Source organism: Equus caballus, chromosome 1 (assembly GCF_041296265.1).
Source record: "Equus caballus isolate H_3958 breed thoroughbred chromosome 1, TB-T2T, whole genome shotgun sequence".
Taxonomy (NCBI): Eukaryota; Metazoa; Chordata; class Mammalia; order Perissodactyla; family Equidae; genus Equus; species Equus caballus.
The window spans coordinates 156928581-156987611 of NC_091684.1; the positions used below are offsets into that span (position 1 = coordinate 156928581).

General features: G+C 44.1%; 1 protein-coding gene and 1 long non-coding RNA gene across 5 annotated transcripts; both read right to left on the reverse strand.

The window, feature by feature from the left end:
* Nucleotides 1-6698: 6698 nt before the first annotated feature.
* On the reverse strand, nucleotides 6699-10350 carry LOC138917995 (uncharacterized). The gene is made up of 3 exons (XR_011426742.1): nucleotides 10193-10350; nucleotides 9439-9570; nucleotides 6699-7012 (listed from the first exon to the last, which is right to left on the reverse strand). It is a non-coding gene; the product is annotated as an uncharacterized lncRNA (long non-coding RNA).
* Nucleotides 10351-12673: 2323 nt separating this feature from the next.
* SQOR (sulfide quinone oxidoreductase) lies at nucleotides 12674-57394 on the reverse strand. 4 transcript variants are annotated; one of them, XM_070237142.1, is made up of 10 exons: nucleotides 57181-57394; nucleotides 37113-37363; nucleotides 34472-34642; nucleotides 29058-29111; nucleotides 25609-25803; nucleotides 23442-23651; nucleotides 18586-18769; nucleotides 14708-14775; nucleotides 14254-14432; nucleotides 12674-12986 (listed from the first exon to the last, which is right to left on the reverse strand). In XM_070237142.1, exons 2-10 carry the CDS (start codon nucleotides 37344-37346, stop codon nucleotides 12929-12931), a joined length of 1353 nt encoding a protein of 450 aa, XP_070093243.1. In that variant the 5' UTR covers nucleotides 37347-37363; nucleotides 57181-57394; the 3' UTR covers nucleotides 12674-12928. The 4 variants fall into 4 exon arrangements, with proteins under 4 accessions (XP_070093243.1, XP_023473939.1, XP_070093236.1 ...); XM_023618171.2 differs by lacking the exon at nucleotides 57181-57394 and adding an exon at nucleotides 56486-56833; XM_070237135.1 differs by lacking the exon at nucleotides 57181-57394 and adding an exon at nucleotides 53986-54164.
* Between the last annotated feature and the right edge of the window lie 1637 nt (nucleotides 57395-59031).

Sequence of the window (59031 nt, forward strand, 5' to 3'; positions counted from 1 at the left end):
GGGGTTTACTGGTTCGGATCCCAGGCACAGACCTATGCACTGCCTCTCAAGCCATGCTGTGGCAGCCGTCCCACATATAAAGTAGAGGGAGATGGGCATGGTTGTTAGCTCAGGGCTAATATTCCTCAAAAAAAAACCCCAAATAAAACATAATAATAACGACTGCTTATAATAACAAGGTTTCCATTTCAATTACCTCAGATGGTAAATGTAAAGCCCCTGGCACATGGTGAATCCTCATTACAAGCTAATTGTCTCTCCCAAAAAAGGGAGGAAGTGTTAAGGCTGTGTCTACGCGCTCTGTCCAAAATAAAGACTGACATCACAGAAACTCTCTCTTCAGCGTCTGAGGCAAGGCCACACAACAAGAGCAGTGAAAATACCAGGTATACAGCAATGTGCCAGAATAAGGAGAGATCTTTTTGGATTACAAAGCACTTTTGAGTTCATTATCTCATTTTATCCTCACAGTACCCCAGGGAGACAGGCAATTATCATTATTGTTGCTGTATTTTATATATTATTATTACAGTTATTATTATGAAGAAATTGCAGTTCAGAGACCTCAGAGTAGGGATAAATAAATAATAATTAAAATGATGGTTTACCTTTTCAGGGAGAGAAGCAAGATTGTACTCGTAATTTGCATGCACACACATACACAACCACAAGCCTAATATTCTCTGGACCCCAGAGGCATCTCTCAGGACCCAAAGGAAAATGCTATGATTGTGTACTTGGCCTCACTGTGGAGCCGGTCCAGCCTGACCTTCATGTTCCTGAGAATGGGTTCTAGGATCCTATATATCTATAGCTCCACATCTCTCTGGTTTCTACCTCTGCACCTTCGCTCACACCATCCCTCTGCGCAGACCCTTCTCCAACACAGCTGCTCGTTCAAGGCCTTTAGTCCTGAGCTGAGGTTGGGAGAATGCGTCTACAGAGACCAGAAGGGGCACAAATAAAAGAATCAAGAAAATTGTCAGATACTGTATGATATCACTTCTATGTGGAATCTAAAAAAACAGAACTCGTAGAAACAAAGAGTAGAATGGTGGTTACCAGGGGCTGGGAGGTGGGGGAAAAGGAAAGACGTTGTCCAAAGGGGACAGACTTCCAGTTAGAAGATGAATCGGTCCTTGGGATTTAACGTACAGCATGGTGATTACAGTTAACAATACTGTATTATAGATTTGAAAGTTGCTAAGAGAATAGGTCTTAAATATTCTCACCACAAAAATGAAATAATAATTATGTGAGGTGACAGAGGTGTTAGCTAAAGCGATGGTGGTGACATTTCACAACACATAAGTGTATCAAATCAACACAGTTGTACACCTTGAACTTACACAATGTTATATGTCAATTATATCACAATAAAGCTGGAAAAAAAAGTCAATGTTACAAAAGACAAAGAAAGGCTGTGGAAATGTTCTAGATTAAAGAAAGCTAAAGAGACATGACAACTAAATGCAATACCTGACCCTAGACTGGATCCTGTCCTAGAGGGGAAAATGCTATAAAGGACATCATTAGAGCAACTGATAAAACTGGAATATGGACGGTAGGTTAGATAAAATATTGTATCAGTGTAAATTTGCAAGGTTGACAACTGTACTGTGGTTATGGAACAGACCATCCCTCTTGCAGTATTTAGCACACCTACTATCGTAGTTTAGTATTTAGCATAATGTGGTATTTAGGGTTAAAGGCCATGGTGCCTGTAACTTAGTGTTAAAGTATTCAGGAAAAACTGTACATACACACATATATATAATATTTATAAATATATGTGTATATATACATGTATATAAATGTACATATGTCTATATAAATATGTATGTACAAATATTCCAATATTTCTCCCATTTAGAGAGAGAGGAAGAAAGACAAAGATCATGAACGATAAAGTAAAGGGAGTAAAATGCTCCAATAGGTGAATCTCAGCAAAGGGGATACAGCTGCTACTTGCATTATTTTATGTTTGCAACTTTTTGTAAGTTTGAAGTTATTTCCAAATAAAAATTGGGGGAAAGAAAAAGAAAAAAATTGGTAGTGCTGGCTCCCACTGCCCGGTTCTGGAAGAGCAAACGGACAGGAAGAATTCGGGTGTGTCCTTGGCACCTTTTCTGTACCCCACCTTTGTGAACAATGACGATAATTTACACTAAAAGAGCCAATGCTCCTGTGCTTCTCAGGCACGGTTTTACACACCTTACATATATTAACACATTTTCTAATGACTCACATATGATTATCCCATTTGATATCATGAGCCCAATATTATAAATGAGAGAAGAGTATAAACAAGCAAGCCAGTAACTCTCCATGAGGAAGGGGAGTCACTCGGGCAAGTCGTGGAGCCAGGGCTCATGCCTGCCTCCTTCTGCTCTATGTTCCATCCTCTTTCCACACTCCCAAACCTGGCAGAGCACTCAACTTACCTCAAGAGCTTTTGAGCTTTCTTGCAGAACCCTGCGACAGACCAAGAGTTGGGAGCAAGGGGAAACTAGGGAGGAAAAATGGAAAAAGAGGAAGACCGGTGCCTTTAGATTATCTTAGGCAAATGAGAGCAGCTGCTCCAGACTTTAATCCTAAGTGTTATCAGGGCAAGAGAGGAAGCTCTTGGTAAGTGTGCAAGCTTGCACACATACACACACGATATGGCTTGCTGTACAAAGGCCTCTCACAGCTGTCCAGTTTCACCCCATATGGTATGGATGACCAACATCCTGATTGTATAAGACTCCTAATTCAAAAATTCTGCCTCATCACACCAGATGTAGCATAATTTCCAGTTCCAGAAATGTGCTCTTCCTACGTACAGCTTATATTCCCAATGCCGCCTGTCTCTTCAAAAAAATGCATACATGCATGCATGCATGCATAAGGTGTTTATGTGGCTTTTTACAATTGTCAAAATACAGCCTGAGTTTTCCCCAAAGGAAAGCCTGTCCCACATGACAATATAGAAAAGGGAGGAGCGCCCTCTTGTGGCTCTGGACCGACTTTGTCTCCTCCTAGCCACGCGAGCTGAGCAAGTTGCTTCTCTTTAAGCTGCAGTAACAGGAAAATGCCCTCCCATACGGTAATCGTGAAGATTAAATAAGAAATTGGAAACAAAGTGCCTAGCCAGGTGTCTTCCTCCAAGAACTCAAAGTTGTAGCAATTAATATGATTTTGATTATGATTGTGTTTATGATTATGATTATGGCTGAGCAGATTCGCCTTGCAGGAAATGGGAAGGCGAGGGAGCGCGGCGCGGTCCCGGTGTGGCGTGGGGTGGCGGGGAAGGTGGCTGGAGAGAGGCCCGGGGCTCCCCGGGGCGCGGAGTTGGGGGCTCCTTTACTGAGCGCTTAGGCGCTGCCAGTTAATCAGGCGCAGGCGGTAAACACGCACAGCCTAGCATTACTTCAAACCAAGGTTTCTAGGAAGAGCCCGTAAAAGATCAGGGAGGTCTGGGACCCAGCAGGGACCCGGCAGGTTTCCGCGGCGCGCCGACCCTCCAGTTCTCCTGCAGGGGGCGCCCGCAGCACCGGGTTCAGGAAAGAGCCAGGCGCGCTCCTCTACGGGCTCCCCCTCCGCAGGCGGTCACTTCGTTGCTTCTGTCACAGAGCCCAATGACAGACTCTGTGAAGCTGAAAAGGCCGTTGTTGGCAGGTGCTGGCAGGTATCCCTGGTGTCAGCAGGCATCCTGGAGAAGCTGCAGTTCCCCTTCCTACGCAGGATGCTTTGCAACTGTCCAAGAGGCCCCTCCTGAGAATTCAAGCTCCCTTTGACTCTAAGCTCTTCTAAGGCTGGAACCCACCTTACTCGCCTGAGGACGCCCAGTAGCCGGCCAGGCCCGGTGCATACATACTTGTAGAATGAATAAGTAGATTAATGTTAATAGTGGAGAAGACAGGGTGTGTCCACCTTCCTATCCTTGTAGTAAAAATAGGTTTTTAACCCCAACATCTCATTGGAGAATCACCAGCCCCCCATTCTCAGTCCATGTGGCTCACTTAGGGCTGACCCAATCCTCTCCCCCAAGAGTGCGCACGTGATTGGTTCAAGAAAAGTCACAAATCCAGCTTGGACCATCAGTTCTCTTCCCAGATTTCTACCATTTTAACAATCAGAAAAGAGGGAATGTGGGCTCTAAGGACCAGGTAAGCCTAACCCTGCCTAGGGCCACTTTGTCAACTCGTGAGGTAGTGTACCTGAGGAAGAAACCAACACAGAGAAAAGCAGATCAAAACAAAAGAGGAAGAAATTAAGCCTCTGGATCCAGCTATGCCTGATCTCCTTCCCAGACTTCCAGATACATAAGCCAAGATATTGCTTTTTTGCTACTTGGAAAAATGAGACAATTTGGACTAATACATTCCTCCTTTTTCTCCAGAGCAGAAACACCGCAGCACTGAACTGAAGGTAGCCTTCCAAAGTAATCCTGATGTCAATAGTTTTTCCACAACACTATGAGAACAGACTGAGGTTCAAATCCTTGTTCTGCTTCTCATTGCTACATGATCTTGAAAATCTTTCATGGCTTTTGACAGTGAACATATAGTTCCCACTCACAAATGATGGCCCTTTTCTAGATTTATAAATTGGATTCTAGAAAAGTTTCACTTTAACCACAATCATTTAAATTACTGTATTGTTTTTACAGTTATTAATGTTTAAGTACCTACAGTATTGTATTCACACATAAAAACCATAAGAAGGCATTCCTTGCTTAGAAGACAACTACTAATTAGTCAGACATAAGGTGGATTAGCAGGATGTAAGGATGGATTTACAAGCAGGACTGTTACCAATTTGGAAGAAGTAAGCTAATAAAATCAGCTTTGCTGGAGTGAAAAGGCACACGACCAAGGTCTTTGAGTCTCATTGTCTCTCTTTGTTCAAATAAGGAAAGTGTCAGGTATGGGAGAGTTTTCTGCCACCATCTTGTTAAATTTCAGGGCATGGTCCCCAGTCTGCGGTAGGGCATCTACTGTGGGAGGAAGGGCCCTTACAGACCGCTGAGACAGTAAACAAGGTAGGGAAGGAGGCCTCGGGCTGGTCAGCAGTTGTCTCAATGCCCTTTCCTCACATCCTCCCACTGCCCTGGTACAGGATTAGGTGACCTCTCCCCTTCTTAATGAGGCCCGTCCCCAGGTGCACCCCTTTCTCTCCTCTCTCCACTCTGCCTCTCACCACCTCTCCCTCCAGTCTGCTCTCCTCGCTTCATTGCTTTCCTCCAGGGATCTCTCTGCCATTCCCAGGACAATGCATCCCAGCAGGGCTCTTGGGCCAAAGTGATTGCCAACGTTTTCCAATTCCTGGAAGGTCTCCTTTAAACCCACCAAAGGAGGATTTACACCTGCTTTAGCCTGCTTTAGCTGATATCCACCAGCCATGCAGAGATCTGTTCATCCCAGGCTTGGAATACCAATTTTTTTATGTCAAAAGTACTTGATGGTTTTACTCCAAGAATATCACGGAGTGAAGGAGTCTGAGTAAAACCTCATGGGGGCAGATGGCTGCGACTCCACAGTCCGCAGGGGTTTGGGAATCTAACCTCCTGGCAGTGCCTCTCTTCCTGTCCAGAATCTTCTCTCCTGCTCCTCTCCCTCTCCATAAGTGGCACTGTCATCCATCACCGTCACCCAAGCCTAGGAGTCAACCCAGCTTCCACGTCCCTCACCACTTACGAGTCATCCCAAAGCCCTGGGCTTGTGTATCTCTGTCCCTTCTCTACTCACCTCTGTATCGAGGAGGAAAGCTGAGAAAAAACGATCAGTTTCCTTTAGAGTCTGCCAGTGAGGGACTTGCCCCGGATTGAAGGCAGAAGAGAAGCAGCGGTCCTTTCCGCTCTGGCAGCAGGGGTCACACATGTCTGCAGACGCGAGCTGGCAGAGGCTTGCAGGCAACCACCTACTTGGATGTGGCAGGCAGCTGAGATCCATGGGCCAGTCTTCCTGCAGTTTCTGCGGCATCCTGATCTCCTGAAAACCAGCACTAGCTTTCCATGATGTCAATCTCCCCAGCGTTCCTAGAGTTCTAGCCGTACCCACTTCCCAAACTTCCAGGAGTCAGCAGACTTACTTCGTAAAGGGCCAGCTAGGGAATGTTTTAGGCTTTGAGGGCCATGTGCAGTCTCTGTCACAACGGCTCAACTCTGCCATCGCAGCGCAAAAGCAGCCCTGAAAAATACGTAAACGGAGGAGCGTGGCTGTGTGCCAATAAAACTTTATTAATTAAAACAGCCAGTGGGCTGATTTGGCTCACAGGTCATGGTTTGCTGACCTCTACAATATTTAATTCCTTTTTAATCAAATAAATTAGATATATCTAAATAAGATCTAATCTAAATATGTATATTAAAATATATATGTGTGAAATATATATATAAAATATATATATTTTTTTATGGTGGGCCGGGTCAGAGGACCCGCAGGCACAGAGCCGGCCATCGGGGTTGGGAACCCTGGAGCTGTTTGCACCCTGCGGCGCACCGGGGTGGGAGCAGGCAGCGGTCGTCAGAGCCCTAAGGAGACGACGTGCGGAGTGGGGCTCCACCAACCATCTGTGCTGAAGGGCCCTGTTGGGGGGTTTTGTTTTCATTTTGTTTGATTTTTTTTTTGAAATCTAATTCTTCTCAGACTAGTACTTTTGTAAAATACAATAAAAAATTATTAGAAAAAAATGAAATTTGAAAACACACACATAATACAAGCCCAAGTTTTTTTTTATTAGATTCAACAGATATAAAATATCTGTCACACTGCTATGAAAGTGCATAAACTCTTACTCTCCATTTCTGTTCTTATCTTATCTCATCATGTAGCCAAGACAGCCCTGCAGGGAGGGAGCCAGAGGAGTTAAAGGCCCCACCTTTCTCCTCCCTCTCTCCCATCTCCTACTAACAGCCTCCACTGGCCAGACCCAACCAGAAACCAGAAAGGAAGAGAAATGATTCACACCACCCATGCCGGTCAGCCTCCCAGGGCAGAGCACAGGGTACAGAAGGTGGAAGGCGGACCTGGAGGAACAAAGAGCAACATAAGAAATCCCAACCCACGATCCTCCATAAGCCCCTTTCCTACCCTGTCTTGTGGTCCAATATTCTATCCATACCAAATTACCCATAGTTCCAGCATCTTCCCACCTCCGTCCCTTTGCACATACTGTTCCCTATGCCTAGAAAGCTTCCATTCTTCCACTCCTGGCCAAGTCTTGCTCGTGTTTCAGGACCACAGAGGTAATAATGGTTTGGGCTGCTCAGAACATTTTTCTACCAATCTCCTTCTTTTGGTACAAACCCCACTCCCCCAGATATGAAATGGGCATATGGCCAAAATTTAGCTGGTTAGTTCCGTTAACAAATATTCACTGAGAACTCACTATGTGCTGTTCTAGATTACACGTGCTGTTCTAGGTACTACTAATACAGCACTGAACAAAAGAAGACCAATCCCTGTGCTCATTCAGACCAGGGACGCACATTTATTTGTATATTGGGTGATAATCATAATCCTCCCCAGAACTGGTCTATGGACATTTAGAAAGCAAAGTTCTTTTTTTTCTTCCAGGGAGGCCAAGCCAGGAGGACATGCAGGTAGCCCTCTCCCCAGGCCATAGTGAGAAAGCCTGTCTGTCATAGAAGAGTGACTCAGAGGGAAAAGAATTGAGACTGAGATGAAAAGAGAGAGCATCTTGATTATATTATTTGACTCCTAGATCTAGCCAAGCCTGAAGTCTACCCCCAAATTTCCCAGTCACAGGAGTCAGTAAGTTCTCCTTTTCTGCTCAGGCTTATTAGGGTTAAATTTCTGTCGCTTGGAACCAAATGAGTCCTGGGTAATACAGGGACTCAACTCGAACTTTACCTTCTTCTAGATGTTTTCCCTGAATGCCTGGTGTAAGTCAGTGGCATATTCTGAATGCTACAACCACACAGAGGTGGCACATCTATCGTGAGACTTCACATAAGTAATCGAACAGAGCTCACTGAGGACAGGGGCTTGCCTCTCTGAATCCCCAGGGCCTTGTGTATATTAGATGCCCTAAAAATGTTTGTGGGAGCAATTGATATGGAATTCTTACAGTCATTGGGCCCCTGTAACCAATAGTATATCCAAAGTATGTGTCTATCATATGTATTTATATACCCTGGAGAGAGAGAGATTGATTGAGATCAAGAAAGCTTGACTACAAAGGGCCTTCTGTGATCTCAACTAACCAGAATCCACACACCTTGGGTCAGACCAGCTGCCCACAGGACCTCTCCCATAAAGGAGCCTCTCAGTTTCTATGAGATACCTCATTACAAGTTAACAAGGAAGCAGCCAGTCGATTTTCGATTGACTTGGGCAATTAATAATAGCTTATACTTAGAACAATGCTTGGTATTCAGTGGGCACTAGGTAAGAACCCTCACAATAACCCACTAAGGTAAACATTATTATAGTGTCAATTTTATAGATAATAAAGCAGGGACCCAGAGAGTTTCAGTGACTTCCCCTAGGTCACACAGCCAGCGAGAGGCAGATCTGAGATTCTAGCCCAGGCAGGCTGGATCCAGATCCGGACTCTTAGTCACTACCCCACATTGGTTAATCTGTAATGCTGGCAGTTTCCCAAGTCTCCAAGTCTGTTGAAATGAGGCAGGAAGATGGGGTGGGACCAAGTAATAGAATCCACATGCCTTCCAGTTAGAACAAGCATGTTGGAGGCTCCTGTCGTGACCCCATTTCTCCCAGACAGGCAGGAATTTCTTGTCTAAGGAGAAATTGTATTTTCTGAGTGCTTCATTCGACTGCTGGAGTTAACAACAACAATGATAGCTACAGGCTAGGTGCCAAACTGCTAAAAGCTGTACCTCATTTCATTTAAAGCTTACATCGACTCTGTGGCATAGGTATTATTACCCACTCTACAGGGAGAAAGTGGTGATGAAAATGCTTGAGTTGGATGCTATGAGGCGCTGTCGGTGGGAGAGCCAGGACCCGAATCCAGGTCTGTGGCTCCACATCCTGTGTTCCGTTGGGCTGTCCCTCAAGAGGATCCAAACCCAGCTCGTGCCAGCATGGCGCCAGAGTTCCTGCCTTTCGGCACCTCTGTCCCCCTGTGGGTGTGGGAGTGGCCCCGAATTGTACCTGAGGGATGCAATCGCAGGAGCTCTACTGCGCGCCAATATGGAAAGTCATAGCTTAATTCAGGGTTCTTCACAGCACGCTCTACTCCGAGGAAGGTACTTTTTAAAAATCAATATTGGGGGAGAAAACTCTTCCGTATTTCACCATCTGTCTTTCTCAACTGTCTCTTGTGACCTTTCTCCCTGTCTGCTCAAAGTGTTAACCTTGACTTTCTGCAGCAGGGGGAAAAGAAATCTCCTTAGCTAGTTGGCAGTTAACCTAACCAGAGAGCCCTGGTTTTTATCATTCCATTCAGAAAGCCTCATCTTACCCAAAGCATGTCTCCTGTTCCTTCCCTGCCAGAAACGATCGCAAGGAGCCCATCCCGAATAGAAGCTCCATCTGTGCTCTCGGTGTGAAGAGAGGATTTTGTTTTAAAATGAGACTGGAGTTATCCAGAGCACTGAAACAATCAGAGGAGCTACTCTTAAACATTGCATTACAAAAAGACACCTTCCTCAAAAAGAATAAGATTCCACGTCTTTGATAATTTTAGTCATAGGATCACTGTAGGATTATGTGAGAAAAGCATCCGGTGCCAACCGTATCCCAATAACCGACTAGGCACATGGCACACATTTGTTACATTAATTAATTAGTGGTCTGCGCTCCTTGAGTAATTACTCACCCATCTCCTTCTCCTCTCTACGACCAACCACCGTGTCTTCAACACATATTAAGTATAAACCACAAAACACGACTTACAGTATGATCTTATTTGTTTTCAGGAACTTTACATGTAATAATGTTGGGTCGATAGAGAAAGAGACACCAAGATGTTTTAGTTGTTATAACTCGGTGACGGATTTGGAGTGATTTGTATTCCTTTTGTTTATCTCTGTTCTCTAAATTTTCTACAAAAGTTAGACATTAAAAAAACACACTAAAAATGTTTTCAATACCAAAAAAAATCTGCTAACTCTGAAACCCAGTGTTCCCCCTGCTGACTTAAGCCTCACTTCTCTCCCTGTACCCCAGTGTCCCTAAGCTGCCATGCCAACTCTGTTATTACACCCCCAGCTCACCCAGGGCTGACGCCAAGGCAGGATGTCAATTTCTGGGAAGCAGCTCAGACGACAAGGGGTGGGGACTGGGGAGGGATTTCCCAAGTCAGCAGTCCTAGCCCAGTGTCACTTCTGGACTCTGAAGGCATCAGCCTCCAAGTCTGAGCCCTCCGCAGGGTGGAACCCACAGCTTCACCCACCCCGAGGCTCCACCCTTGGAGAAACCACCCACCCTTGTCCCTATCCTGGTTTACCCCCTCTTCCTGCTGCCAGCTCCTAATAAGGAGGCAGTCCCAAGGGAAGACCTCTCCCTTGGCCAACCTCACATTTGTGGTTAAGGGGATAAGCTTCAAAAGCCAAGCTTTTCTGGAATTCCAGCACATTTCTGATCTTTCCCAGCTCAGAGGAATGAAAGCTGGAGACCAATATACTGGCCAATAGTGGTTACTGCTCCCTCCAGCCTTGGCAATCAATTCTGCCCAGCGTCACGTGAACCCAGAAGCGATTCCCTGATGCTTGAAGTTTTGTTCAGAATGCATGATCATAAACAGACCCAGGAGGCTCTGGTTCACCCCATGAGGGATTTTAAAGTCTCGACCCGGAGCCTCAGCTATTCCCAGAATCACAGCCCCATTCTCTGAAAATGCAGAAACCCACCTTGTGGGCACTTTTGTCCACATCTACGGAGAGATTCATGGCTAGTTATTCCCAGGACTTCTTGGACCTTGCAGAGGAAGATCAATGGGGCAAATAGCCCCTAGCTCTCCCTGACTCACATGCCTGTGAGAGTGAGCAGCCCACCAGGAGCCAGGCTACAGTGGCTCAGACAGGAACTCGGTAAAGGCAGAGGGACCCAGAGAACAGGGCGGAATCATCCCACCTCTGCTTGTTTCATGAGCATCGCAGGAAAGCAAACAAGATGATGAGCAGCTTTTGTAGCACTGCTCTCCCATTCTAGGACTGGGGAGGCGGGAGCGGGGTGAGTGTGATCGCTAGAGTGGTCAGTATCATCTATTTTCCAAAGAGGGCATTTCGGAGAGTGAAAGGGGGCGCTATTAATAGCTATGCCACGATAACCGATGTTAAATAGGAATATCCCCGACAAACCAGGATATATGGTCACCTGGAAAACATCTTCCACTCCTATTGCCAGGTTAGGGGTGTGCTGCTAGGGTGGTACCCTGTTCTCTCCCAGAATGTATGCCACTAAAGAAACTCTACTTTCCAAATCAAACCAAGGCCTGCTCCAGCAAGCTCCCTGGCATCCCAGGAAAAGAAGGAGAGGAAATGATCCCAGGAACCACAAAACGTGGGCAGGTCCTTGTCTGTCTGGTTCACCACGGCACCTCCTGGTTCAGGATAGTTCTTGGAAGGTAGTAAGTATGTGTTGAATTAATGAATGAACGCCTGAGCAGAGTTTCTCAAGTCATCAGAACTCCAGGAAACCAGAGAATTGGTTTCTTGGCAAGAAGAAACTTGGCAAGACTTGGCAATCCTAGGCAACACTGTTACCTAAACTCCATAACAATTTAGGTTTCTTGAACTCCAAACCATTATAAAAATTGAAGGCATTGTGTAGACTGACATCCATTTCCCTTTGGTGGAGTTTATAAATTGACATGAAATGTACGAAGCTTTAAAACACCAGATTGAACTGAAACTGTAAGCTTCTACAAATAAGCTGATTGGGAACAAATGATTTCGAAGCCACTGCTGAACTTCAAATAAATGGAAACTATTTTCTGCAATATTTCCAGTGTGAACTCATTCAAAATGTTATTGGCCAAAATTGGGACTGAATCAAGCAAACATTTGCCACATATATCAGAATTCCTCTAACCCCATTCTCACCGTATGTTAGTCCTCTGAGAAGCAGGTGCAATGAGAGAATTAGATTTGCAAGAGATTTAGTGGGGGAAATGTCTGTGAAGTCTGAAGAAGAAGGAACAGGAGAAGGCAGGGAGCGCTTCAGACCAGATGCAGGTGAGACACCTGGGAAAGGAGGAGGGGGGAGGAGGGAGGAGCTGGGAGAAGGGAGGCTTGGGGAAAGAGAACCTCAGAGGTGACGCAGTTCTAAGAGAGTTTCAGCCAGGCTGATGGGGAATCCTGGAGCCAGTCACTGGATAGAGGAGTCCCACATCCTACAGGAATGGGCCAGCACTAGCACCCCACTGCGTCATCACTGATTGGAGAAAGCACGAGCTCAGCACAAACACAGTGGTGGAGCAGAGGGCCAGCAGCGGGATCTCAGTCTGTGGTACCTCCCCAGCAGGAGTTCGAAGCAGTGTGTGCTCAGGGCTCTCACACACTGTTTGAAATAATATTCTCCCTGGAATGACTCTTGTTTTCTGTGAATCCAAACAGGCTCTGGTGAAATTATGCCAGCTATCACTTGAATACTTATAGGAGGTAACAGGCACACTATCCCACCGCCACCATCTTTTCCCCCCCAAGTGCTGTAACTTTTCATTCCACTAGTCAAGATAAAGTTTTCTCATAGACTCTCAATCAATGACAAGTTTTTATTTCAAAAATAGAAGTCCATTCTTTCATTTGGATATTCTGAAGAACCGAGCTCATCCTGGGCAACCCGCAGGGTGGCTATCCAGGTACTGAAAAGGGAGGCATTTGGTCACCATGATCCAGCAGTAAACTCTTCATGGGTTAGGTTTTGAGTTCTTAATGCTGCTCCTGGTCAATCAGTGACTGTGATTTTTATCCAGACGCCATCCAAGGAGAGCAAGTGTTGAACCATCCTTAACTCATACCCAGATGGAGCAACTTCCGCAGGAAGGCTGGTCCTCCCCAGTAACCCCTGCAAGAAATGACATGGAAAAGAGATTTGCCTCAGAAAAGGTGGGGGTGACTTCAGCCAGCAGGATGTTGAAAGGGAAGGCAGACTGCTCACAGAGCATGATTATTAGCACATAAAGCAAGATTTCTTTAGTGAGGTAGAAAGATCCCGTGACAAGGAAGGGACATCCTGCTTTGGGTCCTGGCTTTGACACTGACTTGATATGTGAGCCTGGATAAGCTGACTCAGTTCAAAAACCTGTATGAAGCCTCTAATACATTCAAACTGCAATCTTCTCTACGCTCATTTGCTCAGAAGTTAAGTATATGTCAGGGTTTCTCAACCTCAGCTCTACTGACAATTTGGACTAGATATTTTTGTTGTAGGGACTGTCCTTGCCTTGTAGGATGTTTAGCAGCATCCCTAGCCTCTGCTCACTAGGAGCTAGTAGCATCCCCTCCAGCGTGACAACCAAATATGTCTCCAGATATTGCCAAATGCCCCCTGGGGGGCAAAATCACCCTGGTTGAAAACCAGTAGTGTAGATATCATGAATTACCTATCTCACAGGGGTTTGGAGAAGTCAAATGAGAGCTTTATTTTTTGGAACAAAGAAGAGGAATTATTAATTTTTATTACTCTATTTGCTTATTGAATGCCTACTATGTAGCTGTGTTTTATGTGTTATCTCATTAATCCCCATCCTGTGAGGTAGGCAATGTAACTTTCATTTTATAGATAATAAACCTAAGCACAGAGAGTTTAAGCAACTTGCCCTAGAACACACAGCTAGTAAATGGCAGACACATGAGTCAAACACAGGTCTGACTGCAAAGCTTATGCTTTTAATCACTGTTTTATTTTTCTTATAATAAAAACAAAAGTAAGGTAGCAGATGAAAAAGTATGTGACATGTGAAAGTGATTTACTATGATTATTATTATTATTTATCCAGCAGCTAGAGAGAGCCAGAACATGGAAGACAAAAGGCATGGTCACTGCCAATAATGTAGAGAAGAGGCCATGTCCCCTGTGGGTGGTAGATGTGCCACAGCCTTTCCCTCACCCAGGCAGCCTCTTCCCACCAAGTCTGGCTGAGGCTTCAGAATCCTTCACAGGCTGCCCTTACTAATCCGTGAGAAATGGGACAGCAAGGTGGATCCCGTTTGTCAGTCCTGCTTTGGGTCATGGTTTCTCCCAAAGCTGGAAGGCGCCCTCAAAACAACCACCCTGCACAAGTGGGTGCAATATGCTAAAAGGCATCCTCTACCCCAGGCGATGCACTTACCTTAGCATCATGTTCCAGTACAGGAATGGCATCATGTTGGCCTTCATGAAGTACATGGTAAGTCGCTCTTTGCTCTGGTCAAAGGGAAAGGTTTCCAGTGGCTGACCGTTGTAATCAAACTCAGCAAGAATCACACGGTTGTAGCCAGTCACGAGGGGACACGATGTGTAGCCATCATACTAAAATTGTAATGGGACTGAGTTAGAAAGTGGCTTTTTTCATAGTATCATATAGACACTTTAGAAATTATTATTTACTCTGAGAAGTTGCAAGTTTTTTCTTTTTGTATATTCTAATATTTTGTACAATGAAAAATGGAAATTATATAACAAAAAATATACTAATTCCAAAAATCACTGCCTGTAGTACAGAAACTAAGAAAGTGGCAAAACCCTGTTTCCATGCAGAATGGAAGACAATAATTAGGACAGTGATTCTTCCAAGGCACACAAACCTTCTTCCTTGGGGTTTGATTCTTCATAATCCGAGAAATTGTTCTGTCAAGTATTCCTGACTGGGCAGCTATAAGAGAAATGGAAAAGTCAGAAAAATATAAGCATCCAGATTTTCCATGAAAACTAATTTGCAAATAACTTTCACAGGAACCAGTTAAGAAAGCTCCATTCCCCATCCCTTTAGATTTAACTAGACCACGACCCTTCTTACCACTCAAAGTTCTGGCTGCTCGAAGGGGTTCTTCAGTACACCAAAGGCCCTCACAGATGTCTCCTTAAGTTTGAAACTGAAGAGCCAGCTCCCTCTGGCAATTTTGAATGAGGGGACTAGAAGGGTGGTCCTCCCCAACCCTACCCCGCCTCCTCCTAGGGGTCGATGGTGTCAGCTTGGACTGTGTGCCCAGCATGCCCTAGCCATCTGGGATGTCCCTGTATCCCTATTCAGACAGCCTAGCTTGGTAGCCCCAGGTATATCCAATTAGGCAACACACTGAGCTTTCCTCTCTACTGGACTGCTCTGGCTGAGGCTGGACCAGATATAGACAGACAGACAGATGGATGTTTTTAGTCTTTGATGGCAAGAGTGGGAGACTGCCTTTTTCCTTATGAAAATTTTCAAACTCTGCAGTTCTTGTTTCATCTATCCCATCATACATGAGTTTTCTTTTTTCTTAGAGTATTTTTAGAGCAAATCATAACAATTCACCCATAAATATGTCTGCGTATATCTCTAATAGATGAGGAATTTTTTAGACACAAACACTATAGCATTTTTACATGCAAAATACTACAATAATTCCTTAATATCATCTAATCCTAGGCTGTGCTCAATTCTGAATACTTAAACCTGCCCTTTTACAAATACAAGCAGTTTGTGTCTCCAGAGGTGGAAGACTGGATTTACTTTTGAGGAAAAATAGGTTACCTTTATACTGTAAAATGATCAGTAAAGTGGTTATTTTGCAATCCCTGAAATCAGAGGTCAGCAAATTTTTTCTGTAAAGAAAAATTTAGACCTTGCAGGCCGAGAGGCAAAAATCAAAGATATTATGTAACAAGAGAGAAAATAAAAAATTATATTAACAAAAATTCAAAATATAATAATTTTTGTAATACAGGTCTACTAATGAGAAGAATGGACTTCTTTTTCTTAGGATAAGAAAAGGAGTTATTGTTTCCTACCATCAAATCGATTATAAATGTTCATTGGTAGAAAACGTCCTCAGCCAGCTGTACAAAAGCAGGCAGCAGGTGCATCTGCCCAGCAGGCTGTGGTTTTCTCACGCCCAAATCAAAAGAGAAATGAATTTTTTTTTTGGAATGAGGGAGTTCAAAAACTGAGGAGTAAATAACTCTGTTTAAAAATATAACTAGTTGTCTTCACTGTGGCCCAGGTAATATGCCCTAATGATCATATTTTCCTTTTGGAAAACTTTGTTCCTCTTTGAGGACCATAAAGAGTTTGGAATCTGGACTCAGAAGACCCCAGGGGCCGCTGCAGCAGGGCATCAAGGCCCACAGAAAAGGAGAGAAGTTGGCCAGTGGGTGCCACCTGCTTCCGAGAGGTTAGGCACTCACACTGCCCAGGTTGAAGGTGTACGTGTGTGGAGGCGTATGTGAGTTGGTTTTGTTTCTGTTTTAATCCCCTTCTGTTATGCCCAAGCCTTCGTCAACTTTTGTTAAATGCCACATCCTGGTCTTGGCTGTGCTGTGGGTAATGAAGGCAGAATCTCAGGGCAGGGAAAAGCAGAGGAAGAGGCATGAGCTGCAGAAAAGTCTGATTCAGTGTGGTAAGATGGGGTCTGGCTCACAAAAGCATAGTGGTCCGGATTGAGGTAAGACACCTGGCTGGTGGCAAGTAAGGATGGATTTGTGGAACAAATGCAAGCATGGCCTTGGGATACTCAGGGGACTTGGGGAGAAGAACCTAGTGAGAAATGCAGATCCACTTGGCTTGGGGAGAGCCAGGACTATTGTTCTGTAGACACTACAGAGAAGAGCAAAGAGACTTTCACACCTGTGAAATGACATACAAGGAAGAGCATTCACTGCAGGACTGTTGGAAATAAAAATGAGTTGGAAACAGCACAAATACAAATTAAGTGTGGACTTCTTAATAAATTCTGGAGCAACCATATAACAGAATACAAATTGTAAAAAAAAAAAAAAAAAAACATGTAAAAACAACAAAGACACTCTCCACATGGTCAGGGGGAATGTAGGAGCTGAGCAGACGGAAGGCAGGCTGGGAGCAAGACTTTTCACCCATAACTTTTTGTTACCATATTTAATATTATCCATTTGGAACACTGAACTAAATGTATGTTTATTTGAAGTAGGCCAAAAGTTGGGTAATCTGGGCCTCACACACATCACAGGAATTATATATTTTCCACACATAAAATCAGCCGACTCACATTAAGAGAAATGTAAATTCAAAGGGTCACCCCACCGGCTACCCATAAATCACAAAGAGAAAAGACATTTGTACAGTGGAGAGAACCAAGGGGCACATATGACCTGAACCTAATCTTAAGGAAACAACTAGATGATTCTAAATTGTGAAATATTCTACAACATAACTGGCCTGGACTCTTCAAAAATTCCAATGTTATGAAAATAAAGTAACAAATGTCAGAAGGTCTGTTCTAGATTAAAGGAAACCAAAGAAACACAACATCCAATACAGTGTGTGGCCCTTGACCAGCTTATGGATTTAAGGGGAGTGTAGGGAGCAGAAGGGAGATAAAAGGATATTTTTAGGAAAACTGGAGAAATTTGAACTGGATTGTATATGAGATGATTTTATAATACAATGTTCAATTTCTTGGGCACGATAATGGTGTTGTGGACAGAGAGGAGAAAGTCCTTTTTCTTAGGAGATGCAGGTTGAAGTATTTGAGGGTAAAGTATCACAATGTCAAAACTTACTTTCAAATGACTCAGCAAGAAAACGTACATAGAGTGATAAAGCAAATGTCACAAAATATTAATAACTGGTTAATATGCGGAGGGTATATGGGTATTGATTGTACTTTCTTTCAAATTTTTCATAGGTTTGACATTTTCGAGATTAAAAGTTTAGGGGTAATTACCGCTAATAATGAGAAAGATGTTCAGTGGATTTCCTAGAAAGTCTTTCTCGGGTTGACATAGTCAGTGAAAGTAACACATGTTCTGCAGGTGTTTAATTCACACAAAACACCACCACTCCCATCAGCAGGGAGGTCTATGTTTTATAGCAGCTAAAGAAGACAGTTCCTATCTATCGAGGCCAGAATCTAAAAGGCAGTTCTCCCCATCACTGCTGGTGCAGAACATCGAAGTGAAGAATTTAGTTTTCCAGGCTGAGGCCTTAAACCAATCAGGGCACGCTCCACTGTATTTGTCCTAACAGAACAATTTTCTGGTCTGCAAGCTTTCATTGACTTGCATGTGTTTTCTGGGGAAACAAATGTTTCCCCAGCTCTGCGATGTTTCAAGCAGAAGAAAAATTGCCAACTTGTCTGGTGTAAAGGGCGAAGAAGGCCAGAGATGCAAGCGCGGCAGTATGAGAAGTAACAGAATTCCTGAGAGCTGGAAAAGTGGTACCCTCTCTCTAATGCCTCCTCCCCTGTAAACAGCCTCTCTGACCTAGAAAAGGCAGATGAGGTCATGTATTCTTGTGCAAAGCACTCAACAGATACTTTCTTCTTCACACAACACTAGGTTCATTGACAACTTGCATCTGTGTCAGGGGGGTCAAAGTCATTTTTAGGCCACAGAAGTGTCCTCATTATTAATGCAATGCTGTTTGTGCCAAACTTTTGTTTTGGTTATGATGGTGACTTAGGGTGACATAACCTTGAATGGGAAAGAAACATAGCTGTCATCTTACCTACTGCAGCAGCTGTCTTTGATGTCGGAAGATTGGTGCAGTCCCCAATCCCGAACACATTTGGGTATCTCCTGTGCTGCAGAGTTTCTTTATCCACATCCACCCAGCCAGCAGCATCAGCCACAGGACTCGTCTTGAGGACATCTGGTGAGCTCATAGGTGGTGTAACATGAAGCATTTCATACTAAAAAAGAGAAGAACTTCCAAATTTGTGTTTTTTTCCATATTTCTACAGCCCCACAAGCTCTCCTGCCATCTCCCTTACGCTGTACTATGGCTGCACAGAGCACTATACAATTAGTGCTGATACTGATCCGCACTCTCTCCAAGATCTTACATGCTCCCATGCAGTATGGTGACAAAACAACCATTCTCTCGGTTGACTTGGTCTCCCCATAGAGTCCACGTGATCCCTTTGGCAGTAAGCATGGGGGAATCTGAAATACTGGGAATCCAAAATACCTCACTAACATTCTGAAAGAATCCATCGATGTTTCTACTATTACTAAAACAAAGGGGGTGGTGTAACTCAGCCGCTCTCTCCCTGACTCTCAGCTGTCGCCTCGTGAAGTTGGGTACTTCAGTTTTATTCTGCAAAGAGGTGCTCAGAGTCCCTGAAATTTGGAAAGGCCACGTTAGGAGCTGGTAAATGAGCATCATTCCAAAATAGGGTCAACTCTCAAAACACATAAGGGAAACCATAGAAACACCAATTTAAGATGGAATAAAGGGTGGTGAGAATATTGGCTAGCACTTTGGAGGAGAGAGGGGTCTGATTGAATACTGGGTTTACTGAACAGTGTAGTGGGCAGAGTGGACTTTTTCCCAAATACCTATACCAAGGTTACCCTTGGCAACAGTGCACTGACCCATCCTGATTGATTTTGATGGCTCATTTAACTTTTTTGTTTATGAAATATTCTTTTTTGTTTATGTAATATTTTTGCAGTTTTTTTATTCTTTTTATTTAGTTTTAATAAACTCCATATAACAATTTCAAATTGATTTAAACGTGCACAGAACATTTCATCATGGTGAAAACTTTAGCATCTTAAGATAATCCCAAACTTGTGATAGTCAATAGCCCCTGGTTTCCATAAGGAGGTCCATGCCTTCATCAGGGCTTGGCAATCATTGATGGCAGGGGGAGTTAGGAAGTGACCTCTATTTATTCCCACTCTCAGATAATTATAAGCTTAATTAACCTTCAGGCAGAAAATGTGCTGCAAATGGTCAGTGCTCCTCTGCAAGGTAATATTTACGGGCATGGGTCCCTGAAGCTGGGTCTGTTAACGAACATGCAGACTGAGCACATGTCTGCAAAATAATGGATGGACTGGTCAACAACCATCATCCGCTAAATTATTAAGGCCATGTCTGTAATTCTGCAGTTAACTAGAACCACTTTTTTAGTTGAGAGCTAAATCTTGTTAGAGTCATCTCTATCTGAGTTAATTGGCTTGAGTTACAGAAGTACACATGAGTTCCATAGATCTTTTCTAGAAGGAAAGTTAAATATTTCCACATCATCATTGTGGAGACATGAAGTTTTACTTGAGCTAATATCCTACACAAGAGAAATACTAGAGTCTGCTTTATAGATTTATTGAAAATTAACATTGAGCATTTAGTTGTATGTTGTTCTTTATCCATTCTTTCCATAAACTGTATAAGATAAATAACTTGGTTTTCCTTCACTAACGTAAATAATCTATTCAGAGTAGTGGTTTTCAAACTTTAATGTTTATAAGCAGCATTTGGAAGACTTGTGGAAAATGCAGGCTGCTGGGCCCTACCCCCCCGAGCTGCCAATCCAGCAGGTCTGGGTACAGTACAGGAATCTGCACTTTAACAAAATCCTGTAGTGATTCTGACACATGGAACCTGTAGATGACAGTCTTAGAAGCTCTGGTTGAAGGGACAGTTTCATTTACAATGAAAAATAGAATGCTATTACTCGGACAAATGACTTCATCTTGCACTTGCTTGTCTATAAAGAAAGGCATTCTACCAGATAATCTCCAGAATCCCTTCTCGTTCTAGGACTCCACGATATAAAACAGGCTTAGATTTTTACAAATCTAGGAGATTTGGAGCCGTTCACAAGCTGTCTACAAGTGATCACCGGGTGCATTTAATTCTTTTACAGTGGTGGTTCTCAATCCTGGTTGTACATGAGAATCAATAGCGGAACTTTTGAAACTCTCAATTCTCAGTCCACATCCCAGTCTAATTAATCAGAATTTCTGGGGGTTAGACCCAAGTATCAGCATAATTAAAGCCCCTCAGGTGATTCCAATGTGCAGCCAGGGCTGAGACCTACTGCTTTAAAGCCTTTTCATAGATTTTTTTAAAATTCACATTTTAAGAGTGAAATTGGGTCCAGAAAGAAAATCTCATCTGAAATCTTATAATTCAAAGGAGGCACAAATATCTTCTTTCCTTATAACCCTTTAGGAAAACAATAATCATTTATTTATCTCAGTCCCTGTCTGCAACCTCAGCTATCCACAGCACAGCAGGAACCGAAGTAAAAAAGACTAAATAACAAAATTAAGCTCATGCACTCAAGCTCATACACTTTGTTCATAAAAGACCAAATCTGGGACAGTTACAGCACCAAAATAATTAAGGATGGTAATGAATTATAAACCATTGAGGGGAAAAAAGGAATTCATGAGTTCATACCAATAATTAATTAATTAAGAGAGAAGGGAGGGCTTTTGCTAACAGAATGCCAAGAAGCCTACCAGTAAAGGTGGAGGGAATGCCGGATTGGAAAATCTTCATTTTGCAACCACCACAGTAAAGACTGGTTTAGGCAAAAATCATCAGTGGATGCTAAATCTAGTGGGAAACTTTAATGAGTAGGGAGTAGGGTGTTTGCATGGTCAACAGTGTCTCCCCACAGACTTCTTATTAGTAACAAGGGAGAAAAAGAATAATAATTATACAGTGGAGAAACTAGACCATATCTTGACAGGTGATCAAAATGAACATAATCAATGAGGGGCAGATGAACATAGTGTGCTTTCAAATGTGGTACCCAAGAAAGACACAACGTCACTTATGCAGTATTTCAGTCTAAAAAGCATAGCCTGAAACTAGCCATAAGAAAACATAGACGAACCCAAAATGAGGAACATTCAATGAAAAGATAAAAGCGGTGGGACGGGGGCTGTATTATTCCAAAATGTCAGCGTCATAGAAGACAAAGAAAGGCTGTGGGAATGTTCCAGATTAAAGGAGGCTACAGAGAGACATCAATTAAATCCAACACCCGACTGTATGTAGACTGGGTCTTGTCCTGGAGGGGGAAATACAGTCGTGCGTCACTTACCGCCAGGGATACATTCTGAGAAACGCATCGTTAGGCGATTCTGTCACTGTGCAAACACCACAGAGTGTACTCACACAAATCTAGATGGTACAGCCTGCTACACACCTAGGCTATAAGGTGCTAATCTTAGGGACCACCGTCGTATATACAGTCTGTCACTAACTAAAACATCATTATGTGGCACATGACTGTGCTATAAATGCTATTGAGTCAACCAACAAAACTGGAGTACAAATGGTAGATTAAAATATTGTATCCATGCTAAATTTACTGAATTACCTATGCTGTGGTTATGTAAGAGAATATCCATAACTCTTAGGAAATTTATTGAAGTTTTTCAGGATAAAAGACCATGATGTATGATGGACATAACTTATCTGTAAAGCTTTGGCAAAATTATATTAAATTATATTATATTATATTATATTATATTATATACACAAAGAGAAAGAGAAAGAGATCAAATGATAAAGCAAATGGGATAAAACTCTGTAATAAGTGAATCTAAGCAAAGGTTACATACAGTTTTCTTTGCACTATTTTTATTTTTGCAACTTTCTCTAAGTTTGAGATTACTTCCAAATAAAAGTTTTAAAAAATTATGACTTTGAGTCATCAGAGACATTTTAAATGATAATTAATACACACCATTTAAGAAAGGAACGATGTATGTAATACATTTTAGAAAGAGCTTGCACTAAAAAGCTTAAAATGTGAAGTTTTAATATTTGGAAGATTAATCTTTGGCTCACCTCAAAATTTCTTTTTATGGAATCCTTCATCCTTCTAAAAAATGCTAAATGAATAAAATGTGACTGTGCAGTTTTCTCATTGCTAACATCTTTCCAGAATGATATAAACAAATGACTCTTCCATGCGTGCATCTCCAGATGCCTTTACAGCTTGTTCTTAATCCTCATACACCTCTACAAAAGTACTATTCCCACTTCCCAGAAGAAACAGACATAGAGGCCAAGCCCATACACAAAGGCTAGCTCTTTCCACGTAGGGTGTATCTCCACCAGATCTTCAAGGATTTTAAGTGCTTCCTTTTAGGCTCAGGTGAAAGATGTTTAAAGACAGCCTCTTCCACAGGCAGAAGACACCCCTGTCATTCTTGAACTACCCACAGCAGGGCTATTTCTCACATAAGGTGAGACAGTCACCAAATCCTGCATTTAAGGAAGCGCTTCCTGAACTCTGGGTAATCATGAAGTTGTGAAATATTTTTTGGCTGCTTCAAGTGACTCAATGCCAAGAAAAGTAGAGACACAAAATAGGATAAAAATTCCCTAAATACCCCTAGATAAACCCTCCTCACCTCCCATGGACACAGCCTCTTACCTCTCTCTCTTCTCCACCCATTTTGGTCCACCTTCCCCCCCATCACTGCCCTAAGATGCTCATTGTAACCAGCCTCCTGCAGCACATGATGATGGCAGACAGGAAGGTGGGAGTCATGGTGTCGCCTGCGTCGATGGCATTGTTCAGCTGACCTCTTAACCTCGCCACTCACTGAAATCACTTGGGTCTCTCCAGGTTTGTCCAGATTCTCAAAAACAGCCTCTTGTTTATCGGCTCGGACTTCAATGAGGTTTTGCTTGTAGTTAACGGCGAGGTTCCTCTCCTGGATGATCTCCTTCAGGGCATCTGCATACTTCTTAACCCCAAAAATTGTTCCCAGAGAAGTGTTGAAAATGATATTGGCCTTGGATCGCTTCCCTGTCTGGGAAAAAGGAAAGAATAGAAACAACCAACACCAAAGCATTGCTCCAGCAACCTTTTTTTAACCTAGACAAAAAGTGAAACCCTCAGAAGAGAACTTATTGGCTTTCTCTGTCACTATTTACTGGCAGGGTGAGGTGTGGACCAATCCACTGCCTCCTCCTTATTTTCTGTCAGCGACACAGCAACTAAGTGTACACTGGAACCAGGGGTTGAGGTGGACACTGTTCAGTTAAGGGCCAGAGATGAAGGTCAAGTCCAGGGAAAGATGGAGCTGAATTGTTTATTCATATACTCATTTGTTCATTCACTCAGTAAATATTCAATGAGGTCCCAGGGTTGGCCAGGTCCTGTTCTAGGTGCTGAGGAGGCAACAGTGAACAACACAAAGTTCCATCCCCTTGGCTCGTACGCTACAGGACTGTTCACATGTTTCAGAGAGGCTAGTATTCTCCTGAAGGCCTAAGATCTTATGGCAGCTGGAAGAGAAACTTCCTCTCGGGCCATCCAAGACTTGGGAGAAAAGAGTTATGAACAGAGTATTGTGGGAGGGAAGAAAGAGCTAGTCTCTTCCTCTTCTCCTCTGTTCAGCTCCTTTCAGGATTTGCTCACCTGGATCACACTATTTGAAAGAAGTTAGGTGGGTAAGAACCTCAAAAAAACTCCAGGTTGTGCCAACCCAGAGTTTTCATGAGCCAGAATGGCCTCTCTTAGAAACAGAAACGATGACTGGAACTGTTCCTTCATTCTGCACCCCACAGGGTTGGTGCAGGTTTACAGAACTCAGGTGAGGGCTTCCCAGTGCTGGTTCCAGGCGCACATGCAACACCTCTTCAGTCCCATCTTCCCTCCCCTTCTCCCCACCTGTGCCACCTCTTCAGTCCCATCTTCCCTCCCCTTCTCCCCACCTGTGCCTTTACAGAACCACAGGCTGCTTTGAATCCTGCCACCATCTCGAGTCAAATCACACTTTGGTAAACCAAATGTGAGATCTCACACAAAGGCAGGAGGGCGAGAGCAGATTCCCCACAGCTTCACACCAGGTGTACTGGAGCTGCAGACACTGGCTCTGACACAGGGTGTTTGAAGAATGCTGAGAAAGCAGCCCAACCAAATATCTCTTTTGACTAAGTTTTGTTTCTTTTTTTTTTTTTTTTTTTTGACAAGAAAGATTGGCCCTGAGCTAAGATCCACTGCCAATCTTCCTCTTATTTGCTTGAGGAAGATTTGCCCTGAGCTAACACCTGTGCCAATCTTCCTCTATTTCATACGTGGGTCACCACCACAGCATGGCCACCCATGAGTAGTGTATGTTTGCAACCGAGAACCAAACCTGGGCCACCAAAGTGGAAAGCACCAAACTTAACCACTAGGCCACAAGGCGGCCCCATCCACTAAGGTTTGAAGTTCTACATGAACTTTCTATTGCCTTTAGAATTGGCATTTTGCCTATTATATTTCCAAAAATATATATCAAGAGCCAGAAAATATTCATAACCTTGAACTTAAGGTGGAGCAGTTGAGGTCATTATGTATAAAACTAAACAATATGCAACTAATTGTCTAACTACATGGAAATATTTAAACAATCTTTAACATATTGCTCCAGTAGACTTCTATATACACAATAAAAAGTATGTTACAAAGACTATTTAATAACATGCAGTACACCTAAATTTGTATACATAGTATGATTGTAACCATGTTAAAAAAAAAAAACAGGTATAGGGAAATAATGGAAGGACATGTCAAATTGATGACAGCAGCTATATTAAAGCAATTGGATTATGAGTGATTTCTTCCATTTTCCATTTTATAAAACTTCCAGTTATATAATTTTGTACATATATAATAAAAGTTTAGAAAAGGTAATTTGACACAAATAAAAATGGAATTTTGGCAGTCATTGAATTAGCACCGTCTGCCTCCTTGCCTCTGTCCCTGGGAAGGAAGCATACCTTCCTGAAATAGGCTTCCGATAAATACATGATCTTCTGTGGGGCTCCAGCACACTTGACCGGAGTATTTGGGAAGGTGAAGATGGCATTGCCCTCCTCGAAGTCCTGCAGGGCTTTCCATGTCTTCTCTACTGTCCTAACTGAATAATTGGACCCTATTTTGGGATGGTCAAAACCTTCAGGTAGGCCTTTAATCTGCAACAAAGCACACGAAGAAATTATTTTTTAACAAAAGTGCAAATGGAGTTCTTGTTTATAGGCCTTGTTCTCGGCCATTTCTACAAGCTCTCAAGTATTGTACCATGTCTCAGTACAGTTATTAGCCCCCAGTACTCACACACAATGGAGCAGGCAGGGGGGTGGGAAATCTGCTAAGACCAGAGCTGTGGTGCCTGGAGTCACCTGTCAAGCTGCAGAAAGGGCTTGGCCCAGGGGAACCCCTCTGCCTCCCTGGCCTTAAGACCATGATTGAACATATCTCTTTCCACCACGAGAGTGAGGACAAGAAGCCAGCCACACCTCCTTTTTGGAGAACCAGCTGCCTTACTGGGAAGAAGAAGCATGATAAGCAGAACCGAGAGCCACGTTGTCTGTAATTGCAAACTTAAATTCCCCTTTATTAGGTTGGACAAGATCAAACTCTTGGTAAAGGCAGGTAATTAAAAATACGGACTTGTGAACCCCCAGACCTTGCTTGAGTTCTGGATTTTCCACTTATGAGCATTGTGACCTAACGCTAATACCTAATGCAAATTACCTTATATCTCTAAACCAGTGGGTCACAATGTGGTCCCCAGACCAGTACCACCTGGGAACTTGTTAGAAATGCAAATTATCAGGCCCCATCACAGACCTACTGAATCAGAAAGGTGGAGGCAAGCCCAGAAATGTTTTAAGAGGCGCTCCATGTGATTCTGACACACATGAGAAGCTTTTGTTCATCATCTGTGAAATGGGGATAGAAGTAACTGCTGCATAGGGCTGTTGCCAGGAATAAATGAGACCATGCATGTAAAGTGCTTAGAAAAATGACATGCACATGGTAAGAGCTCCATGAGTGTTAGTGCACTCCTGCCAGGAAGATTAACTGGACACTTGTCTTAAATGTTAGAAGGTTCACAGAGTGCAGTGAAGATGGCAGAGATTGAGTTAAGAGACTTGAGCACCAGTTCTTCCAGCAAGAGCAGGGAACCATCAAAACTCAGTCATCAAGACAGGCTGGTCCTTCAGAACCTCCCAGGCTGTTCTCCAGACTTCAGACTGACCATCTCTGGAGTCATGGACACCTATCCCTCAGGTCCCAAGGAAACAGAGTCCTGTGATCGTGTCTATAACATTCAACGTTAAGAGCAACTATCCCCCTGATTACTGATCATATCTCCCACTAAGTTCAAGTAATTATATTAGCAACCTCAACAACAATTATTTATTATTATAAAATCACCTTGCCTTTTAATGTTTCTGCAGTTTCACACCTATGATAACTTGGATATTCACTATGCTCCTATGAATGGGGTAGGGAAATATTATCAGCCCATAGACATAGATGAGGAAACTGAAATAAAGCAAGTTTGAGAGACCCACCTAGAATCTTATAGAACTAGATGCCAGATGCCCCGATCCCCACCTAGGGCTCTTCCCACAGGACCTCCATATCTCCTCACTATTCAACTCACTATTCAAGAGATAAATAAACAGCTGATCTCTTATGGCCTTCATTGTTTTTCTCTAGTTTGAAGAAGTCATTGCTAAGGGAAAAGGTGCCATAAAGTAGTAACCAAGTCATTTTAGGGACAGCTGGTCATAAAGGGCAGTTTATGGGCCCTCATCCAATGCAAGTGGCCTCCTGGGGAACTCTGAAGCAGAAGGAGGCAGTGAGGGTCAGAGAAAGAGATGAGATCTGCCTCCCCCTTTGCTGAGCAGGCAGCGAGAAGGTCATCATGCTGCAGAGACTCCATGGAGCCAGTGGAACAGACAGACAGAGACAGGTGGGCAGAGAGGCTGCCTGGGGTCCAAGAGAACTCAGATCGGAAATCCAGCCCTTCTACCCTGGAGATCCAGACACCTTGGTATCCCCATCAAATAAATCCCCCTTTTTGTACACTAGCCTGAGTAGTACTTTAGGATCTGCAGTCAAAGAGCACCAAGTAATACAGTAGCCCTGGTAACATTACCTACATCCTCTTAGCCTCAGTTTCCTCATCTGTGGAGTGGAAATAAGAACATCTACCTCACAAGCAGTTGTGAGGAATCAATGTTAGATTCCTAGCATGGTCTCTGGCACGCAGTAGAGACTCCATAATAATAGCTACTTTTAAATATTGTTGTTTCTTGGTTTGCTGCAAGAGGTTGCAAATAATTCTCAGCACTGGTCTCTTCCAACAGGCCTCCTCACATGGTACTGGGGCTGCGGGGAGACAGTACCATGGAGATGCGCTGTCTTTGCTGAGGCAACCCTGGTGGGGCTTTTCTTAGAGGCATGGATCTCCCAGAAGTTGTAACTGGCACCTTTCTCTATATTGCCTACTCCACCGTTGGTCCTTCTGTGAGACTCATGACCCATGGCACCAAGACTCAACCTCATCACAACGTTCACACCAATGAATGGCTTCTTCGAACATTCACAGAACACATACCAGGACATTTTTACCACCCTCACCCTGGACATGGCATGATTAGAGTTTTTTAGACAGAAATACACTTCAAGGACCCTTACTGAGCCAGCTCCCCTGGGGCCCTTGCCTGGACCACAGTCCTGCAGTTTGTGACCTGGGTACCACTACACTTTACGTGCTCCAACTGTTTATGTTATCCACAGTGCCCAACAAGCTTCTGGAAATTGTAATTACTGACTTACTCTGTGATATTTTAGAAAAATAAATTTGAATCTCACAATTGTCTGATAGCATCCAACTTCCTAGCTCAGTGAAAAGGGAGATCTAAGGAACTTCTAAGGTAGCTTTATATGGCATCGAGCATTGCATCAGTCACTTTGTACCAAAAAACCCAGCTTCTACACAACAAAACCCAGACGTCCTCCCAGTCCCTGATGAACGAACGGCTGGTGTTCTACCCTCAAAGTCTGCTTAAGCTTTCACAATTGAAATCTTACTTTCAAAGGAGAATCTCATCTGTAATACAGCCAACTCAGCCCTACATAGAAAAGTAGTTTTCTTGTAAGTGTGGAAAAGGCTGCTGTTTTGCAAGAATCTCTATGAGGGCATGGACATGCTGAACTCTGACCAAAGCTTAGAGCTAAAACATATTATCATTGACAGAATATTAGAGAAGATTTTTTTTTAAACCATAAAAAGACTGCTGAGAAATAAAACTAGAAGAGGGTTTCTTAGGACTCTTTTCTTGTCAAAATGAATATAAAGCAGCTTAATGCAGTGTTTGATCTTGGCCTAAGTAGGCCAGCGTAATAGAGAAGTAGTTTAAAACGGTACCTTCTCATAGTCCAGCTGGATTCCGAGAGCAATGATAAGATATTTGTAGGAGATCTGCAACACAAAACAATGTGATTTTAGACCAAGATCCCAAAAGTGGCCACCCAAGGGTTGACTCAGGCCCCAGACACGTGCGGCCACCACCATGTTTCCATTTCTGAATGTGAAGGGCTTGGGGCTGTGGGTGGAGGGCAGGGCGGGAGGGAGGAATGCACGCTCTAGTTTGCCATCCTGCCCACCATTCTCTGTTGCCTCACATCGCACTGCTTTCCAAATATTGTATAACGTGCGTGGCCCCTGAGAGCTTGAGCCTCCTGTGCTTTTACACATTGGAGAGCGATAGCAAAGAAAGCGCAATTATTTGTGTGGTGCTTGTGTTAACACTTTTTCATGTTGAGGCGTGGGAGAATGACTTCCTAACCTTAAAAGACAATCAACTTTCTTTAAAATGTATGGGGCCATGTGTGAATCCCAAGCAAATCTGACCTGTCATACGGACTGGATCAATATCATAACTGAGAAACTGCTCCTTTGAGGGTTATTGAAAAGGATGTGACATAATGTACCTGACCTTATTTAATGATCTGTTTGGAACTTAAAATTTCCCTCTTTAAATATGGGTATTGTGATTATTCATGCTGAGGGCAAAAGCACCCGTATTTATCATGATGGAAATGTGGGTTTAGGATCAGAAGGAAGACAAGTTGAGGTCAGAAAGCGTAAGCAAGAAGGATGTGAATGAGAAGGACTTGCCTAGAAAACTGGAGGTGGAGAATGATTGTGGTGAAGGTCAGGAGCCCAGAAAGAAGCAACAGGTGGTGACTGCCACAATCTTGTACTAAATGGAGCAGCAGGCTGAGCAGATCACAGTTGAAGAGTGAGGACTCCAAGACCCAAAAGTGCTTGGCTCAGGCTGGGGGGCTAAGGGGAGCAAGCTATTGGACAGGTCCTGTCCTGGGATCCAGGAGACCAGCTCCAAAGTCACCTCCTCAGTGAGGCCGTCCTATGACTCTATCCCCCTCCCTGCTGGGCCTTCCCAGGAGCTCCCTCAGCACAGTGTACTTGATGCTCTATAGCACTTGTCTATAGGAGTAATGTCTTCCGTACTACGTTGAACACTCCAGAGGATGGAGGTTAGGTCTTATTCCTCATATCCCTAGAATCTAACGCAGTCACTAAATTAAAGGGAGGAACTCAGTAATGTTTGTTGGATGGATGGATGGATGGATGTATGCTTTCAGTTGTTTGTGAAATACACCATTTATCAAAGTGGATAGGTAACATACACATCTTCCTCTGTGTGATTTGCCTATCCATAGAGAGCTGGTGCCCTGAAATTCCTTATTCTGCAGGAAATTGTATTGGGCCCATTAAATGGCTGACTGAACTGTGCTGGGTCTTCAAGGTATGTGAGGTCAGAGGTGGCATGGGGTCTGGGGGTGATGATCCACAGGCAAAACATATGAACACTGTCAGTGAAAAACACCTTTGGTTTGTTCGTGCCTTGAATGTTTTATTAGAGCACAATATTGATTATTTTTAAGGACTAGTAACAGACAAGTTTAAGATTATGAAAAAAATCATGAAGGGAGAATAAACCCTAAGGTAGCAAAGAACAAAAAGAAAGCCTCAAGCTTCTTGAACGAGCTCCAGTTTCCAGGCCAGATGATCTAAACTCTAAGGAATTGCAAAAGCTTGTAGACAAGCCTCTTGAGCAATTTGAGCAAAACAGAGAACAGTCCAGACCTAGCCAGAAGGCTAAATATGGGCAAGTATTCCCATTTTATACAGGGCGTGGGGGAGGTAAATTCTGACACTAACAACTTAGTAAATGGGATGTTCCTCTATTGCAAAATTCTAGTCTCATCTGCTAAATAGATGTCTCTGAGTAATTTAGAAAAAGAAGAACACCAATATGTGTTCACAGACTGCAAACCTGCTTTCAGTCAGTCAGCAGTCAAGAACTATGCTGGCTCACAGTGGGTCCTCTCCCTTTTTTCATATATTCTTTTAAAGGTAATAACAGCAACATTTCTGGAGCTTTCACCTTGTGCAAGGCACTGCTCTAAGTGCTTTACATGTTTTAATTCATTTAATTCTCACAACAACCTAAGGAGGTAGGTATTATTACTAATCCCATATTCCAGATAAAGAAACTGAGACACAATTTGCTCACAAATATTTACTGAGCACTTCTATGTGACAGATATTGTGCTAGGTAATGGACATACAACATCAAAGGAAGACACAATTCCTACCCCTTCAGGAACTCAGTCTAGTGGGCGAGATGGGCGTTACCAGATAACCACACAAATAGTTACTAAATCACAGAATGCTGTGATAGCATGTCTAGGGGGAACCTGACCTAGTCTAGGAGGACAGGGGAGGCTTGCCTGAAGGAGTCACATCTAAGCTAAAGATGAGTAGGGGTTAGCTAGGGGAAGAGGTGAGCACAGCACGTAAAAATGTCCTGGGGAAGAAGGAGCCCGAGGCATTGGAGGAAATAAGAGGAAAGTGTGCTGGAGCAGGAACAACGGAGAGAGCAGATCCAGATCAGGTCTGGAGAAGGAGCAAGGACCAGTCTCCACAGAGCCTATGGGACACATTCTAGACATATCTCTGGGTCAGGGAAGAGGCATAAACATACTAAAGTCTGGATTCAGCAGTACCTTCAACTCAGTCTTTCACCTTGTGAATAGGATAGAAAAGTGTAAACTAAGAATGGAATGATTTGGTCAATTTAAAAATATTTGCTAAAGAATGTTGATTTATGTAAGCTAGGAAAAGCTCTCTAGGGATGTGTTACAGAATTAAAACCTAGAACTTAAATGAAACCATCCTGAATAATGGATAGGGGAAAAAAGCTAACTGGATGACAGAATTGTGAATCCAAAAGATCCAGGCAAGTTGGGAGGAGGAACTAAAACCAACAAGATGATATCTCCCACGAGATGTTATACGCAGACTTCTGATATCTGTCTGTGGAATAATTTCACTTAAAAAATCTTGGAATAGAGTCCCACCAGCTCACACCGACTTCTTCCCCAAGCCTAAAACAAGACACTACACCTTTCCCAAGGGTCTAAGCCCTAGCTGTCTAAACAGGGCTCAGAAGTGAGAACACCCACCAGTGCCTCTCACCTTGAGAGATAAGACAAGTTTATGCTCCTTAAGACGAGCAGGAACTCAACCACAGAGGGTCTGAGCTATTCCTGCCATGCAAAGGGGTCTAATCAAGGAGGCAGGCCCTGCAGTACCAAAGGGGGGATGGGTGTCATAAGGCACAAGGCTCCTGGTCCCCTGAGCCGGCAGCACACCAGCAAGGGAAATGAGCCACGAAGCTCAGTCTTGTGAATTGAGAACAATCTTGTGTTTAATTCAGTCTGCTCTCCTGGGGACGCTGGGGAAAATAAGGAAGCTCACCAACAGGAGGGAAATAATATATAAAATTTTTTATTTAATTAAAATAACTAAATATGTATGTATGTATGTATGTATTTTAGGATGAAAGAAGTCTGACTTGACAGTGGATCATGTGAAAAAAAGGCCCCCGAGGTTTGAACTGACCTCAAGCCCAGCACGAATCAGCACTGTGGTACATGCTAACTTCACTATATCCCACGGTGGGAGAGAACGGTCCCACTCTCTTCTGGGCTGTTCTGTAGAGTTGCCTACTCTTCCAGGGCCTCTTTCATGGGGGCACTAACAAGCCAGATGACATCTAGAGCAGGGCAGTGACGGGACTGGAGACCATGAAATATGAGGAAGAGTTGAGGAAAGTGGGGACAGGGGGACAATCTACCTGAAGAATAGATTTACACAGACGATAAGAGCCATCTTCAAATAGCTGAAGGGTTTCTCCACGGAAAAGAGAGAAGACGTTCTCTCCTACACCAGAGGAAGGACAAGGAATAAGAAAGGTATTAGGGCCACTAACGCCCTGGGGCCCAAGAGAGAACAAGAAAGAGACTACAGGAAGGTGGGTTCTGACTCGGCAGAGGCGGAACTGCCATATAACCTGTCTGTCTAAAAAAAGTCCAGAGGAATCATGTTGTCTGAGACCTCCTGGGCTGGGGATGTGTGAATACCAATCCATCTTAAACTGAATACCAATCCATCTTAAACTCCACTCTCGACGCCCATGTGCCCCAATCCTAATTACTTAGCTCTATTTTTTTCTCTTTAATATATATCACCTTCTAACACACTATATAATTTACTTACGATGTCTATTGTTTATTGTATGTCCTCCTCCCACTAGAACATAAAACCCAGCGTGGTAAGGATTTTTGTCTGTTTTTGCTCACTCATATATCCCTAAAACTGTACCTAGCTTACAGTTGATGCTTAATAAATATTTATAGAAAAGAGGAAGGAAGGAAGGTAATCTTGATCAGGGTTCAGGGACAGACTACAAACAGTCACTGAACTCCTTGAAATTAGATGCAAAATGTGGTACATGTATGCATTTTTCTAGAGCGGTTTTTATCGGGTGCTCAGAAAGAGCCGTGACCCAAGGAAAGGTTGAGAATGCCCACAGCCAATGAGTCCCTGCCTTGAGGAAGGAGCTGGCCTTGAAAACCTTTCAGATTTCCACCAACTCTCAGATTCTAAAATTCTGTGAAGATGCCAGAGTGCCCAATTTGGAGAGAGAGGAGGAAGGGTATTAAGGTTAATAACACCCTGGAGGCCCAAGAACCACGAGAGCCTGGAACAGGCCGGGTGTTGCATGATGGCTGCGCTGCGGGCCACTGTCCTGGGCTCAGCAGCCGCTGAGGAGGCAGGACGTGGCAGATGGCTTCTAAGCCTGTCTCACCATCCTGCTCTCATCCCCTCAGTCAAACACAAGAGGCAGCAGTTGCTGAAAAACTTTGATCCCTGAGTGGTGATTGTGGGAGGAGACTTCTAGAGGGTGCAGAGCAATTATGAGCCTCCAGCTCCGGCAGCAGCAATTCTCAGCCCTGGCACAAACCTGAGAGTCACTCGGTTCCCTTACAACTCTGGCAGAGCGCCCCCTAGTGTGACTGGGGTGGATATTTTCCAACAGCCCCTTCAGGTAGAGAAGCTTGACTGCTTCAAAGGAAAAAGGAAAGAGATGCCTGCTATTTGAACATGTAGCAGTAGTATTTGTTTAATAAACATTCAGGTGCAAGACACTGTACCTCAAGCAATAGGGCAGATGGTGGGTGTTCAACCACAACTTCCTAGTCATTCATTTATTAATTCAACATCACTCAGTCCTTCCATCTATCCCATCCTCCATCCACCACACACCCTCCCGTCCCATGTGGTATTCAACACGCACACACACACATATATACCACCCTCCCACCATGAAGCTGTCCAGTTTGATAACCACTGTGCATTTAATACAAGCCCTCAGATTAACAGAACCCAAAGGAACCTGGTGTTACCTCCTTGCCGTTGTCTGTGTGGATGCAGTTCTTGTCTGGGTTCAGCTCAACCACTCTAGCTTTGATCCATTCTACACCGGATGGAATCACACTCACGGTGGGATGGAAGGATGAGGACAACTGTTTGGCACCAGCACCCACCAGCGTCCAGATTGGCTGGTAGAAATGTCTCTGAGAATCAAAGTATTTGGAGATTCATTTCAATTTGATGCTGATCAAAAGGGTCATAGCTAAAGCTTCATGAGCTAGACTCTCAATTACTCCCTCCTACCTCTTGGCGCATTGCACAGCAAAGTCTCCAGGTTAGCCCTCCCCAACTCCCTCCCATCCCCCGCCCAGTGATGTCTCCTATTGCGTTAAGCTCTGAAGGGCAGTCACCGACGCAAGAATTTTGCCGAGATCATCCAAAAAAGCCATAAACTATCCTTAGTAACCATTGTATTATTTATTGCTGAAAGTTGACTTAGTGTTTAACGTGTACATATTATACATATACACACACATTACGGATACGTTTATGTCCACAGATATAAAGAAAAATTAAGCCCAGCAGCCTAAATATGGTTCCTCAGAAGTTTGTGGGACTATGGTAAGTCTGAAAAATTTACAGCCACTTCTGGGGATCCTTGAGACTTCACTAACTTCCAGCTGGGTTTCCCAGGCCCACGGCGGACCGCAGGCACTCCCTATCAATGCTACCAGGCCCTCTTCTCCATTCTCGGAGCTTTTACATCCAAAGCCAGTGGGCACCAGATCCTATCCCATAATGCAACAAATGTCCAAACCTCCACTATTTTCTGGAGTTCTCTTGCTTCAGATGGGCCACTCTTGATCTAAGTTAGTTGTGAAAGTTCTAGACTCAAGAGCAAAAACTAGATTGGTTTAATGGCCTCTGAGAATTCCAGTTGACTCATGGAGTAGACTGCGGGACCAAGAGCTCTCAACATTGACAAAACGCCTCGAATCAGCTGGACAGAATTGCCAATACCCACAGAGAGGTGAAGAGAACAGAGGAATGGCCTTGCAATGTCCCTAGAGCCAGTGATGGATGTGCTCAAAGAGGAGAGGGGGCAGAGGTCTCCAGTTGTGAGAGCTCAATGATTTCAAGTCCATCTTGAACAGAAAAAGGAATGAAAATACAGGCGAGGATTTTTTCAGACTACGAACAAGCATCAGCTCCAGCAATCGCTAAACCAGACGCAGGAGGGAAAATGCCAAATGCCTGAGCCACTGGCAGTTCCTTCAAGATTCCTGTCCTGCATCTCCTCATGGGGCAGGACAAATGGGATTCTGGCCTCCTGAGTTAAATCCAGTGCCTCAGAGGAGCTCTCGTTTGATGACAAAGAGTAGCCCCTCTGGGAGACCTCCCCATGGGTTAGCTACAACACACCACAGGCCTCCTGATACAGCTCTCAGACCATTGTCATTTAAAATGTCCCTGAATTAAAGTCACTTTAAAAAGGAAAGTGAGAGAGAGAGCCCTCTACTGTCCTCTCAGATCACAGCATAACAATCAGAGATTGCAACATAGCCCTGGGCAGCCTCATTTGGTACTGGGGAGACTTCTGGAAAAGGATTGTGCCTTTCTTGCCCTCTCCTCCCCACCAAACAGGCACCAGGTCCATTTTGCTTTTCCCTCCCAAGGATACAACTCCCAGCTGGTGCACATCTGGTTCCTCGGGAAACATTAGGCAACCCACCAAAGATCTTGAATATTTTTCTGAAGCTTTTGGATAATCCTAAAATGTTTTTCATGAAATAGTGCCTTACCAACACTTCCCAACTTCCCCCCAGGTGTCTGCTGCCTTTTTCTTCCTTATAATCTGTTTATAATCCCCTGTACTTAAATTTCTCAAACCCACTGACACTTTTCCAGAGGCCTCCTCAATGCATCATCCTTTCTCCAGACTGGGACAGCCATAGGAAAGTACAATGGCCACTGATTTTTCTCTGGACATGAGGTGGGAGGTAGAGGATTTTGTGAGTTGAATTGTCTCTCCCCAAAAAGAAATGTTGAAGTCCTAACCCCAGTACCTGTGAATGTGACTTTATTTGGAAGTAGGGTCCTTGCAGACGTAATCAAGTTAAAACGAGATCATGCTCATTTTACTCATACTCTTGCTCAAAATGAGGATCAGATGAGCCCTACACCCAATGACTGGCGTCCTTATAAGAAGGTCACCTGAAGATACTAGAAACACACAGAGAAAACAGCATGTCAAGATGGAGGCAGACATTGGAGTGATGCCACTCCAAGCCACGGAACCTCAAGGACTGCCCACAACCACAAGAAGCTCGAAGAGAGGCGCGAGACAGATTCCCCCTCCCCTCCACCATGGCCCTGCTGACTCCTTGGTTTTGGACTTCTCGCCTCCATAACTGTGAGAGAATGAAAATCTATCTTAAACCACCCAGTTTCTGGTAATTTGTTATGGCAGCCCTAAGAAACTAATCCAGAGAAGAACAGAGAAAGCCAAGAGATCTGTCCTCTCTCTCCCTCCCTCTACCCTCCCCCAATCCCTTTGAGGGCCTGTTTTTTGTGCCCAGAAGGAGAAGCACTAACCTGGGAACATGACAGCACACCCCTAACACAGACACACACATGCGCACACACTCATACACTCAAAAAGAGGAGACTTACCTCACTGGGCTCAATGATGGCCACGTTGTCTGCACCCACTCTCCTCTTCATGCGGGCAGCCATGGAGATCCCACCACTGCCGCCACCCAGCACCAGCACCTCATAGTAGTTCTTGGCTGCCAGACTGGCTCCTGTGTGCAGCTGAAGTGAGCTGGCCTGCTGAGTGCCCAGCCTGAGGAAGCAAGCAAAGAGCCGAGCACGGGGGCCCGACACCACAGAGACCAGGGGGGTCATCTTCAGGCTGGATCAGACTAGAAAGGAACAGATAAGGCTATGAGTCAGGAAGGGATCACTATGAGACCAAAGCATTTTCTTTTTGGGAGGAAGGGGAGGCTGGCATCTGGCCAGCTCCAGTTGGTGCCCACCATCTCACTTCAAGACCACCTTCCCATCTGGCTGTGGTTCCAAAGTGTCCTGAGAGTGTTCAGTTGATAACTAACAATCGGCTAAGCTCTCCCTTTCTCCATTTCTCCCTTTCCGCCTTTCAGGACATCTAAGACTTTCTTTGAACGAAGTAAGCCTTACTTTTTAAGTTCTTTCTATTTATTTCTCTATACCATCCTTGTCCACCCAAAAACTCTAGGGCATCATGTGGTTGTATCCAGCTGTCACCCATTCTCCTCTCAGGCACACTCTATCTTTGGCTTTTCAATCCATCAAAGATGTATGAGTCTGCAGATAGAGACCTGTACAATCTCTTGCCATCAAGGGCTCCTAAGACTTTGCTGAAACAGAAATAGTCCAGCAAGAAACCCACATTCTGCAACCCAGAGTTCAGACCAAGGTAATCAGGGCCCAGAGTCTCCTAGCTTTGCTTGCCCAGGGACACTCAATTTAATCAAATCACTGGTGACAGAAATACAAGCAAAGGCCCTCCACACCTTTGACAATTTCAACCAGATGATAAAAAAGCCATAAAAGGAGCCCTACCTGGTATCATTAAGTTATATTTTATGTAAAGAATATGCACATGCTGCTAACCAGTCTTTTATTATATCCAATTCAGTAAACAATCTTCCCTTAATAGTTCCTCTGAGAGAGACACTTTACCTCTAGGAAAACGGGTTTCTGCTCTGAGCACTCAGTGCTTTGGCAATGAGGAAATAAAGGCTTCTCAGAAACTGGCCTTGGCTCACCCCATCCATAGAACTGGCTTTATATCTTGGATATACCATCTACTTGCATAATTTGGAGGGCCCAGATGCAAAATATCTCCCTCTCTGGGTATTACAGCGTCCAGATTCCACCATCAAGTTCAGTCCTTTGGGTTCAACAAAGCTCCAGCAACCCTTTATTAAAATGCAAGTACCCAGCTGAAGGATAACACTTCTTGCTGCTAAGGTCACTCACTTCTTAACAGGAATGATTTAATTACATGCATTTCCCCCTACTAGAGAAGAGGAAGCCTACATGAGGGGATTAGAGGAAGCTGAGAGGGGAAAAAGGCTATGAAAGGAAGAAGGAAAGGTCCTGGGGGAGGGAGAAATGACTGGGAGGAGGAGGAGGAGCCAGAGTGCTGATTTCAATCAGGATTAACTCTATTCCAGTGTTTTGGCACCGCGACAACCTCCTCAATATTTCAGATCTGTGGGGAGGGAACATGGGGGCCCCCAGTAAGCAGGACAAGCTTGTACATTGTTGCCACAAGTTTAAAATCAATATGAATCTTCTAGAAAAGAACATTTCTCATCCTTTGACCCTGCATTTCCACTTCTGGGACTCTTGTCTTTTAAGACTCAAGAAGACAAACCTTTGCAAAGATATTTCTCATATATTCAGTCATAATATAGTCAGCCCTCAGCTATCTGGTTTGAGGATTGGATCTGATTACAGCCTGGTTACAGAAAAATGTAGGCTCCACACTGGCCAAGGAAGGCTCAAGTTCCAGAGTGTTTTAACCAAGCTTAATTTATGATTACTTCAACTGAATATTGGGGGAGGGGCAGAGATAGCAGTCTGAATGTTGAAACTTTGGGGAAAGGTTAAGTAAAATATGGTTACACAAAATTATATAAAGACTATTGTAGGGGCACTAGGCAGCATGCCCCCCTTTAAAACCATGTGTCCTTGAGGCTCCTTGTCTGGGCTACGTGCCAGCACTCAGGATAATAGTCCTGGGGTTGGTTAACCCAGCCACTTTCTTGTGGGCTAGTTAGCACAAAGATCCTCATGGTCTGAGGGAACATGGAGGCCCTCCAGGGGGGTTCTGGTCCTTGGAATGCAGGTGAGACAGGGACAGTCTCCCTTGGCAAGCGGGTGGCCTTTGTTCCTCTGCCTACTTAAGCCAGCTTCTCTCAGAGGGCAGTAGCAGGTGCACATTTCCTGTCCAGCTGGCCACCACTGGATCTTCCCTGTAAGTAACTCCCAATAAACCCATATGTCTCATTTGCTGTCTCTGGGTCTTTTCTTTGGTCTCTCGGCAACCCATTGTGCACTGCTCACCCAGCTGGGCATGTGGCGGAACAACTATATAAAAGACTACATAAGTCTTTTAAAATTATGTTTACAAAAAGCCTATAAATTTTTTGTGTTATGATCACTAAATACAATATGAACTCAACTATGTCAGAGAAAATGCATTTAAAAACAGATAGCAAAATGCTGACACTGGGTACGTGGTTTTCTCTGGGTTTTAGAATAAGAGGTGATCTTGATTTCTTCTGCTTTTCTGTATTTTATTAAATTTCTACTATATACATATATATTAATATTATAATAAAATCTATTTTGATGATAATCACTAACATATATTAAGTCTTTTACATAGTATTTAATTTGCAAGTTGGCTGCCATTATCATTCCCATTTTACAGACAATAAAACCAAGGCAAGGAGCAGTCAAATGACTCCCTCAAGGTCATACATCCTGTAAGCTGTAGACTGATTTGAACCCAGGCATTCTGGTGCCAGAGGCTCTATGTTAAACCACTACACTCTACTATCTCTGTGATCTTTATCAACAACAGAACAATGCTAATATGTTAATGTTAAATGGAAAATTATATATATATATATATATTCTGTTTCTCCACACTTCCCAGAAAAGGGAAACCATTTTTCATGGTACTAACACTTAAATATTAGCAATGTTTTGCTATAACTATAATTGATTTTTTTCCTCTTCTTTGTGTGTGCTTTTCTCAAGTTTTCTTTAATGAATTCTACATTTTAAATTTTGAAAACCACTCAGTTTGATTTTTTTTGTTTTTTTTTTTATGGTTGAGGAGCAGAGGAAATCACCAAGCAGGATGATAGGGAAGGAAGAAGATATTTTATGGTGGATAGAAAGCCATCACATCCTGCTTTTCTAAACGTCCACAGAATGACAGAATCACAGCAAAACTCCTCACTTCCCAGAAAAGGGAGCCCACTTTTTCATGGTCCCGACACTACATCTTAAGCCTATGGAAAGAGTTAAAAAACAAGGATCTAGAAGGAGGCCTGGCTAAGCTTCCGGTTTCCTGCCACTCCATCGAGTCTACTTCACCCCCGAGTTCCCTTTCAGCCTAAGACCCCATGATCCCTCTCTTGAAAGAGGAAGCATTGGGGCTGGCCTTGTGGCATAATAGTTACGTTCACATGCTCTACTTCAGTGGCCTGTGGTTTGCGGGTTCGGATCCCATGCGCAGACGTAACCACTGCTCATCAAGCCATGCTGTGGCAGGCGTCCCATATATAAAATAGAGGAAGATGGGCACAGGTGTTATCAGGGCTAATCTTCCTCAAAAAAATAAATAATAAAAATAAAAAATAGTTAATAAATAAAAAGAAAGAGGAAGAACTTTTGCAAATATTTCCCACATTCAGCCAAGGAGGTTAGTTCTGTTTGCTTCAGGCCTATTTCTGGATTCAATATTTACAAACACAAAGTCCTTTGAATCAGTTTCATCAACTTCATTAATAACAGTCATCAAGCAGAATGTCTTGCCCTTGGAGTCGTCAGCTGTGAACTATAAACAATAATTTCAAAAACACAAAAGACTGTTAGAAGAAAAGTTCCAAGTGTCAAAACACCTGAAAATCTCAATGACACTCTCATTCTAACAATGTAACAGCATCTAAACATCCAGATCAGAAAAAACCAGAACCATAATCTAATGCTATTTGTGGAGAAGGTGGGGCATGATACAAAGCCAAAGATAGAAACAACCCAGGGCAATAATGCATAATCATAATTTTGTAATATCCCACTTTGGAACTGCAGTACAATAAAATACATATATAGAGAGAGAAATTTGGTCTTTGTCCCCTGCTCCTAGCACAAAGCTCTCTCTAATACCTTTGGAATTTCCTAAATGATAGGAGTTATTTGTTATTCAATAACATATAATAATTTTGAGCCCCATTCAACCATACTGGAGTTTATGTTAATGAAGTGACTCAGAGTGGGACCCTAGATAGCTTCAGGATGGAGACTGGTCACCAGAAAGACCAAACATGTGATTAGAGGGTTGGAACTTTCAGCCTTACTGGAGATTGAATTCTATAAAAACTCTTGAACAGCAAGATTCTGAAAACTTCCGAGTTGGTGAGCACACTGAAGTGCTAGGAGGGTGGCACCGCATACTCACCAAGGGCATGAAAGCTCTGTGCCACCTCACCCCTCATACACCGCTCTATGTGTCTCTTCCATTTGGCAGTTCCTGATCCTTTATAACAAACTGTTATAGCAAAGTGTTTTCCTGAGTTCTGTGAGTCATTCTAGCAAATTATCAGACCTGAGGGAGAATCCTAGGAACCCCCAAATTTGCAGTCAACCAGACAGAAATATGGGTCACCTGGGACCCGATTTGCAGCTGGCATCTGAAGTGGAGGCATTCTTGTGTGTCTGAGCACTTAATCTGTGGGGTCTAGTTACTGCTGGGGGTTATCGTCAGTATTAAATTGAATTATTGGTCATCCAGTTGGTGTCGGAGAACTGGTTGTGTCGGAAAAATCATACATTTGGTGACACGAGTAGTATCAGAAAATATCACTCAAGGAACCAATCAGAATTTCTGACACTGACCTAAATCAAGTCTATAGCAACAACCGAAAAAACAGACAAATTGAAGGAAGCAACGGTCACACAATCTGAACCACAAGACGAAAAAAAAGAAAACAAAGGCCAAACTTGACCCTGCAGTCAGCAGATTAGAACAGAAAACCAACAAAATAACTAAGGAGTATAAATCTAATATGACTTTGTAGTTTCCCTAGAAGCTAGCCTGAAACATATGTACTTGATAGGTTAAGAAAGAAGAATTAACTATCAATAATACCAAAGAAGGCAGCCACTTTCTCTCCACATTCTTACAAGGTGAAACACACATACTTTTAAAATCAATAAGTAAGGCAAATTTAACTTTCATTTAACAAGTGGCCATGCAACACATTTTATAATTACATAATACTATGCCCCTAAATTGGATGAAAAGTCCTCAATTAATCCTAAATCAATTGAGTGCCTCCTTCAAAGGATCAAAACAAATGCTTTGCTCTCCCTGTGATCTAACTGGAGAAGTAAAATCCATGCTGACTGAAAGATAAGACAGCCTCCCAGGCATCTCCTATTCACATCACTGGCTGCTGGCTCCAGGCCCTGGTCCAGACAAGTCTTAGAGGCCCCATACTTTCCCACAGCAGGCTCTTCCTGGACAGGCAGTCCAGATCGCCTGTGTCAAAATCTCCTTAATCTTGGGTAATGTGACATGCTACTCACTGGGTGTCAGCTAGGACACCTGGCAGAGTTCAAAGAGAGCTGGCCCATAAGCAAGGATTATTCAGAGCATTTTTAATGAAAGATCCATCAGGCCAGCAAGACCTGTAGTCAACCTCTCAGCTATTTTGCTCTTGAGGAAACAGTGGGCCTTTGTATGGTTCGCAGTTGTTTTCTCTCAAGCCTACACCAGGCAGGGCCCTCTTTGCTTTCGGTTTCAATAACCACAAAGCCAACTTTTAACATATTACCTTCGTAGAACACTTCCAACATCAAAGAGGAAAACAGACAACCAAGAGCCTCCAGCTCTCACCACCCACTCCCTTCCTCCTACCTAACCTCTCTGCCTCCGGTTTCCCTGGACCAAGGTTACTCTGAGCTGTTCTGTCTTGATGGTCTGGATCCCTGTGGGCTCCAATCTCAGAGACACAAGTGAGTCTTGACTACACAGTACAGGCTGGGCTTTCACCTAGTGCCCAGGTAGTGAGACTGCTGGAAGGCCCCTCCACTAGCTCCTCCCCTTTCTGGGCCTGTTAAATTAAATCAGGTGTAAGGCTTCATCAGTTACAGCTCTCAGCCAAATTACCAGAAGGCAGAACTTGATAGGAAAAAGTAGGGAGAACCTGTCATAATAATAATAGCTAACATTTACAGAGTGTGACTAGTTGTACTTTACTTATGCTGTCTCAGAGACTCCTTACAATAACTTTGTAAAAAGGGGTGTTAGTATCCCCATTGTACAGATGGGAAAATTGAGGTTTAACATAAGGTTAGAGAACTTGCCTAAGCCCACATCACTAATTTAAGCAGCAGAATTTAATTCAAACTGATTCCTCAATTGAGTTCTCACAGCGTTAGACCTAAGAAATAATTCAGGAAAAATGCCTACCAGCTAAATTTTATTTACATTCCTTTTTTTTTTTTTAAGATTGGCTCTCAGCTAACATCTATTGCCAATCTTTCTTTTTTTTTCTTCTCCCCAAAGCCCCCCAGTACATAGTTGTATATTCTAGTGATGGGTCCTTCTAGTTCTGCTATGTGGGACACTGCCTTGGCATGGCTTGAAGAGCAGTGCTAGGTATGTGCCAGGATCCGAACCTGCAAAACCCTGGGCCACCAAAGCAGAGCACATAAACTTAATCACTTGGCCATGGGACTGACCCCTACATTCAAATTTAAAGTAGTTTATGCCACATGGAGTGGGGTGGAAGAGTATGGTATTAAATTTTAGTTTATAAGCAAATTAAAAGAAAATATTTTAGGTTTTTTGAGGGAGAGGCAAGGTAAAATAATAGTATTGATATACAATTTTTTCCCCTTTGGTGAGGAAGACTGGCCCTAAGCTAATATCTGTGCCAATCTTCCTCTATTTTGTATGTGGGTCACCACCACAGCATGGCTTGATGAGCAGTGCAGGTCCAAGCCCAGGATCTGAACCCTCGAACTCTGGGCCACTGAAGCAGAGCAAGCAAACTTAACCACTACACCACCAGGCAGCCCCAATGATATAATTTTTTAAGAGCCTTTATCTTTTAGAAATACTGGGATTCTTACAGTCAAAATGATTTGGAATTTGATTGAAAATCTTACAGGAAGTGGAGTAGGTGGGAAATGTAGATGACACAAGATTGGCCATGAGTTGATAATAATTTGAAGCCAACTGATGGATTTATATGGGCATTCCTTGTGGTAGTATATTTTTGTATATACTGAAACGTTTCCCCAATAAAAAGTTAAAACGAATGAATGAAACGGCAAAAGAAAACATCAAAAACCAGGGTGTCAGAGTGGGCATTGGCTTTGCTCTTCAGTCACTGAAATGTTAAGGTCTGGGCACAATTATTTCAAGTAATAGCAAGATAATAGAAGTACAAGCAACAGCAGCACAATTTCAATACTTCCCTCCCATGTGCAGAGAGCTTTACACTTAACAAGGCCCACACCTGAGCCACACTGGAGGTCTTGATACCACTTTACAAATGGGGAAATTGAGGCTCAGAGAGGCAAAGTGATCTTCCAAAGGTCACACAATGAGTCAGCAGTAGGGCCAGAGCTACAATGAGTCCTTTCTGTGAACAGCAACTTTTTCTGAATGCTCTTTGAAGCAGCAATTCAAGGAGGAAAAAATCTTCTGGTCTGGACCTTCTCCCAACTCCGGATCTCAGGACAGCCTCATTGCTAGGCTGGGCACCGCGCAAGAGTGCTGCAACCCCAAGTGGCCCCACACGTCATCTTCCAGAGGGGCAGGCCTCCAGGCAGGGGCAGATCCAGGTTTTATGAGCACTGAAGTCTATACAATTTGAGGACCCAAAATTACAAACATAAAATTAGATACAATAGTTAATATCAATTTTCAGTGAGAAAATAAATCACAGTAAATGTCTGGATCCTGAGGTCTCCTTTAGGCAGTTTATCAGAAATACAAGCACAGAATTGCTTCCTGGTCACAACCTGGCTACCCCTCCCCGCCTGGAATCCCCGCACCCACAGGGGCCTGTGCGAGAGAGGCCGGGAAGCTTAAACTTCATTTGTTTCTGGGTAAATCCCCCTTAGTGCCCTCCCACCCCTCTGGGACTTGCTGAACTTGCCGGCCCCTCCTTCTACCAGTCCTGAGCTTTGCCAATCCCCTCCATCCCTCCCCAACATAAATGGCTGCTTTGGACAATCCGAAGCTGGATCCTGATCCTTACTGTAAAACTGGCTCATCGCTGCCCCACCCCAGACTCCCATGTTCCAAGCCCCATGCTAGATGCTTCAGGTACATACCAACCCCATTTTACAACTGAAAAAAGTAAGGCTGCAAGGACACTGGTTACATCCTCAAGGCCACACTGCCAATAAAGGACAAAACCAGGTGGAGGAGATAGAAAAAAATGAGGGAGGGAACCGAAGCAAACGTCATCACTTCTCTGTTACATGGCGGACACTCCCGGGAATTGGCTCACACAGTTATGGAGGCTGACAAGTCCTGAGATCTGCAGTCATCAAGCTGGAGACCTGGGAGAGTCAGTGGTGCAGTTTCCATGAAAGCTCAGCGGGTTCAAGACCCAGGAAGGGCTGATGTTTCAGTTCGAGTATAAAGGCAGGAGAAAACCAATGTCCCAGCTCAAGGCAGTCAGGCAGACGGATTCTCTCTCAGTCACGGGACGGTCAGGCTTTTTGTTCTGTTCAGACCTTCAACTGATGGGATGAGGCTGCCCACACTGGGGAGGGCCATCTGCTTTACCGAATCCTCTGGAAACATCCGTATAGACACACCCAGAATAATGTTTGACCAAATATCTGGGAACCTCGTGACTCAGTCACGTTGACACGTAAAATTAACCTTCACACCCTCTGCCTTAAACTATAAAAGGGCAGGTCCAAATCTGGAAAATCTCAGGAAGGGAACTGTTACTCTGACCAGATTAGTACCACTTTGGATGCCAAGAAAATGCCAAGCCTTGCCCCATAAATGTTATGGTTCCTGAGATGATCTCATCTTAAGCTGAAGTACATGCAGGTAAAGGATGTGGTCATATTCGTGGCACTTATCAATGGCACTGGATTAGACACTTCATGGAAGCTTCCTGGAGATTTTTCGAGTCCTATTGTACTGATCATGTTTTCAGTTTTCTGATTTTATGATTTGACATTTGGGGGCTTTGTTAATCCTAAAGAGATGGCCTTTCCCAGGGTTAGCTAACTGCTAAAGATAGTAAACAAATTTGTCTGAGACCATACCCTTGAAAAGTCATCCAACCAACCCAGAGCCCATACTTGAACCCCCTCCTCCTGGAGCCAGACATCAGACGACTAAGGCAGTCCTTACACCACGGAGCCCAGTAAAATTACTCAAATTGGCCGATCCCAAACCTGGTCAGCCTGTTCACCCTACCTCATGAAACCACAATGTAGGTTTGCCACGCTTTCCCCTCAATTTTTCTGCCTCCCGACCAACCTGGGTGCTTCCCTGTGTGGCCCCACACCTTCTGTTCCTGAGGAACTCAGAGTAAAACCTTCCTCCACAGGAGTCACCTCCTGATGTGCTGGCCTCACCATCCCTGATTAAAACAACTCCCAGGCAGGTTCTAATACACCTACATTTAAAAGCATTCACCAACTGTTGAGTCAGATGGAAGATTTTACATGTTTAACAAATTTTGGCTCTGCTCCTTCTCCTTACATATCCGCTGAACTGCCAGGCAGCATTTAAAAAGCGATTTAATTACATATTACTTTCGAATGTTATAATTACGTGGGTGAGTAGGCCAAATTTTTGCAACTAAATAACATAGCTACAGTATGATTTTTTAATGCGATGATGACTCTGGAAGAATACATCACCAGGCCTGCCTTTCCTTTGTCACACGCTCTATCAGCTGCTGTACTGAAACCTGAGCTATCTTCTCCACGAAGGAAAGTTCTCACATCTCTTTTATCCATTTAACCTTGATGAAGTGGAAGTGTTGGGGCCAACCAGTGGCACAGTGGTTAAGTTCGCACCTTCTGCTTTGGCGGCCCGGGGTTCGCCGGTTCAGATCCTGGGTGGGGATCTACCCACCACTCGACAAGCCATGCTGTGACAGGCGTCCCACATATAAAGTAGAGGAAGATGGGCACAGATGTTAGCTCAGGGCCAGTCTGCCTCAGCTAAAAGAGGAGGATTGGCGGCAGATGTTAGCTCAGGGCTAATCTTCCTCAAAAAATAAAAATAAAAAACAAAGGGGAAGTGTCCTCAGCCAGAAGTGCTCAGAAGGGTGTCTAAGGAAGAGTCTTCTACAGGCTATAAATATATGTACAAATCCAGGTGTATACTTCTTCTGAACTTGTCTCAATCATAGCATGGCTAAATATGCAGAACCAAAAATCAGGAAACATAATCAAGGTTATATTTTTATTTACAGATTTATTGCCTGCACAAAAGGTATGCAAATTAAATTACATTTAGCTATGCTAAATGTGTAAGTATATCTTTATGGAAACAATAGAGTTACATGAAATCTGCATGGTCACAATTCTGCCATATCTAAGAATGTTTCCACAAGTGTTCATTGAGTATCTGCTACATACAAAGACTGCGCTGATGAACAGAAATTTCCCCACCTCAGTCCTGGTCCCAGTCCCAGTGCACTAGCTTTAGATGCTAAGAGAAGAACAGCAGAGCTTGCCAGCTACTGAAAATGTAAGCCAAGAATAAGGTGAGCCAAATTTGAGGGGAAAGTATTTTTAATGTTAGAAGGTCTCATTTAAATATTGGCATGTTAAGGGTAGTTAGAAAGTACACATCCTTCTCTTTTGAGCTTGAGTAGGTATGTCCCAGTGCTTTGGGTTTTCCTCCAAACTCAATACAGTTTTTTTGAATGAACTAAGTTCCACTTTCATTCATTGTGTACACATCTGACATGTAAAGGTATTAAATAAATCCACTTATTTCATTAGTTCATTCTACGGTCTGAATGATTGTGTCCCCCTAAAACGCATATGTTGACATCCTAACCCCCAGTGGTGATGGTATTAGTCGGTGGGGTCTTTCGGAGATGATTAGGTCATGAGGATGGAGCCCTCCTGAATGGGATTAGTGCCCTCATAAAAGAGGGTCCAGAGAGATCCCAAGCCCCTTCTACCATGTGAGGAAACAGTGAAAAGGCATCGGCTATGAACTGGGAAAAAGGCCCTCACTCGACTATGCTGGCACCTTGATGTTGGACTTCCAGCATCCAGAACTGTGAGAAACAAACTTCTGTGGTTTGTAAGCTACCCAGTCTGTGATATTTTGTTACAGCAGCTCGAACAGACTAAGACAATTACTAAGATCCTTCATCGTGCCAGGCCCTGTGATAGGTGCTGGGAGAAAAGCAAGGAATGTGTCACATCAGGTCCTTGTGCAGACAGAGCTTCTGTTCTAGTGAGATGGAGCACATGTCAGCCCCTCGTCCTCCCATTACACCCTCCCGAAATGCCCTTTCTTTTTTCCTCATCTTATCCATGGCCCAAAGTCCAGCCCAGCTTGATTCTGCTTCCAGGCTCTGGTCCCATCTGTCCCCATTGACACTCATAGAGTGTCTGGGCCCTTCTTGTCATCCCCTGGGATGGTCCAGACAGTTGGTGGCAGCAAGCAGAAAACCTCTGCAGTCTACCAAGAGTGAGCACAGCCACGTCCTCAGGAACAGTTACCAAAAAGTGAAGTACCTTTATTTTCCAACACCTATATCATCTCTGGATTAGTGGAAGGAAAGTGAAAGCTTGGTGAAACAGATAGAATCTGAGCAGGAGGTTAAAGACTGGCAGCATGTTGACAAATGGAAATGCTATGGGAAGGGACACCCAGAGGAAGAACAGCATCAGTAAATGAATCAGAGAGATGGTGGCTGCCCTCCAGATCTCTCTCCAGCCTTCTGTGCCCTGCTCTGAGTCCTGAGAGCTGAGCTGTAAGAGAGGCATCAACTGGCCTCCTTTGTCCTCTGGCTTCCAGTTGGGTTCAGCCAATGGGAGGCACCAGTAGACTAGAGGATGCCTCAGTTCAGCAACGGCTGTATGCCTCAGCTGAAGGCCTTGGCTCCTGTGGGGTAGCCCTCAACCACAGCTCTTTCTCAAGGTTCTAGTAATCACTCCCTCTACTTGCTTCTTCAGGCGCCAAATCAATCCAATTGCTTCACCACTCTTACTGGCTCCCCTTAACCCTGCCCACACCTTGATAAATGGTTATTTTACTAAACCCTTCTTAATAACGCTGTTCAAATATGCCATCTGTTTCCCAGAGACCCTGACTGATAAGGTAGGAAGGCCTAGAGCGTGTCTGGGCAATGGAAAGCCAACCAGACTTGACTGATGTTGAGAAGAGACAAGGAAGAAATATGATAGCCCAATTATAAAGGGCCATGCCAGGAAACTGAGGTTTTATATTGAAAATCAAAGTTTTAAGAAGTGATAGAACAGAGGGGGCAGCTTTGAGAAAATGACTCTAGTGTCAGGAAGCAAATTAAATTGGAGGGACAAAACCAGTTGTGAAAGTCAGTTAGGAGTAGTCTAGGTGTGAGTGATAAGGGCCTGAATAGATGCTAGCATCAAATATACTAGGAAGATTCAGATAAGACCAAGGTGGGAGGAAGAGAATAATTGGATGAGAGGTAGGAAGGGATCCTGGGAGGAAAAAATGTCAAAGCTGACATCCAGGCAGCTGAGGAGAGAGGAATTTTGTGGGCAAAAACCAGGCAGTCAAGGCAAGGGCAAGTTTGGGACAGTTGGGTTTGAGGTTTGGGAAGCAGAATCTCCTAGAATGAGCATAGCCATAACTGTGGACAAGGAGGCAGGCAGCCTAGGGCAGATGTCCAAGAGAAGAGGGAGAGAGAAGATGGGATAGGCACATGTGCGTAAAGTTCTGGTTTGGGAGCTTAATCCTAGACAACTGTAATTCCATCCTTAGATCACAAAGTGGCAACCTGCTTGCCAAATATAGACCTGAGCTGTGTTTTATTTGACACAGAGTTTTCTTAAATTTTGAATTAGTGCCAACATTAAAAATTTGGGACATCTCACCAAAAAAATTCCAGGTGGTTGGCCTCTGACAACACTGAGTCCACGTTCTCACATGTCAAGACTTGGCTGGAGCTGAGTAGTCATTGCCCATCTAGACCCTGCATGAGGTTCCAGGTGACCCCAGCCCCACTCAGCATCTGTTAGTCATTTATGTCACCTGCTCAGCCCTGGCGTGCATTTGAGCTCGTAGTCCCCGCTAATGGAAGTGAGAGTCCTTGGAAGTTCTTAAGGAAACTGATATCTTAGAAGACCCCCTGGCGGAGGCTGAGAAGATGAAGTGGAGCAATTCAATTGAATTCAGCATTTTTGAGTGTTTGCATGTGCCAGGCATCGGGCGAGGCATTGTGGAGACTACGCTGAATGAGAAGAGTCTGTCTATTGTAACAAGAGAGACCAGGATTATGAAGATCTGGCAAGTGGCTGTTTCAGAAATTCAGGCACCAGTGAGGGTTTGGAACAGACAATGAGAACAGAGATGAAGCAAAACACATGCTGCAGGCATTTTTGTGACAAGTCAGCTATAGAGGCTAAAGAAGGAAGAACGTGAACTATGACATTGTACAGGTGGCTATGTAGAGGGTATCTAAAGATACTGTAAGTAACAGTATTGTATTACTCACAGTGCAGTAAAGGTCCAAAGCAGGTGAGTGAGAAGGAAACCACCCCCCTTGACAACTGAATGGGTGGTGTTCTGCAGAGAGATTATACGGGCTGCGCCCTTCCTCTTGGCACAGCTCCTCTTGAGTAACGGCAGCTTTGTCATCGCCTATGTGTTCAGGAACTGGGTTACTATATTGTTAACAGACACAGAAAATTGAGCAATCTTCATTTAGACTTGCTGGGCCACATTGGAACTCGATTTCAGAGCTGTTATAAGGCCAAACATTTGTTTAAACATTAAGCTGGGAAGCAAGTTCTCCGATAGTGGACCAGGAGCGAATCATCGGGGAAAAAGAACAAGAGTATACAGCTCCTTGACGATTCAGGGTCTAAGCCCCATTGGGGTTCTTTAGGCTCCCAGCTCTTCAGGGTCAAACTGTAGGAATTTTCTTTAAAGAGTTACTAAGAATTACTAATGAGGACTTGGCAATAAAACAGTGGCTTCCTTTGCTGCTCAGAAATTTCCTACAAGTTTCCCCAGCCTCCACCCATTCTACAATTAGAAAGCATTATAATGGGGAGGCAATGACAATTTCACCAAGCCATCCATTTGCCAAGCAGAAAACAAAAATTACATTTGCAGAAGGAAAACTCTTGCATTCTGACTCCAGAAAAGAAAACAATAAGTCAGTCAATTGGATTATTTCAACTGAAAGTCAAAGGTTTTGAATGAATTACATAGGGAGAAAATGCCTTGTTTTTCTGCTTCCTTTAGCCAGTGGGAGCTTGGCCACTCAGGTTCTAGTGTATAAATAATCACAATCTAGTTCCCCGTCCCCTCTATCATTCGCAGCTGGCCTCTAGTCACGTCTACTGAAGATCTGCGTATGCCTGTGTGTGTCCATCCCCAGACTGCAGAACACGACACAGTGGAGAGGGAGGCCTGATGTGGAATTAACTTGCTCCCAGCCACACAGCAGGGATCAGCTCATGCCTTGGCCTGCAGAATCTGTTAAATGATCACAGTAAAATTACTCATTAGCCTCAGGAGCGCTGGGATTGCCACTCAGTTTCACAGACAGAAGACTCTGAAGGGTAGAGTTTCATTACAAATAGGACTGGCCAATTAGTCAGATCTATTACTGCCTGGAATCCAGTGTGTGAGGTCTTAACGTATCAAGAAAGACTCTTTAATTACAAGTTATACATCTATTGTTTGAACATGATTGAAGGGACGCCAAACTCAATCCTTTAATGGTTCGGACAGAATGAGGGGTAGGCTAGGTAACAGGTGTGCCAGGTTCCCTAAGCTCATGTCCTTCCTATGTCTAACCAAACGACACAGTTCCCCATCCTAGTGAAGCCTTGCCTGAGGGCGTGTCAGGAGTCAGGAGACTCACGTCCTCATTGCAGGCAGTGCCAGGTAGGGCTCGTCCTTAACCATTCTGAGCCATGCTTTCTCCATCAATGAAACACAGGATTGGACTGGCTGTCTTCAAAGGCCCCTTCCTACATGTTCTACTAATGCCTTAGATTGATCAGAGCTGTAAATTATTGCAGCAAAGACTGACAAGGGTTTACAACCAGGACAGAGGTTGTGGAGCCATGGGCAAGTCACTTAGCCACGTTAAGCCCATTCTTTGAGTATAAAATAAATTGACTTTAAAGGTCCTTCCTACTCTATGACTCAAAACAAACTTCGATTTGATCACCTAGACCTTGAAAGGCTCACGATCATCAAGCAAACCCAGATGGCCATAAAATGGCATGGCCTCTCCCCATCTCAAGCACCACTCACATGCTCACAAAGACACAAAACCACATTTACTAGACCCAGAACCTCCTTGGGATACTCCCACAATCTACACTATAAATGAGGTGGTTGTTAAAACATATCATTTTCCTATGGAGATATCATGGTTTGCCTTAAAGCAAACTGCCAGGGAAAGTATCGTGGAATGAAAGCACTACAGGCCCCACTATTGAGGCCTCCCTTCCAGAAGTCAGGGATTGGTCCCAGGATATAAACACAGATATTCCTTCTCCACTACTGTACGTAGGGCTGGAGCTGCTGGTTCCCAGCTGGACAGAATGAAAGCTCCCTGAAGGCTGGGTTAGGGCCAAAACTTGCAAATTCATTATGAATAGAAGAGAGTCACCCCGTGGTACCTAAGGATGATCATCAACACCATCACCCTATCATCCACCGTGCATTTATAAAGCACCTACTACATGTAAGGCACAACATGGCCCGGTCATTGACGAGGCCTGGTCACTTGTTGAAGATGCCGAGTTCTGCTTTTCCTAACAGTCAGAATCAGGAAGGTGAATAAGGCCGACAGGCTCCCAGGGACCATACAGAGTGTCTGTAGAAAGAGAGTATGAGATTCTCCTGGGTAGGTGGGGAGAGGGGTCCTAAGAGCAAGTGACGGATATGTTGGGATCATGACTTAGAATAGAGGGTGCGCGTATTAATTTGCTACAGCTGTCATAACAAAATGCTACAGACTGGGTGGCTTAAACAACAGAATTTATTTTCTCACAGTTCTAGAGGCTAGAAGTCTAAGATCAAGGTCTCTTGGGCCTCTGTGTAATTGAATCAATATAATCTTTTGATGTATTAACCAACTCTTTTCACCTCCATATTCCCAGTTACCCTGTGAACCATTTATGCATTCAGACATGAGGCATCCATTGCCTCAAGAATTGATCCCATGGAACTGCAGAACCAAAGGGTCAGATGCTTTTGTTTTCAAAAGGCAAGGTCCAGGTGGAATTAGTCTGCCTGTATTAGCATTAGGCCATCCTACAGCAAAATTGAAGCAGAAACACCAGCAGGTTGGTACAAAAAACTTATTTGGGTTGGGCTTTCCTCTTCCACCTTTTAGCATCATCATCTGCAATACACGGCCTGAAAGGTCAGTGGAGCAGAGGAAGAGAGAGAATGGGGAGCTCACGCTCAATTTTAAATTCCCCAGCCTGTATATTAGTCTGCTCGGGCAGCCAAAACAAAATACCTCTGACCGGGTGGCTCAAAGAACAGAAATGTATATCTCACAGTTCTGGAGGCTGGAAGTCCAAGGTCAAGGTGTTGGCAGGTTTGGTTTCTCCTGAAGCCTCTCTCCTTGGCTCACAGGTAGCCACCTTCTTATTGTGTCCTCATACGGTTGTCCCTCTGTGTACACATGTCCCTGCTGTCTCTTCCTCTTCTTATAAGGATACCAGTCATATTGGTTTAGGGCCCCACCCTTATGATCTCATTTAACCTTAACTACCTTTTTAAAGGCTCTACCTCCAAATACATACAGTGACATTCCGAGGTACTGGGGGTTCAGGCTTCAATACATGAATTTTGAGGGGACACAATTTAGTCCACAACACTAGTATTTGCCCTTCCCAAAGTTATAGGCATAGACAGCTCCAGTGTGTTCCAAATTTCCTGTTCTTTACAAAGTTCTCTCCCCATCTTCCTGCCCCAATTTAGCACTTTCACAAACTACATCAGAGGGATGGCTAGCAAGACCTACTTTTCTTCTTCCTATTACCATCCACATTTGTTGGATTATGTAGACTTCTAAGGTTGGGAATTAAGAAGCAACTAATTGACTTCAGGTCTAGTCTGGGCAGCTTCTAGCAACTTACTCCCACTGCTCCTATTTACAAAATCTTCAGAGTCAGAGAGGAGATATGTACTGGGTGGTGGGGCAAGGAAAGGTGAAAAGAAAAGAGGAAAGAGAATCTATGCCCAGAATTGCTTCATCATGGATCTGTCTTCATTCCCTATATGACATTTCCTGTGTTACAACACATCAGACTAACAAGCCTAGACACAGTCAAGATGGAGGAGACTGTTCTGCAAAGAAATCCTAGTTTCCTATCCACACTCGATTTCATTTTCTCTAGCAGAACACAAGCCACACAGACCCCCACACACACACCCATGGGCCCTGACATTTCAAGTATTCCAGCTCCAGATGTGTTTATATATTTGTTCAGTCAGTATAAAAAGCCCAAATTTTAAATAGAGTCATTTCTCAAACCACCAGCTGCCTCCTTGATGAATTTTGGTTTTCTAGACATAATCACAAACAACCCTCTCCAATCCTCTTATTCATTCAATAAATATTTATTTAGTACATTCCATGTTCCAGGATTGGGAATACACTGGTGATGGCCAGAAGCCTGCAGCCCAGGGACAGACTGGACCAGGTGCAGTGCTGGGCACCTTAAACTCATGGGAAGGCACAATTATCTCCCCCATGCACGGAAGAGCTAAGGCACAAAGAAGTTCAAAAGCCAAGGTCACGTTGCTAGTCAACGGAAGTGTCAAGACCAGAAGCCATGTCCCTTGACCTCCTGGGCAGTGCCATTTCCACTATCAAGGGATCTTAACCTGGGGCTCACGAACTTAAATGGAAAAAAAAAAATTTACATCTTTATTTTCACTCATCTCTAACTGAAATTTAACATTTTCTTCCATTGTATACGTTGGCAATAAACCATTAGCAGGATGACTTTGTCACCAATAGAAATCACAGACATGTTCTTATACTACAGGTGTTGCCTATATCTTGAAATATTGTTTATGTTCATTACTACTTCAAAATTATCGTAGCTATTGGATCCACTGCTAGCTCTTGTTATTTAACATAGTTTTTTTTTAAAGGCACACGTATGACTACAACATAAACGCTTTTAATATTTTGACACGTGATTTGGAAACAGTTTCCTTTCTAATACTCTGCCTTTTATTTTACACCTTTAAAAACATTGTTCTGAGAGGGGTCCTTAGTCCGCCCAGAACTGCCAAAGGGGTACATGGCATGAAAGTGGGTCAGAACCCTACACTGTAGCAATGGGCAGCGCAGGCAAATCCAGGGGCTCTGCTCATCATGTCTTTGAGCAAGAAACTAGGTTGGGGTTTTTATAATTAAAAGAGACAGAAGAGGAAGGGCAAGGAGCCCCACTGCAGTCCCACTAGAGGACCCTTTCTCCCATTTCCACCAAGTCCTGCTCCGCACGTGCCCTAAACGCTCTCCTCCGCTCGTTCCAGCCGCAGCAGACTCCTCGAGCGTCCCCCTGTCCCACGCGCAATGTCGGGGGATAAATGTGTCCCCGCTGCAGGCAGATGGGCTGACGTCAATCTCTGACCCCCGAGGCTGAGCACCCACTCGCGCCCCGGGGACGGCGCTGAGGAACACATTCAACAAGTGAAGGGCCAGAAATTCCCACACAGTAAAACGCCGAGAAATTCTCACACCCCGAGACCACGGATACTTCGGGTTTTAACCGCCCCTCGCAGTTCGACCTCTGGGCGCCCCCGAGGCCCAACACTCCTGGAAGGAAGCAAGAGTCCCAGGACCCGGGATCCGGACAAGGACCGCGCGGGCCCAGGGTGTCGCGGCCCGGGGAAGGAGAGCGTGAAGCGGGCTGGAACGCGCGGCGCCGGTCCGCCGAGTCCCAGCTGCGGGAGCAGAGTTGGACCAACAACCAGCCTCAGGGGGGACCTCTGTCCCCGCCCGGACCCCTCCCCTGATCAGCCGCCGTGTGCTTCTTACCCAGCGGCGAGCGGAGCCTCCGGCCACAGCGTTGGCGCAGCAAAAGCTGCCGCTCCCTGCCGGGCTGGCCCCCCCCGAGGGAGGCTGGAGGCGGGGAGAGCGAGTCTCCCCCAGAGAGTTCCGGAAAGGTCCCGCCGCAGCCCCGCCCGGCGCCACAGCCTGGGCACCGACGCCAAGCGCAGACTGCGCCCGGCTTTGAGCCGCACAGAGGACAGGGCCGGGGACGCGGGTACAACTGGCCCGGGGCGCTGCCCGGGAGCAGACTCGCCACTACCCCTAGCGCACTCTGGAGCGCGGCCAGCGCCCTCGTGCGCGACAGCGGAGGGCAAGGAGGCCACCTGTCACTATACCACCCCCGCCCCGTGTCCCGGCCCCTACCCTGCCCCGCCTCACCTCTTCCCCTTCCGCCCCTACCCCTGCCACTGCTCCCTCCCCCTCTCCCCCCGCTTTTATTTTATATCTTTAAAAGCATTGTTCTGAGAAGGTGTCCTTAGTCCTTCCAAAACTGTCAAAGGGGTACATGGCACAAAAAATGATCCCCCCTCCTCTGCCCTCTCCCTTCCCCTCTCTTTTCACCCCTCCTCCGCCAGTGCCAATAGCATTGCGTAACTGGGAGGGACAAAGGTGGAGGCGGGGCTGTGGATGGCGGCCAGGGTAGTTTGGCGGGGTCCTCCAGGGCCTCCTGTGCTTCTCACCTGGTTCCCACGACTGCCCAGAGAGACAGCTGCGCCTGCGCTCATTTCACAGATGCGGCAGCAGAGGCCCAGAGAAACCCCAGGACTTGCCTTGGTGAACGCTGGAGCCGTGCTTTTCCCTCAGGGCGTAGGCCCGGGTCAGCTGGCTTCCAGCCGCTGGCCTCCGCACCGTGTTCCTACTTTCATGACTAGACAGACATTTTCAACTGGCTGCTCTTTCTAGGGGGTTGCAAAGTGTAGATGAGGGGTTCTCCACCATATCAGATTTAGTAGCTCCTTTTTAGAATAAATACGGGTGCCGTGAAAGTCTTACGCAATTTTAAGCTGTGAGACATTGAAGACTGTAAGACACTGACGAAAGAAAAGACAGAAGACACAAATAAATGGAAAGATAGTTCGTGCTCATGGATTGGAAGAATTAATTTTGTTAAAATGTCCAAACTACCCAAAGCAATCTACAGATTCAATGCAAATCCCTATCAAAATTCCAGTGACGTTTTTCACAGAAATAGAGCACACCATCCTAAAATTTGCATGGAACCACAAAACCCCAATAACCAAAGCTATCTCGAGAAAAAAGAACAAAGGTAGAGGCATCATGCTTCCTGATTTCAAATTATATATTACAAATCTATAGTAATCAAAACAGTATGGTATTGGCATAAAAACAAACATGTAGATGGATGGAACAGAACAGAGAGCCCAGAAATAAACCCGTTCATACATGGCCAATTAATTTATGATAAAGGAGCCAAGAATATACAACGGGGAAAGGATAGTCTCTTCAACAAATGTTGCTGGGAAAACTGGACAGCCACGTGCAAAAGAATGAAACCGGACCACTATCTTACACCACACACAAAAATTAACTCAAAATAGATTAAAGACTTGAATGTAAGACCTGAAACCATAGAACTCCTACAAGAAAACATAGGTATAAGCTCCTTGACATTGGTCTTGGCAATGATTTTTTGGATTTGACACCAAAAGCGAAGGCAACAATAGCAAAAATAAACAAGTGGGACTCCATCAAACCAAAAGCACAGCAAGGGAAACCATTAACAAAATGAAAAAGGCAACCTACCAAATGAGCGAAAATATTTGCAAATCATACATCTGATAAGGGGTTAATATCTAAAATATGTAAAGAACTCATATAACTCAATAGCAAACCAACGATCCAATTAAAAAATGGGCAGAGGATCTGAATAGACATTTTTCCATAGAAAGACCTACAGATGGCCAACAGGTACATGAAAAGATACTCTACATCACTGACCATCAAGGAAATGCAAATTAAAACCACAATGGGATGTCATCTCAGACCTGATAGAATGGCTGTCATCAAAAAGACAAGAAATAACATCTGTTGGCAAGGATGTGGAGAAAAAGGAAACTTTGTGCACTGTGTAGAAATGTAAATTGGTGCAGCCACTATGGAAAACAGTATGGATGTTCCTCGAAAAATTAAAAATAGAACCACCATATGATCCAGAAATTCCACTTCTGGGTATCTAATCAAAGAAAATGAAAACACTAACTCTAAAAGATACATGAAAGACATGTTCACTGCAGCATTATTTACAATAGCCAAGATATGGAAACAATATAAGTGTCCATCAATGGTAAATGTGGTGTATATATAGAGAGATATATACACACACACAATGGAATATTATTCAGACACAAATAAAAATGAAATCTTGCCATTTGCAACAACATGGCTGGACCTTGAGGGCATTATGCTAAGTGAAATAAGACAGACACAGAAAGCTAAACACCATATGACCTCACTTACATGTGGAATCTAAAAAAAAACAAAAACAAAAAACCCAACCTCATAGATACAGA

Excerpts from the sequence above, each read along its gene's own strand:
- SQOR (XM_070237142.1), bottom strand. The coding sequence starts at position 37,346 with ATGACCCCCCTGGTCTCTGTGGTGTCGGGCCCCCGTGCTCGGCTCTTT. Across the intron at positions 29,112-34,471 it reads ACACAGACAACGGCAAGGAG|ATCTCCTACAAATATCTTAT; the intron begins GTAACACCAGGT and ends TTTGTGTTGCAG. Across the intron at positions 14,776-18,585 it reads AAAGACAGCTGCTGCAGTAG|CTGCCCAGTCAGGAATACTT; the intron begins GTAAGATGACAG and ends TTTCTCTTATAG.